The sequence below is a fragment of the Lycium barbarum genome, chromosome 4 (genome assembly GCF_019175385.1).
Source record: "Lycium barbarum isolate Lr01 chromosome 4, ASM1917538v2, whole genome shotgun sequence".
Lineage (NCBI taxonomy): Eukaryota > Viridiplantae > Streptophyta > Magnoliopsida > Solanales > Solanaceae > Lycium > Lycium barbarum.
This window is the reverse complement of record NC_083340.1, coordinates 120,841,144-120,913,232: the sequence shown is the minus strand read 5'-3', so window position 1 is coordinate 120,913,232 and position 72,089 is coordinate 120,841,144. Positions and strand designations below refer to the sequence as shown.

Here is a 72,089-nt window from a genome sequence, read left to right as displayed (position 1 = left end):
TTACATGTCTTTGTTTCATGCTCCAATTTCAATCACAAGGAAGTTGGAAAAGATTCAGAGAAACTTCTTTGGAACGCGGTGGATGGGGCAAAGAAGTTCCACTTGGTGAGTTGTGAGACTGTTACATCTCCTGAAAAGTGGGGTGGTCTTGGAATCAAAGATTTACAAGTTTTTAATAAGGCTTTGATGGGTAAATGGCTTCGGAGGTACGGGGTGGAGGTACGAGCTTTGTGGAGAGGGGCAATAGTCGACAAGTATGGGGTAATGGAAGGGAAATGGAGAACTAGAGATGTCACTTTGCTTTTTGGGTGTGGTCTGCGAAGGAATATCATGACGGGATGGGATTATTTTTGTGAAAATATCTCATTTAAGGTCGGATATGGGAAGATAGTGTAAGTTGGGGACATAGGCGGTGAGGGATTTTGTATTGAAAGATAAATCCATAGTTTGTACAGTATATCTTGCCAAAGAGACTTGACGATTCCGCAAATTAGGGGGACACAAGGTGGAGAGATATTTTGAGATTTAAGATTTGGAAGAGTTTTTCAAGATAGGGAAGTAACTGAGTTTCAAAGATTGGTTGCCCTTCTACACAGGCAAGCCACTTCGGTTGAAAACTCAGATGCTTGGTGTTGGGGTTTGGGAAATATTGGAGTGTTCTCACTTCTCTGTTAGGTTTTTTATGATAAACCTTTGATTAAGGAGTGTTTTTCAATATAGTGTTATATGGATCCCTAAGGCACCGAGGAAGGTGTGCTTTTCACTTGGTTTGCTGCTAGGGGGGGTGATTTTGACGGCGGGAAGTCTTAGAATGAGGAAGGTCGTCTGCGTCAGTTGGTGCTTCATGTGTAAGGAGGCGGTTGAGGACGTGGATCATCTTCTTCTACATTGTGGGCTAACTATGAGGCTATGGTGGCACATGTTTAGGTGGTTTGGCACTCCATGGGTAATGCCAAAAACAGTGAGATTTGATGTTTAGCTGGAAGAGCGGGAGGATGAGGAGAAGATGTAAAGCTTAGAATGTGGTTCCACTTGCTTTAATGTGGGCTGTTTGAAGAGAGAGAAATAGGAGAGCTTTTGAAGGAGTAGAGTCAAGCTTTTCTCAGTTGAGTAGTAGTCTCCGATCTCTTATTTTCTTTTGGTGCACCAATAGAGTTCCTAATTGTATAGATGATTGGGTGGAGTTTGTAGAGAATCATATCGTTTTGTAGATATTTTACCTTTTGGTATACCCCTTGTATAAGGCCAATTTTTGGCCATGTTTATGAACGAAAATATGTTTACCTGATTAAAAAAAAATCTTACTTTCTCTTGATATGCTAAAACCCACCCAGCAAACCTCCAGTCCAGCAGTCAACAGAGGCCCTTTTTGCAGTTCGCACCCTTGATGACTCAAACTACCAACCTCGTGGTTGAAAGTGGAGTGTTGCTGCCACTAGAGCAACCTCATTTATGAAGTGTAATTTATTTACAAAGTTGATTCCAGCATTCTAATGGTTTGCTATCGAATCACTCATAATCAACTTCGAAGATGATATTAATATCTAACCACCTAAGTTGCTCAGACTCTCCAAAATTGTTGCCGCACCCATGTCGGATCCTCCAAAAATGCACTACTTTTAGATGATCTGACACGCACCAGTCGACATTTTTGAAGAGTCCGAGCAACATAGCCAACCACCAATTAATGAAACAATGAGTAAAAAGTTAAATTTCTACTTGCTCCGTTAAGATTCAAACACACATTTCAACTCACTGTAAATGTCTCAAATCTAAGTTAAACCGAGAAGAAGAAGCAAATGTATGATGTACAAGCACTATTTAGTAATTACTCCACTGCTAGAAGGAGAAGTGCAAATGCAAAATGTTCAACATACTTGCATATGTAAAGAGGCTGTGATACATCAGTAGACCCTTTTGCTAGGCGAGCTCTCCTCTCACTTTCTTCAGTAAACTTTCGTGGAGGATGTACTTCACACGGACCTTGTATCAAGCCGGCCATTACTATGCTACTATAAGTAGATAAATAAACCTGTAAAGGCAAGCAGTGATACATAAGGTTCTACAGCATGGAATGTCTATTATCTCTTGCATGCTAAATTTATCACGGAGCAGGATATATAAAGATGCAGGATGGTTAGCTATATGTGATGCATTTTCTGCAAGATGTTGTAGCTTTAATGAATTAATTGTAGTCACATGTAACCCGCTTTTATAATTCAATACCTTGTTCAAGTAGTTTACCATAAAATATGTTGAATGGATTCTTGTAGGACAAAAATGTCTCAAAAGCATCATAAAGATGCACTCAAGAACAGACAACCAAAAAAAGGCGTGTTTTTTCCTTACAGATTAAAAAAGGGCCTGCTTGCAGTGAAAACAAGAATCTCTAAATATTTTTAGAATATTTGCCACACCTAGAAATTATGAGGATATTTTCCTTCCAATAGATGATGGAATTTACAAGCAGCAGCAAGAAAGAGTTAGCCCCTGAATAGTGTGACCTTCTAAATGCTTCCTAAGGGGCTAACAAAATCAAAAAATAAACAAAATTATTTACGGAAAAATCGTTACTTCGGCAACAAATGTTTGTGAGATATCTATATTTCAGAAGGTGGATAAGAGTTCCCTTCGAAACATCTGATAATTCCTTCTAAGCCAAAGGCACCAAAACATAGAGGCTGGAACGATCTGCCAGATTTTTCCAGTAGACTTGGTTGGTCAGTGTTTTGGTCAATCCATGCTTTATTTTATTGTCCTGAAACATGGACAGCAAAGTCTGCAAGTGTGGTTTACAAATAGTTGGAAGTCGTTCGGAAAAGTTTCTGAATAGCTTATCCTTCGAGCTGCATCCTACTTGGTTGCTAAGTAATTTCCCCTAGTAAGGCTTATGTTATTCCAACATTAGTTGGAAGAAGAATATTTCAGATATTCTTATGTGATCCTGTCTGCATCTCTCTGCTCCTCTCCCTCTTCTCAACCTTCTTAGTCCTAAAGCAACTCTTAATTTCTGCACTTTTTCCTAGTTCATCCAGTCTCAAAACATCACCATCTCCCTAATTCATCACTCCTCCCAAAGTTTCATCAGTTTAAGCCAAGATTAGAGAACCCTTTTCTCCCAGATGTCGAGGTTATGTAGGATATCATATCCTTTAATATTAAAGTGTATTTGAGAAATATGGATCGCATCGGAATTTTTACAGATTGAATTAAACAGATAAATTTTCATTCATGAAATGCCCCTTGGCAAATTTTACAAAATTTCGCCAGGTAAAATACACAACAAACTTTCAGAACACAAATTCAACAAGCCAAGATATATATTAAAAATAAAGGGTAATGTAGAGCCATAGGGGGAAAGGAATCAGAAGAAACATGGTTTGAGATGATTTTAAATGGAGTAACATGGACAGTGAGGATTCAGCTAGCAGACCTCAACATGTTCAGGACTAAGGCATAGTTATTAAATTTATTCACAGTGCATGATGATGACAAGAAAAGACCAAATAACCATGAATTTCTATCCCTAGTCATAGCAATTACACCAAAAGACAGAATGCAAAATTTAATTAGTTACTTACCTCATTATTGTTCTCCAAGCATGGGCGGCCTACAGACTGTGGTAATTCACGTGCAAAGTAACATTGATTGACAGTAACCCACTTTGTTCCCGCTTTTTTGTCCTCCCACATAGCCTGCAGGTAAAAAGTTGAGGCTTCTCCAGATGAATCACGTGGATACATATCAAGAGAGAGTAATATGTGGTATCAAGACTACCGAGTACATAATTATGCATAACCTGTCATATTTGCTATGCTCATAAAGAGTAAGAGAAAAATATTACAGAATAGTCTATTCAGAAATAGCATTAGAAGAAACACTGCAACTAGTCACACTTAAGGAAAGACAAGCACAAATTTGCACAAACCCAATGACAGACTAAAAGTTCATATCTTTATACTTCTTCCTTCCATTATATATGACAGTATTGACAGGACACAGCCTTTAAGATGTCATGAAACTTTGCCCTAGGGCTTTCGTCTAGCAGTAAGAGCAGAACTTGTAATGTGCCGGTTAGATGCACATCACGGGCTCGAGTCCTGCCTCATTATCCACCGAGTTTCGAAATCATGCACGACGGACTCCCAGGGATTTCTCGGTTATCCCAAATAAAAAGGATGTCCTGTGACTTATATGCAATATTAGTAATAGTATAAGAAAATATTATATAATGGTTAAAAAGTTAGGTTCATGGCAAATATCAGAACTATAAAACTTGAATAGTTAAATAACTTTGATTTCATACATGTTGTTAAAAAGTTATAAAATAATATAATTAGTGGAATGGTGTCAAAACATGTTGAAACGTCCCAAAATAGGAGTCACAATAACTGGAAAAGGAGGCAGTAAAAGATATCTTGAATCTGAACAAGCGTAATGCTAGGACTTGGAGGTGAAAACTTGTTAACTTGCACACAAATGCTAAACCTGCAAAAGTCAATGACATAGTTCCATGGGGAAATAATCTCAGTATTGAACCTAGTCCACATACAATTCAGAGTGATTATAACACCACCCCCCAAATAAATTCTAACGTTGGTACAACTAATGCTCAATATTTCATTAACAAACAATGTTATCGTTGTTCGTACACCCAAGACAGTGGCAATAAGCTCAGTAGCTTTTACTTGAATCAGCCAAAATATTGCAAACACTGCTAAAATATATATATATATATATATATATATATATATATATATATATATATATATATATATATATATATTAAAAAAAAAGGGTAACTCATAGTTTCTTCTTCTTTCTTTTTTTCTTTGGGGGTAATCTGACGAAGTGAAGTCTTACCAGAAGCTTTGAAGGAATCAATCTCTCATTCTCAAAACGGATAAGAGCATAGTCCTGAACACTATATATGAATCCATTAATGCGGCAAGATTGATAATAATACTTGTCATCTGCAACTTGAAGAACATTCCCGATCCAATCAACATTTTGAACATGATCCGATGATGAGCTACTACACTCAGCATCCACACTGGTGGCAGTTTCAGCCTGATTAATTTGTTTAACAGCTTGCTCTTCTTTTTTAGATTCATTACTTGAACTGCTACCTACATTTCCTCTAGCACTGGATCCCCTACCATCGCTCGCCAGGGGTTGGGTTTCATGAAACTGCTTTGATGGCATCTCAGCTGTGTTTACCACTGCTGCATGGTCATTTGTTTGCAGGTGATTAAGAGCTTGTGAGGGATCCGATGAACGGCAAACTGTTTCAAGTTTTACAGGAGCCTCAGGTTTCAACTCAACCACTTTCTCATCACAAGATCTATCAACTGATGAACCAGCAGACGCAGAAAGATGCTGACCACCAGAAGATCCTGTCTGATTATTTGAACAGGATATCATGAAATCTTTACTCGCCATATTTTCTTTACCCGACACGATAATATTTCCTCCCATTTCTTTGTCAATTTCCATCTTTGACTCAGATGGTAGATTCCTATCGTTATTTACCATAGTAACAGGAGGAGCGTTCTTCAAAGGAGCCTTTCCATTTGCTATTATCTTCTGTTGAATGACCTTCTCATCTAGACCAGAAGCTCTTTTATCAGGTGATGATTGAACAGCTGATGCAATTGTAGATATTTTAGAGGCATTGATATTCCTCATAACACGACCATATTTAGGAGGCAGGGGTTTTCCATTGGTCATCGACAAGCACCTTCCACAATGCCATTCCCCTCTAGGAACTCCTTTTTGATGTGTCTTCTGGAGACATTTTAAGTGGTACCCTTTCTCACAAGCATCACAAACCAGAACATTATCAACCTCATTTATCGTTGACGTGCACATTTCGCAACTCAAATACTTACTCATATAATCGCGAGATGGCGAAGTCCAGGCAAGCCGCTGAGAGAAGCGTGGTTGTACAAACTTCTGAACAATCTTGCCAATTTCAGCATGAGTATTGCTCAAAGGAGGAGACTGGACAAAGCTCCTCCCTTGTAAATGTGCGTGTGTAGTTGGTGGATTTCCAGCTGTGGTCTGAGTGATAAATGGCCTAGATGCTGTCATTTGTGGTGCCATACCTGATTTGACACTAGCTCCTCCCTCAACTTTAAGAGTAGTCTGCGCTGTCACCCTGTTATCTGGTCCACGTTTAGCTGCTGGAACTGACGCAGGATGCACCGACCAGGTTGGAGTTCTAACAGCTGAGTGATCTCCAGAAGTTGCTGCAAAAAAAAAAAAAAAAAAATAGGCTTGTGATGGTTCGGGCCAACATTAAGAATAAAAAGCTCAAAATCCAACAAATAACTTGATAGAAACACCAATTTCCTCATAGCGAGACCAGAATACTAAATTTCTTTATATGCATCTAACTACAAAGAAATGTGACAAGAATTAATAAATGAATTAAAGGTAGAATGAGATGGCCTCATGTGCTGATATAAATGGTGATATTTAACATTTTGAATCAATTTCTAGAATGAGAAAATAAGGATGCAGATCAGTATGCATGCTTATTTAGAAAATCACGTAGCATGCCCTTTTTTAACTTGTTTGATGCGTAGTCCAAGAATGAGACCAAGTAAAGCAACTGTAGTACCACCCCAAGCTACCTCCATATTTATATCCACGATTAATATGGATAAGAGTTCCCCCATATGGGAAGTCAAAAGACAAATCCAGGACAAATCCTAAGCACTTTCGGCAGTTAAGAGGAACGTATTTTTGTTACCTTGAACTTGCAACATATGGGAAGATCCATTTGGTCGTCCATCCATTCTGAGATTTGACCTTTCAACTCTGGGCAATGCAACGAGAGAAGAATCTCTAACTGGATTACCAGAGACCACTCCACTAGAACTTACTGGCCTGACCTCACTGGTAGGCAGCTGATAAGGTAATGGCGCAGAACTTGCCGGAGTTCCATGAACCAAAGGTACAGGTTGGAAGATTCCGGAGGGATTTATCACATGACTTGCTTTGTCAGGAGGAAACTTACGAACATGTGATGGACCACGGTTTTCAATTGGTGTAGCCATATTAGCTTGAGGCCGTTGAGATGCATACGCGGCAGCGGGTACAGAAAATTCCTCAGTTCTTTCCAACTAAAAGCACAAGGAGAAAGACAAAGTAGAGCTCGATAAGATGCATAGGCCACAATCCAATGAAATCGATATCACATTGGTTATATTGGAACTAGAATCCCTTAAATTGCCAGATTTTTCAATTGAAGAACAGTGAATATAATTTCCAATTTCAAACTCAAGTTGTACATGCACTTTATATATTCCCTATCACTCAAAATTTCAAATTTATAAGTCATCTCTGACGTCTTATTATGGTAGGAATATCTAAACCATAAGTGTAAAATTATTAAAAATGTTAATTAAATCCCTACAGTTGGAAAGAAGATCACAAGCTCCAACTCCATTACATTGCTATGCGAAACATTTGGGCAATCATTTTTTCCCCAAAAGGTTCATTATTAACAAATGAGAACACGAATACGAATCTACTACTAATTCAAAAGAACAGGCAAGCCTATGCACTCAAAGTACTTTCTGCACATAAATTCATTTTGATTCTATCAGAATTTACATTGCCCGTCGAAAAAGTAAACAAGACTCGAATACTTGAACTAAATAACCTTGTCTCCCCCCCCCCCCCCCCCAAAAAAAAAAAGGAAACAAGAAGTTGACCTACCTTTTCTTTGGCTATCAATAACTTCTCAGCAATGGACATTTTGGGAGGGCGAAACCCTAGCCTTTGTTCCTTCAACTTATTAAGACCAAGATCCTCAATGACAGCACCAAAAGCATCTCTCGGAAACACATCTTTGGGCGCAAAATTTTGGCATACCACAGCCAATTTTTCCCTTGCCTCTGCGATCATTTCCTTCTCGGCAGCAGTAGGAACCTTACCTCCTCTTATCTTCCCCATAGCAGCAAGTATAAGCACCGTTTCAGCAACCTGATACAAAAAATGAAGGAATCAAATCACAAAATCAACACAGAAGAAGCGAAGTTAGAAGAACAGGGAAATTGAGAGAGACTAGAAAGTTCTTTTTACAGTTATCGAAACTCGAGCTATCTGAATAATGGATTTAGGGGTGAAGATCCCTACTATAATTCTTACATGTATGATACTCAATATAGTTGGAATGATCACATTAATAGTTGCATTCATAATTATCTTCTTCAGTCTCAAATTTGTATAGATACTTCCATTATAAGTGGTGGTGAGAATTGTGGTGACGGTTACATTTACAGGAGAATTCAGAAAGGGGAAAATGAGAGAGTAGGAGCCTGTTTGGATGGGCTTATGCCTATAAGCTGCAAATAGCTTATAAGCTAAAAAAAATAAGTTGGGGTAGGCCAACTTATTTTTTTTGGCTTATAAGCTGTTTTCAGCTTATAAGCTGCTTTAGATAAGCTAAGTCAAATGGGCCCAATTATTTTTTTGAGCTTATTTTAAGCACAAAATGACTTTAAGTTGGCCAGCCAAACACTCAAAAAAGCTGAAAACAGCTTATAAGCAACTTATAATCCAATCCAAACGGGCTCTAGATTCAATTACTCCCTCTGTTTCAATTTGTTTGCCTTACTTTCCTTTTTAGTCAGTTTCAAAAAGAATGTCTCTTTCTTTCTCTTTTTTTTTACAACTCTTTAGTTCCAACTTTTCACATGGCATGTTTAAGACCACACAATTAAAGGATATTTTGGAACATTCTACGTATCTTTAATTTAAGATCACAAGATTCAAAAGTAAACTCCGTGTCAAGTCAAAACCAGATAACAAATTGAAACGGAGGGAGTATATCACATAAAGCATGCCTTCAATCCTTACATTGCTCCTACTTACTATCTATTTGGATAGTTGTTACATAATGTTCATAATGCATCATATTATATTGTATTGTATTGTCTTCTTTTGATGAAGACGCAATCACACCAAATCGGTAGTTACATAAAAATGGGACTTTTCGATGCAATACAATAAAATTAAAGTAACAACCAAAACATACATTGTATTTAAACTAACAAACACAATACAACATAAAAAGGTAACAACCATCCAAACAAGCTGTTAACGAAAATACAGTAAAATAGAAAATGAAATGCAGTAATTCAAATTGTATCACAAACCTTCTTTGTATTCCCAATCACATTACCCCTCGCCTTCTTCGAAACCGTTCCTTCCAATTCCACCTCATCAACCTTCCTCTTCTCTCCCACACCGTCAGATCTGATCTCCGGTTGAATCTCAACCGTAGAATCCATCATCAAACCCTAAGCAACGAAAACGACTCCGTTTGAAGAAATTCAATGTGAATTCTACTCCGACTGAATCAGTATAAATATCCTCGAGAGACCTGCGAAAACGAGAGAAAAATGAAGCCATAGAGGAAAGAGGAGAATTAGAAACCCTAGAGAGGAAAAAAGAAGAGAGATATGAAGAAAGGGAGTGAATGTGAGAAATAAGGGGGGGATTAAAACTTATATACCTTTTGGCGGGTTAATTGAAGGAGAAAGGAAGAGCCTCTCTTTGGGTGGTGTAATTTGTGAAGTGTGCAATGTAAGTGAGTATGTGTGTGTGTGAGAGAGAAAGGTTTACAACCTCGCAGCAGCAAAGTCTTTCGTTTTTTTGTTTCTAGAGAGAGAAACAGATAGCGGGTCTTTGAACCCGGGTTAGTGTCTTCTTTTTAAAACCTATTTTTTCTATTCACTCCTGTCACGTTTATAAGAGCCATATATTTACCTAAATTACATACAATTTCAATATTTAATTGGGTTGAACATTATTTACACTTCTAATTTTGCTTCAAAAATTAAATTTTATTGAATACATCTTCCTATTATACCTCAATTTATTTGTTTAAATATCTAATTTACCATCTATATTATCAACATTTGTCTATGTTTTTTTTTTGACTTTTTTAATATGATGTTTTTTTTTCAAATTTTATATTATGGACTTATCTATATAAATAGATCTTATTCTCAGTATTAAATAATCAAAAAATATTCATCAAGAGAATAAGTTAATGGCATTGAATAAGAAAAAAAATGAGCAGAATAAATAATTTACTCATATTTAGTAATTTTATTAAAGGCAATTGAAATTAGAAATCTATTTATAGCCTGTTTGGTCAAGCTTATTTTCCCCCCAAAAGTACTTATTTGAAAAAAAGTGAGGTGTTTGGCCAAGCTTTTGGGAGAAAATAAGTGCTTCTCGGGAGTAGCAGAAGCAGTTTTTCAGAAGCTAAAAAAATTGTTTTTGCCCAAAAGCACTATTTTTAAAATTACTTTTGAGAAAAATACAAATAGAAACACTTTTTAAAAGCTTGGCCAAACACTAATTGCTGTTCAAAAGTGCTTTTTTAAATAATTGGCCAAACACAAACTGTTTTTTGCCAAAAGTGCTTTTTTGAAAAGTACTTTTTAAAAAAAGAACTTTTAAAATAAGCTGATTTTAGAAGATTAGTCAAACAGGTTATTACATGATTGAGAATAATAGAGGTGAGATCTTTATAAACATACAGTCAAGGAAGGTAATATAAAAATAAATAATTAAAAATGGAGGCTATTTTATAACATCTTCCTAAAATATTATCTAATTATATTTTAAATTATAAATTAAAGAATATCTCATTAATGATAACTAATACTAAAAAGTGTGTGTGTGTAAACAGCACGTAGGCATAGAGCTAAAGGGAGGCAAGGGGTTCAATTTATTCCCCTCATGACTGGAAAACTGGACAAGGCATATATATAAATTGTTGTATTTTTTGATATAAGTGAAGATGCTAGTATAGTGATTTAGGGGTACAAGGTCACAAATTCAAATTCTAAGTATGATACAGGGGTTCAAAAGTTGTTGTCGAAACATCAGGATGGCAAGTATGAGCAATGACCACCACTAGTGACACCAAACAAGGTAAAGGCAATGGAATATAGCAATGAAGAGTTGAAAGAGAGAGATTGCACCTCAAGTTTCTACAAGGGCATTTTCGAAAGCGAACAGGATCAGTTGGTTAGTGTGTCGATGATTTTTGAAAAATCCATTAAACTGACTGAATCATATTGTACCGTACTGAACTGACTTTTAAGTTCTTTTTACTAAAATCAAATGTTTCAATATAAATTTATAACTGTATCTTATAATTAGGATTGGTTTTTTATTTTATGAAAAATACCAAACTGAATAAATATACATGTAGAAAATATATTTTATGTATCAAAAATTATAATAAATAGCAATAGATATTTTAACCTTAGACTTTGCCTTGGATGAATTTAAATGGAGAGAGCTATAATTAAAACTTAAACCTACTCTACCCTAATGAAATAAAATACATAAAGTCTCGAACACTACTACATGGCAATATCATCAACTACATGGCAATATTACAAATTCTTAAACTAAAATATTATTCTTCTTTCTTGCTGCACTAGACTTATATGAAAATTAATTTATGTAGTTATAGTTTTCAATAATTTTTTATAATAATAATATTCTTTAAACACCAATTATTATGTCTTGATACAATATGCGGCTTGCTGCCTTGCTAATATTTATTTTATAGTGTAGTGTGATCCTTATAAGTTATACGTATATGTCGTTGTATTTGTGAGGTTCATCAATAATATTAGTGTATTTCAGGTTATTTCTTCCATCACTTTTTAATACTTTACTTCTATTTTTTTATATTGTATTAGTTGATTTTAAAAAAAAAATGAAAATTAACCAAATCGTACCGATACCGAAAAAAAACCGATATGATTGACAATTTTAAAAAGTCTAATTTTAATTATATGTAGTAGAGTAATCAAAAAATTGGTATGGTATATAATTTTGCAAAAAACCAGCCAAACTAAACCATTGACGCCCCTATGAAGTTGGCTGTAATATGTGAATCAGCTAAGGTGGTAACGAGCATTATGAGGCTCATCAAAACAAAATCTACTACAACAATGACAGATATGCATGCAAACACATTCTAGTGATGAAAGGAAAAAACACAATCAGGAGAGTTGTTTCGATTAAACTTAAGGGTGTGTTGGTTGTAATATGTGAATCAGCTAAGGTGGTAACGAGCATTATGAGGCTCATCAAAACAAAATCTACTACAACAATGACAGATATGCATGCAAACACATTCTAGTGATGAAAGGAAAAAACACAATCAGGAGAGTTGTTTCGATTAAACTTAAGGGTGTGTTCGGTATGGAGGAAAACAATATTTTCCAATTTTCTCATATTCGTTTGGTCAAAAATTTTAAAAAATATTTTCTTTTGGAAAACATTTTCCTCAAAATTGGGGAAAATGACTTCCCTAATAAAAGTAGGAAAAACAAGTTCACAAGTTCATTCCACCAACCACCCTACCACCATCCAACCCAACCCCAACCACCAAACCACCAAACCCCCAACCACTCCCAACCCCCACCCACCACCCCATCCCTCCCCCTCCCTCCCCCGCCCAAAAATAATTTTTTTTTGGAAAACAAGTTGACATTATTTTTGATTTTTTGCACCCCGCACCCTACCACCCCCCCTGCCCACACAAAAAAATAATTTTTTTTGAAAAAAAGGTTTTGACTTTTTTTTTTGCACCCCCACCCCACCCAGCACCCTACCCCACCCCTGCACCCCTCGCCCACACAAAAAAATTATTTTCTTTGAAAAAAAGGTTTTGACCTTTTTTTTTTGCACCCCCACCCCCGCACTCCTCCCCCACAAAAAAATTATTTTTTTTGAAAAAAAGGTTTTGACTTTTTTTTTGCACCCCCACCCCACCCCGCAAAAAAAATATTTTTTTGGGAAAAAAAGTTTTTGACTTTTTTTGCACCCCCACCCCCAGCACCTTACCCCACCCCCGCACCTCTACCCCTACGAAGCCCCCCTCCCCCCCCCCCCTCGCAAAAAAAATTAATATTTTGGAGGGGGGGGGGGAGGGGGGGTCGTGAAAAGTTTTTTTTTTTTGGGTAGGGGGTGTCTGGGGGTGTAGAAACCCGCAAAAGATAATAAAAAACTTCAAAAAAAATTGTTGGGGTTGGGGGAGGGGGGTGTTGGTATGGTATGGGTTCCACGCAAGGGGGGAGGGGGTGATAGGGGATGTGGTCGTGTAGGCAAAAAAAATTAAAAACTTCAAAAAAAAATGTTTTGGGGGGAGTGTGGGTGGGGGGTAGGGTGCGGGGGAAGGGGTGGTGTATGGGTTACGGGAGTGGTTGGGGGTGGGGGTGCAAAAAATAAAAAATAGAGGGGGGTGGGGGCGTAGTGGAAGGGGAGGGGTGGGGGCGTAGTGGTTGGTGGGAGTGAGGTGGGGGTGGGGGTATGGGGTTGGGTTGGAGTTGGTGAGGATTGGGGGTGGGGGTGCAAAAAACAAAAACAACAAATCAAAAGAAATTTTTTTGGAGGGGGGTGGGGGCATAGGTAGGTGGGTGGGAGTGGGGGTGTGGGTGGCGTGGGGGTGGGGGTATGGGGTTGGGTTGGGTTGGTGAGACTTGGATGAGTATTTTCCGGAAAACGTTTTCTATCAACCAAACGAACATGAGAAAATAAGTAAGAAATTCACTTATTTTCCACTACTCCAACGAACATAAGAAAATAAGTGGAAATTCACTTATTTTCTAGGAAAACATTTTCCAGGAAAACATTTTCCTTGAAAAACATTTTCCTTGAAAAACATTTTACTCCATATCGAACACTCCTTAAGAAGAGAACAAATAGACTCCTGGTTTAGTAAGTTGTAATTTCAATCCATAATATCCTCTCATCACTGGTCCAGATTGCTCACGTTCAAACTAATGTTAAAAGTGTCACATAAGTTGTGAAAGTGGCTATCTAAATAATCGTTTATTTATAATTGATTTTCAGTAGTATTTATGTGTATTTAATATATATTAAAAATGATTTAAGTTTAATTAATAAAATTATTTAGTACGGACACGAGAGTCTCATTATGACATTAACATAGGAAGTAAGGCCCTAAGAGCAATATATCAGAAATTTTTAGCTTATTATGGATTTTTTTATTTTTTTTAAAAATACATTATATTGTGAAAGACATGTAGACAAATAATGCGACCTCGGGAAAATACTCAAAAATTTATACACATGTATATGACATGAAACTTATGCCTATACGAAGGTTGATAAGATGATTTAGTACATGTATATGGTTATTGTAAACAACGTGAATGCATTCAGTGATAGTGTACACAAATGATGTATGTATCACCTTAAAGAGAGAATTTGCTCAAATTTATTTTAGTTTAGATAATAGAACACAATGATAGATTGTAGTTATGAAAAATATGAATAAACTTTAATTAATATCGATGAGCAACCAATCAAGTAATGAACATTAGCAAGTGGCACAAAAAAATATGGCAGGCAATTATTGTAAAGTATAGGGAAAAGTATTCAAAACACACTCAAACTATACCCAAAATTGTCATAACACACCTCAACTTTGCGGGGGTCCTATGACCCCCCTGGACTTATTTTTTGTGTATTATTTACGCTTTCAACCGGACAAAGTCACTCAAACGACATCGAGTGTATGCATGCGCTCATAAAGTTAAAACCAGACGGGTAATTTTCATTATTTTGCTCTCCAAAATTTGAAATCCAGAATTCTCACTCACCTTCCACTCGATTTCTACCATTTTAATCACTCAAATACCATTTTATTCTGCAAATTAGTGTGAATCATAGTTAAACTAAGTTTAGGTGGTAACATCGCGGTGGATTTTGACCCGAAATCATCGATTTATCTTGAAGGTAGTGGCAAGCTTTTAGTGAACTGAAAAAATACCAGGTTAGTCGTGTTCTTTGTCAGTATTTTACGCGTAAATTTTATTTTTTTTCTATATTATATAGGATTTGTGACATTGTCGTATGAATTTCTAGGGTTTGTTAAAAAATTATGGGTTTTTCTTAGTTTAAATTGGGGTTAAGAGATTTGTAAGCTTATGTCGTGTAGTATTACTGTTGTAAGTGCGTCCAATTTATTTTCACCCCAAAATGTGATTTTGGGGTCTGTTTGGCCTTGTATTGTCAGAAGTCTGAATTTAATTGTTGCTATTTGTTGTGTGTGGGGTTGTGATTGTTGTTGACCATATATTGTTATTGTATATGTGCGGTACTGATTTTTTGTACTATTATTGAATTGTAATTTCAAGTATGTGTGGGTTTGTATTAGTAACATTGAGATGGTATCATGGTGGGATTTTGGATGTCGGTAGTGGGCAACCAAAGTATGAGGGTGGACAAATAACAAAATTTTTGGATATTGATGTGGATAGGATGTCCTTTTTTGAACTAAGGGATTATATTAAAGAACTAGGGTATACTACAAGTTGTTCATTTTGTGTTAGGAGACCTAATAGTGACAGTGTTATAGAAATCCAAACTGATAGGGACATTATGGAAATTTCACAAAGTTTTGAAAATGGGGATACTATTGAAATCTATGTCTGTCACATGGTTGATAATTTAGATAATGTAGATGGTCCCATTGCTTTGCTGGAATACAGTAGCCCCAATGAGGAATCTTTGGGTGCTTTTAATGAAGAAAGGGATGGGGGTATCCAAGAAGGGGATGGGTTTGCTTTTAATAAAGAACCAGCAGCTACTGAAACTGCAGCACCTGCTGAACCAGTAGCTGCTGAAACTGCTGCTTCTGAAAACCCATTAAGTAGTGAATTTCCTATTCTTGAATCTAACCAGTCCACTGTTGATAGTTCTAAGTCTGACCAAGCTGAACTATTTAATGAACATGATGCTGAACATGAAAGTGATGATGTTCATGAAGAGTGCATAAATTTGAGGGCTGAAAGGAGGTCATATCAGAGGAGGAAAAGAAGAGAAAGGATACCAAATGACCCTGGAGAAATTCCTGTTGGTAAAGTTGGTCCAGATCTGGGCTTTGATGAAACTGCTACTCCTGACACAAGCTTGAAAGGTAAGGTTGCTGGGGATGAGCTAGTGTATGTCAGTTCTGATGCATATAGTGTTGAATCAGATACAGATGATGAGTCAGGGTCTAGGAGGGCTAGGAGAAGGATAATTTTTGACAAAACTGTTGAAAAAGTGATGTGGGAGTTGGGGATGGTTTTTGAGGATGTAAATGAGTTTAGGGATGCTGTTACAAAATATGCACTTCAAAGGGGTGTGCAGTTAGAGAAATTTGTCAATGAGCCCAAAAAGGTTAGGGTGAGGTGTAGGGATGGCTGCCCATGGCTGCTATATGCAAGTCTTGACAAGAAGACTAATGATTTCATGATCAAAACCTACCATCCTAAACATAGGTGTGTCAAGACTACTAGAAATTACATGTGCAATGCTAGGTTCTTGTCTAAGCATTACAAGAATAGAATTACAGAACAACCAAACATTAGGATTTTCAAGTTTCAGCAGTTGATTAGGGAAGAACTTAACATACATGTTGGAAAAACCACTGCCAGGAGAGCTAGAGCTAAAGTACTCCAAGAAATCATGGGTGATCATGTGTTAGAGTTTGGAAGAATATTTGACTATAGGGATGAAATGTTGAGGACTAATCCTGGGAGTACTTGTGTTGTTAAGGTTGATGACTCTGGTGAAAGTGGTAGGTTGGTGTTTGAAAGTTTTTATATTTGCTTTGATGCTTTGAAAAAATGCTTTTTAGGTGGCTGTAGGAAATGTATTGGTTTGGATGGTTGTTTCTTAAAGGGAATAACCAAAGGACAGCTATTGGCTGCTGTTACTAAAGATGCTAATAATCAAATGTTGCCTATTGCTTGGGCTATAGTGGAATATGAGAATAAGAACACTTGGACATGGTTTTTGAAATTGTTGATAGCTGATTTGGGAATGGGAGATGGCAGCAACTACACAGTGATATCAGACATGCAAAAGGTATGACAATCACTTTTTGTTTTCTTCATTTAGTTTCTGTCCATTCATATATAACTGTTTCTCAAAATTGTAGGGGCTTCAATCAGCTATGCAAGAATTGTTACCACTGGTAGAGCACAGGATATGTGCAAGACACATCCTAGCCAACTGGGCAAAGGGATGGAGAGGTCTTCAAAGAAGGAACCAATTCTGGAAGTGTGCAAAAAGCACCTTTGAAGGAGAGATGAAGATAAATCTGGACAAAATGAAACAGCTTGGTACTGCCAAGGATGGTAAGGATATTGTTGCAGATTTACTGTACTACCCACCTGAAACTTGGTGTAAACTGTACTTTAGAACTGACATTAAGTGTGATAGTGTGGACAATAATATGTCTGAGAGCTTCAATGCCTGGATTTTAGGACTAAGGCATAAAACCATTATCACTATGCTTGAAGAGATTAGAGTGAAGGTAATTACTAGAATAGGTCAGTTGAGTCAATTTCCAAAAACATGGTTAACCAATATATCTCCAATGGCACTGAGGGTACTAGAAATCAACATAAATAAGTCAATGGAATGTAATATTGATTTCAATGGTGAGAGAGGGTTTGAAATTAGTGATGGGCCATATCAACGTACCGTTGATTTGAGAAATAGAACTTGCAGTTGTAGGGCCTGGATGCTCAAGGGAATACCATGTCAACATGCCCTTGCTGCCATATTATATAAGAAGTATGAACCCATTGAGTTTGTTGATAGCTGCTACAGTAAGGAGGCCTACTTGAGGACTTATTGTCATTTTCTTCAACCAGTCACCAATATGAAAATGTGGCCTGAGTCCAATAACCCCTATGTTGCTCCACCAGTTGTAAAGCCTATGCCAGGCAGACCAAAGAAGGTGAGGAGAAGAGAAGCAACTGAGTCAAAAAGATATGGTAAGTTGTCAAGAAAAGGAGTTGACATGGCTTGCAGCATTTGTCATGGTAAAAACCATAATAAAAGAGGCTGTCCTTTGAAGGTATGAGCTTTTAAAGTAACCTCTGTTTTTTATACTCTTTGTAGTAATGGTTTTTATTTGACACTACTGTTTTTGGTAGGATTCTGGTAGAACAATCTATGGTAATAGACCAGATATTACTGCAGATATTGCTGCAGCATCTCATGCAAGCTTTGTTGAATCAAGTGTTGCACCTGCAAGAGCTAGGGGAAGGCCAAGAAAGACTTCTCAAGCACCTGAAGCACCAGCAAAAGCTAGGGGAAGGCCAAGGAAAAATCCATTAACTTCTGATGCACCAGCAAGAGCAAGTGCAAGGCCAAGGAGTACTTCTGAAGCACCACCAACAACAAGTGCAAGGCCCAGAAGTACTTCTCAAGCACCAACAACAGCAAGTGCAGGGCCCAGAAGTACTTCTGAAGCACCAACAACAGCAAGTGCAAGGCCCAGAAGTACTTCTCAAGCACCAACAACAACAAGTGCAGGGCCCAGAAGTACTTCTGAAGCACCAACAACAGCAAGTGCAAGGCCTAGAAGTACTTCTCAAGCACCAACAAGAGGTATGGGAACAAGGAGGACAACCATTACTGCTAAATGGTTTGAAAATGCAACAAGTTATGCTGCACCTGTTGCAGCCAATGCACTTGTCCAACCTGTTGCTTCTCAGTCTAATGTGAGTAGGGGAAGACCAAGAAAAACCTCTCAAGCTTCTAGTGCTGCACCTGTTGTAGCTAATGCACCTGGTCAACCTGCTGCTTCTCAGTCTAATGTGAGGAGGGGAAGACCAAGAAAAACCTCTCAAACTACCCTTTACAAAAAGCCTAGGACTGTTGGAATGGGTGTATTTGTGGCAGAAAATGGATTTACAACATACAATGTAAGAGCTAAAATATTTGTTGGAATGGGTATATTTGTTGCAACTGAGTTTACTAACTATAAACAATTATTTTTCTTTGTCTACAGCATGGCTTGCCAAGTAGTAGGATAATTGATGCTGCTCCAACAAAGCATATAAAGTCAACTGATGTTACTGGGGACCTTGGTCACAAAGCAAGGAATGGAGTGAGGTGGAAGGGAAAAACATCAATGACATCGAGCCAGCTTGAATAGATGAGGGTAAAGAAAAAGAAAAAAGTGACAGCAATCCAGAACTCGCAGACAAAGGATCCATGGAAGTAGTGTTAATATGTTGGTAGTTGGCAGAACAAGTTAATGTAGTTGGAAGTTTTTGCAGTTCATAAACAAACTAAAGTAGCTGTGGTTTAGATGTTTGTTTTGTGACATTATGCTACTGCACTAATTTTGTACAAACTTATATTGGTGCAATTGTTTATATATATCAAGGTTTGTTTCTATTATTAAGTCCTGTCTCTTTTAGCAGTTGATTCAGCAGTTAATGTCCAGAATGTCTGTTTCTATTTGACATTGTTGGTGCACATTTTTATTTTCCAGAATGTGGAACCTATGTTCCAACAAATCTGGTCTTTTTGAAAGTGCAGTTTATGGACCAAGTGAAATCTGGTCATGCATTTGAACTACATTAATGTTGCTTACCAAATCTGGTCAAGCATTGTGAACGAAATTAATGTTGCTCACTAATTGTGGTCAAGCTTTTGACCGGATTTAAAGGTGGTCAACAACAGCTAAGGTGGTTGGGGGTTAAGTAGTGGGGAATTTATTGAAATACACATTATAAATATAGGCTTTCACTCACACTCTAATACCATGAAATAACATTCTACACAGCCTCTAACATGAGCCTTAATTCGAAAATGGTAGCTTATTTTGAGAAAAATTGACCAAATCATACGTCGACAAGGATGATTTCGTAAGTGTTCATCTAATTTATTTGTTATTTTCAATTGTTATTTTAGTTTTAGTAATCACATGTTTTTCCGCAGATCCTTCCAAGTAGCATTCTTGAATTTCTCTCAGACAATGACCGTGAAGCTGTTGTAATTTCTGAAAGAGGTGCATACTTAATGAAATACAAAGTTGGTGATCATACGCGGCTCTATCAAGGATGGAAAGAATTTATAGATGCTAACGGATTCAGGACAGGGGATGTATTGTGTTTCAAGGCCTGTGACGCTGCTAGGGACCGGATACACTTCCTTGTTGAAAAAAAAAGAAGATCATAGAAATAGATTAGACTGGTCTTCGTGTTTTCAATTTAAGCAAGGTTTATGTTGGAGCACATGTAACACCTTTGCTTTCTAAATTAAAGGGATTTCATTCATCAATTTCGAACTTACATTAAACACAAAACAAAAGAAAACTAGAAAGGATTTCCTAACATACATTAACCAGAAGACAAGAGAAAAGGGAAAAGTAGTTCCTAACTAACATTAACCACAACACAAAAGACATTTTCCCAAGCACTGCCTACCTAAAATCAAGCACAAAACTAAACCCAGAACTTCAAAAATACAAGAAACACTAAGGCAATTGGTCATGACAAGTTGAACTATTTCCTCGCATTAACCAACTGATTCAACTAGCAAAACAAAACAAGATACAAAATGTGAAAATCAAATTAGAGCTAAAGTTGTTGATCCCCTTCTTTTTCGATTTTATCTCTTTTGCATTTTCAATTTCGCCCAGATTAATCACACTTGATTGTTCTTCCATATCCTTCATTTTCATATGACTTGAGACATATTGTTCTTCCATTTCAATCTCTTTCAACATCTTGGCAATTTCGGAACTTCCACATCCTTCTTCCATCTCCTTAATTTTCTTCTCTTTTGAAGCTAATTCTCCATGCATCTCCTTCATTTTGTTCACCAACATTGGAATAATGTATTTTGATCTTTCATCAACTTTGGAAAGATCCCTCTATCGAAAAAATTTACACTTCTTCAAACCATAGTAGGGGCAAGACCAATATCTTGTTCCGGGATTGTTGTCGGACCAGGAAGTCTTCAATGGGAGCAACACACCATGACTGCATCGCACCTCCGTATTCAACATTGGATCTTCATTGTCCATACAAAGCTTATTCAAATCAATCTTGTTTCTTCCATAGCTAACCCAAATTTTTAATCAGAAATGAAAGAAATTGTAAGAATCCAATCTTGGGTAAGAATTGAAACATAAAGAGAAGAAATTTACCACAAAATTTGGGGAAGAAATCAATGTGGAAGAAGAGAAGATCTATCCGTTTGAGGGGTTTTGATATTGGATTTGGGGAATTAAAATCGTTATTTGGACGGCCATGTGGAAAATATACACTGGTCCATATCGTTTTTATCATCTCTTACGCGCTGAAGGAGAGTAGCTTCACTTGCTAGTCCAGGTCACCGGTTGAAAGCGTAAATAATACACAAAAAATAAGTCCAGGGGGGTCATAGGACCCCCGCAAAGTTGAGGTGTGTTATGGCAATTTTGGCCATAGTTTGAGTGTGTTTTGAATACTTTTCCCTAAAGTATATAAATAGTCAAATTCTAATAAAAGTTATATGGCTTGATATTGAGTATGACACATTTAGATCTACTTTCAAATTGTCATGCCCCAAATTCACATGACCGGCATCTAAAATTCTACCCGATCCGAACGAACCAACCCATATAATAATTCCTTCTTATGCACCTAAATCATGAATGCGGAAGCTTTCAACCCTTTAAGTATTAAAAACAATGCATGAATACAATCGTTAAATCAAGTACATCTTATTTTAAATGAAATGTTCATAAAATAATGGCCAAATCCATCGGGAGACACCTGTGGTTGACAACATCTTTCACTTAGACACTTCAACTAAGCCTTATTCCATTTAAGCACTCAGACTACTCAAAATTTGTATTATTATACACTTTTCGCCCAATTAGCTAAAATTTTAAAGTGTGTGTATACACTCGTGGCTGATGTGGCACAATGACTAATTAAAAGATGACATGTGTAATTTGTGTGCAAATAACAATTTAAAGATAAACTACAAGAAAAAACTAGTACTAGTATGTTTTTTACCCCCACTTAACCCACCATTCCTTCACCCTTTCTTCCTAAACACTCCTGCTGCCGCTACCCCCGGAAACCCCACTGTCTTTTTTTTTATTTTTTTTATTTCATTAGATTCATACATTTGATTAGGGCATTAAGAAAATCAAGTTTGCTAGCTCTTGAATCTAAAGAAAGAGAGAAGAAGTTTGGGTCGTTGGAGTGTGTGAGAAAGAAATTGGTAAACCGTAATCCACCATTTCCGACCACCTGTGAGCTCAAACACTACCAACTACATCTAAACAATCACTCCAATTCGGTTTTTTCCCATGTAGTCTAAGAAATGCGAAGAATAAATAATAATTGATTTCTTCAAAAACCCGACGATTTGATACTTTTGTGTTTTCTGTTCATTTATTGAACTTGAGAGGATGAGAAGTGACGTTTGTTTGGGGAATTCACTTGCGGAAGTTAGTTTGTTTTTTGAAATTGAGAGCATAATTTGAACAAAAGTGACGGTGGTTTCCATTTTTTCCGGCAAATAAAGTAACAAGTGACAATTATTGGATTTAAAGAAAAATGAGGAGGAGATGACGTAGCAGTGATTTCTAGATGTAAAAAAGATGATAAACATTAATTATTACAGTTGTACTAGCATCAACGATGATGGTGGCAGCGGTGGCGGGTTGGTGATGTATGGTGGATAAAATAATGGCAAAGAAGAATGAAGAAGAAGAGATTTTTTTTTTTTTGGGCTAAATTAAGAAGTTCACGCACTGATAGCGAGTGTATTGCACTCACTATGCCAAGTCAGCGAAAAGTGTCTAAATGACACAATCAGGCCCTGTCACAGGTGTCTAAATGAAACAAGGCTTAGTTGAGGTGTCTAAGTGAAAGATGTTGTCAACCACAAGTGTCTCTCGATGGGTTTGGCCTAAAATAATAAAGTCTTATGTATGTGTGCCATATTAATAATCATAATTAAAATTAGAAGGAACTGCTATCATTCATGGGACCTCTATGACAAGGATTAAGCAAGTCAACCGAGACAGATTCCACTGACTCAAAGAATATAATAATCTCAGCTCCACAAAAAGTAAGTGGAGCTACACCAAAAGTATCCGACTAGAGGAAGTAAGTTGTTCCAACTGCATGGCTCAAGGTCAACACATAATCCTAAAACAAAGAATTGAATGGAAAACACCTAAGCTTCACATGCCTAATCTATATATAATATAAAGCTAGACATAGACAAGGTGATGTGGCACCTCTCTATGGCCACCATTCTTATTTATCTTTTTTCTCCTTTTTTTGGCCTTTTCCTCACTTTTTTTTTTAAATTTTTAAATTTTAAAAATCATCTCCATACCTTAATCTTCATAACTTCTACTTATTAAGAATGTAATAATTAGTAGTATCCATAACTTCCAAGCCTTTCATGGTAATAACCCCCGAATGAATTAATGTGCAAATTTATGAGCACTTGATTTGTCATCTAACGTGGAAAACTTTGTTTCATATCTGCTAACCTTTCTTAGTTGATTAGAAAGTTCAGATTTTTTTTTTTTAAATTAAGAGATTCACATAAATCATAAAAAAAAATATTAAACACAAACTAACTGTTAAGCTCCTGTCCGTTTGCTTTCTTTAAGAAAACCAAAAATCACCGGCCCGTTTGATTTTTCATATCAGTTACAAAACTGCTTTTATGAATTGGTGTTATTTAGGGATTCACCACTATTTATGAACAAAATCTAAAATGGAGAGGTGTCTTTTTCTCTCTAAAAGCATGTCCATAAGTGATAAGCTTGAGCATCGATGCTATCAAAGGCAACCTGGAACTAGCTGCTTACAAAAAGCCAAAAGGGTATGAGAGGCTTATATCTGGTTTTAATTTTGTATTATGCTGTTATATCGTTTTCCTTGCACATTTGTTTTCTTAAGTTCATTTTTAAGCATTCCTTATTCAATTGTTGTTTAAGGTGATTTAAAAGGAAGTTGGCAAAGCAGGATCATGTTTTTGGGCGGCAGTACTAATAAATTTGAAGCTATATTGCAAGTCGCCAGATAAGAAATTGTATTTATATAACATTCTTATGCTGAATTATTTTTCTTCCCAATTAATAGAGAAGACTGCAATGTGTACAAAAAGATTACCGTTTCTTTCTATGCTAATTCTTTGTTTGGTCACGGATCATATGTGAATTAGTATGTTGAATTGGCTATATAAAGTTGTTTTTATCCCTCTTACATTCAAATGTTTAACTATTAACAAAAGTATTTGCTTCATCAAGGTAAACTCCAATTATGTCGTTTGAATAACATTTATAAATATACAATCAATTTTTTGTTGCTTATTTCAATATTAATTTTACTTATTATAGATACAAGGTACGCACTCTAATAAGAAAATTTCAGCTATTTTTAAATTTGTAATGGAAGGCCGACAAGAGGTAGTAGAAATCATATGATGTATAGATACAAGGTACGCACTCTAATAAGAAAATTTCAGCTATTTTTAAATTTGTAATGGAAGGCCGACAAGAGGTAGTAGAAATCATATGATGTTGTTGCTAATTACAAAATTTGTACTTCCTTTATAAAAAAAAACATCTTCTCAATGTACCACTAATAATAATTAACTATACATTTTATATGCAAGCCAAAGTGATACATTAACCCAACAATAATTTAGTTGTAAGCCTATTTGTTTTCATAGAACAGAAAACTGTGTCTAAATTCTTTATTCACGTGTTGGTCTTAGGAACGTGACGTGGCGACAAACATTTTGGTTCTTTAGCTTTTCTCCTCAAACATTTTGATCCTTTTCCCCTTCTCCTAAAATAAATGTTATTAATTTATATGAAAATTATTAATAAAAGAAAATACCTTCCCTCTTCCCCTCTTTTTCATTTTTGTATTTCTTTGTGCTTAGGGGGCTCTGAGTTATTGTGATCTAGATTTCCTTTTAATTTTGTTTCAAGCCCATGTTCTTAGAGTAGGGTTGACAGCTAACAAACTACTGATATGTTTTTCTTTTTTTTTGTTTTCTTTTTCAGGTTCGTGAGCTCTTGCAAATGTTCTATTCAATTCATTTGCTTATTTAAGTAGCATGATAATTTTTAATAAGTTTTAGTATGTTGTAAAATCAATTCTTTAGTTATTAGTGAGAGTAGGACTATTTTTTTTTAATGTTTCTTTATATTCTCTTTTTTGTTTATTTAATCGGGTATTTTCATAATTTTCTTAAATTTATGTACTTTGTGTTTTGGGGTTATGTAACTTTAATACCCTCAGTGAGAGGTTTAAGGCTAACAAGTATGTGTTACATTCTTATTTTTTTTTCCTTTTACTTTTCCTCCGTATTTCTTTTTTTTTTAGTAGATTTATAATTTTTATGCTTATTAGCATGATGGTGTTTTTTTTTTTTTTTTTTTGCATTTATATTGTAAATTTTTTTAATTATTTTTTTTTGGCAAAATAAATATTTTAAACTAAATGTGGGAATTAATATTTATACCTTTAATTTTACTTCCCATCAATATGTGTATTTTTTTGTTTTCCATTTAATCTATGATCTTTATGTTTGTAAGAGAATTTTTTATGACGGCGCGAAGCGCGGTCAAGTACACTAGTAAGTATAATACATGCAACAGTTTTCCCACGAAGTGAAATAAGATTTAAAGAAATTAAGTGATACAAGAAGGAAGCATTTATATCATTGTCAATACTCACTTGATTTCTCTATATCTTGTTTCGCTTTTTGAGGAAACAATTGCATTTATTATACATGTTGGGCATGTCGAGCACATGCCATTTGACCATTCAATTTTTAAATTCAGGATTATGTGTTGACCATCTTGAGCCATGCGGTTAGGACAGCTCCACCTCTTCTAGACAGATACTTTGATGAGATTCTACTTACTTTTCGTGGAGCTTAGATTGTTATATTCTTTTGAGTCATCCGACTTCGGTTGACTAGTTTAATTCTTGTCATAGAGGTTCCATAAATAATATTAGTTTTTTCAGGTGTAATTAGGGTTATCCAAATGACATGCATGCATAACTTTATATTTTATGAATATTACATTTAAATGTGGTTGATTTAATGGTTGTATTCATGAATGATTTTCAATATGTAAATGGTTGGGATTTTACAAAAGCTTCTGCATTCATGATTTAGCTAGGTGCATAGGTAAAGATTATTATATGGATCGGTTCGTTCAGGATGGTAGAGTTTTGGGTGTCGGCCACGTGGATTTGAAGCGTGACAAAACTGGTATCAGAGCACATAGGTTATAATACGAATCATAGTAGGTCTATGAGATCGTGTCTGGTAGAGTTCTATCTATCAGTTTGTTGTGTACCACATTTATATCAGGAAGGCTACATGGATTGTCTTATTCATTCTTATCACTCTAGATTGTGCATTCGATCTTGAAGTAAGAAGCAAAATGTCAATCCGTATCAACTCTCCGACGAGGACAAGAAAAAAGACAATGAGACTAAGGCTTGAGATTTAGGTGATAGACTTAGGGTAATCAAGAAGGCGTTGTTGGCTCTAATATGAATACACAAGCTAAGGACGAGAATGAAATAACATGAATATATCCGGAACAAGGAAAAATTGAGGTTGGAATAATTTGTGTGCAAGAAGATGAAATGAGAATATTGTTGACTGTTGTCATAGTGACATTAAGAATTGTGAAAGGTTCATACTACAGAAATGAATAAGGATATCTTGAAAAGGCGTGACCTTAAAAAAAAATGAAATTGCTTGAGGCAAACGATAAGCAAATATTATGATGACCAACTATGGAGAACAAGCATAGTATAAATAATGAAAGAGACAAAGTGAGAAGCAAATTTTAGAATCAAAAGAATCACGGTTGGCAGTAACGTCCAATAGTAGCACCAAACTTGACGTCAAAAGTTTGCAAGTTGGATAGCTCACACACGATAATGGTATGTCGCACCTATCCTAGCATTGCTCCAGCTGAAGCAACATTTTTAAAGCATTTTGGAAGAGAGAAAATTAATTATTCTGAACAAATTCTTTGGGATGAGAGAGAAGGGAGAGCTCCTACTCAATAAATGTTAGTTTGAGGTGAGTATTAAATTCATTTCACGGTAGATTTGGTTCATTAAGTGCATTTCCTAACTCTTCAATATCACGAAGAAAATCTATAGAACCCAAGTCTTGAAAATTCTTGGGTTTAACAAAGAGGTAATACTTTCACTCCAATCTTATATATTAAATTTCATAGACATCATAGACTATACTTTTGAAAACATATTTAGATTTAACATTGCTTCATGAAACCCTAAAAAGCTAAACTAAAATTAGAAAGCTTGTTGGTAAAGAAGATGAATGGTGTTGTGTTTGCTTGAACGATTGTTTTAAGTTTTCAATGGAGCGTTTAAATTTCATAACATCTGTAATGGACAAATTGAAGTTAAAACAGAAGGATTTGACTCTCAAATAGGGAAATAGGAGATTCATGCTAAACTTGTGAAGTTGAATTTAAGTGATAGACACTTAGTTGGTATTGTTGTGACATGTTATTGATTTATGTGAGGCCGTATATGTAGATTGTGGATCGTTGACATCATTGGACCTTTCGGGGTAAGATGAAATGACTAAAGGCATGTTGAAACTTACTAGCTCTCGAAGCTTTTCCCAAAATTCATCTTGTTGTATTGCTTTACGAAAAATGGTTTGATATGAATTGTGATTCGTGTAAATTAATATTTTTTTACTATTTGATTATCATCTTTCTGTTTCTTGCATTGTGTATTTTAATTAGCAACTTCGTCTTAAGATTTAACTTTAGTTTTGGCAGTTTTAGAAGTGGGTCGGAAAAGAGTTTTTAACTGGTCTTAAAATTATGGACTATTTTCATGCATAAGTCTAAACCGACAAGTACTTATTTTAAAAATTATATTTTAAAATAGAAATTTTATGGTGATGATACTTTGTCATCCTAACTATAATTTGCCTCTCTTTTTCTATATAGAAAGAAGATTGTTAGATTTGCAACTTCCACAATCAATGTTGATTTAGCAAAGAAAATAACATAATGGAATCAAATGACCTACATAAGTATACCCGCTAATTGGAATTAAAACTTTTTAGTTGTTGTGGTTACAATTACATTAGGTTGGAATTTACCAAGATTCTTTACTATCCTGCTAGAGATTTGATCTTCAGTTAGAGATAAGACTGAGATTTTGAAAAAAATCTAGTTTTAATGAATCGTTTATTTACATTAAGAATCAATTTATTAAGCAGTGGAACCAAATGAGCCCTAAATAAAATAAACAAATAAAAAGTATTCAATAGTCCATCTAACTAGTTTCAGATTAAGATATAGTTGATTGATTGATTGGCAGTTATTAAATGCCTTAAACAATTTCAATAGGAGATTTAAAAAAAAAAAAAAAAACTCTTTAACTTCTAATAAAAAACAAAAATAAAATTGTCATTCATAGTTTAATTAAAATCAAAACAAATGCAGAACATCAATAGCGATAACAAATCCCATTGCATGGATCCAGTCAAATATAAGTAAATCAAAAAGCAAAAACAAAAATTTTAAAGAAAGAACTGCTAACCCATGGCATGGATGCAATCAAATATAAATAATCGGACAAAAAAAAAAAGCTAAAGAAAGAACCTCTCATCTTGAAGAATGAGACTGATCAACTAGACCAGGCTCACTTCTTGACCGATCAACTAGACCAGGCTCACTTCTTTCTCACTTGCTCATGATCTTGCTTCAACACGCTAAAGAAAAATTAAAAATATTTGCAATTTAAAGACGTTTGGGGGTTGCAAAGAATGATACAAATTGAGGTGATAAATAAATTTACAAACCAGGATGAGGATTTAATTAAATACCTTCCATCAGAGGATAAAAAAGTGAAACATTTATATTACGCTTAGATTATCACAATCCAAGCCTTACCTTCAAATATAAAAAGTCCTACAATTACGAACATACAGTTGTGGGCAGTTTTGGAAGTGAGAAAAGAGTTTTAACTTGTCTTAAAATATTTCTTTCATGCATAAGTCTCAACCAACAAGAACCTTTTTAGTTTCAAAATGTATTTTAAAATTGAAATTTTTTGTGATGACATCCTAACAGTGTTTTGGCTCACTTTTTTAATAGAGAAAATTACACACTACAACTAAATAAGACCCTATATTATTAAACATTGGTGTACTTTTTCTTACTTACAAAACATAACAGATCTAAAAAAAAAATTAAAAACACTCAACCCTTCCCTTCCCCATTTTCCTCCACACCACAGATCCAACGAGTTCCCGAAGACTTTTCCTCAAAGCCGGCAACTACTATTATCATTCCCTAATTTTCTCTACCGTTTATTTCCCCTGTTTTGTTTATTTTGGATAGAACCAGAGTTTTGGGGGTTGTAAGGACTGATACTGATTGAGATGATAAATAAATTTACAAGCAAGTGTGGGGATTTAATTAAATACCTTCCAATAGAGGAGAAAAGAGCGAAACCTTTAGATTACACTTAGATTATTATAATCCAAGCTTTATTTTCAAATTTGAAAAGTCCTATAATTACATACATGTAGCTGTAGGCAGTTTCAAAAATGAGAAAAGCGTTTTAACTGGTCCTAAAATTTGGACTATTTTCATGCATTAGTCTCAACCAACAAGAACTTTTTTAGTTTAAAATGTATTTTAAAAATTGAAATTTTATGGTGATGACATCATAACATGTTTTGCCTCAAATTTTTAGTAGATAAAATTACCCACTACAACTAAATAAGACCCTATATTACTAAATATTGTACTTTTTCTTATTTACAAAACATTACATATCTGAAAAAATTTAAAAGCATGCAGCTCTTCCCTTCCCCATTCTCCTTCACGCCATAGATCCGGTGAGAGTAGATCCGACGAGTTCCTAACGTCTTTTTCTCAAAGGTGGAGGCTACTATTACCATCGTCTAACTTTCTCTACTGCTTATTCCTTCTTTTTTGTTTATTTTGGATCGAAGAAAATTTTGTGATTCTTCAATCGGACACTACTCTCTATTTGAATTGAATTAAAACATAGTCAAATATTGATGAATCTATTTTTCTGACTTTAACATTCCAATGACATAAAAAAAAAATCCAATGAAACAGATACAAAAATTTATAAAAACATAGAACAAGAGGTCATCGATGAAGTGAAACTCGTTGATTTTAATGGATGTGTTACTCCTTGGAAATTTCATATCGTCATGTAGGGAATGAACCAATGCGAGCTTAAGGGTAACAGGAAGTTCTTAAGACTATAAGATGTATATTTAGTGGTCTTAGAATGCGTACGTTAAGATCTTGAAGTTATAGGAATTGATGAAATAAGGATTGATAAGGACAAGTGGAGTATGAGTGGGGTTTAGGAAAGGTTTCGTAAATTAGTGCATTAAGGATTGTTTGGTAAGGCCTTGAGGACGAATTATAGGGATGCTTAGATCATTGATGAAGTACTAAACAAGTGTTAAGAAGGTTGTATAAGGATTGGAGACCAAACGAAACGACGAGGACAACTTCGGAAAAACTGTGAGTTACACAACCACATTATACGGACCGTGGAATTTTATACGAACCGTATAATGGTCCGTATAACCCAACAGCAACAATGTTTTCCATGGTGGTGAACCACGGACACTTATACGGACCGTATAATGTTATACGGACCGTATAAGTGGTCCGTATAAGTCCCGACGGGCTGAGTATTTCCAAGTATTTAAATGTTATCCCACCTCATTATATTCATTCTCCTCACTTCTTCACTTCTCTCCAAGCTTCTAGAATATTCCATACACTTCATTTTCAAGAATACAAGGGAAATCAAAGGCTCATACCATAAATTCAAGTGAATCAAGTGCAAGGAAGCTCCTTCGGGTTGCTAGAGTCAAGAAATCCCTCGGAAGTTGAAGCTAGGGTTTTCTTCAAGTGAAGTATTGCCAACCAAACCTCATTCCTACGCATTCAAAGGTGAGTTTTATGATTATTTCATGTTGTTTAAGGTATTGAAAAGTTGAAACACTTGGATTATGGAAGAAGATGGAAAATGGGTTACAAAATATGAGATTAGTGGCAATTGTGAATAGTAGATTAATATGAATCATGATTCTTGATACGTTGTGATTGTGATTACGTTATGAATGATGTTAGGAGCATGAGAGAAACATTAGATGAGAAAGAATGTAACGTTGTATTATGATTATGACTATGAATGACCTTAAGAGGAAATTGTGGGGATTGTATAATGATGAATTTGACTAAAGTCATTGATGATGATATTATGAATGTTATTATTGATGTTTGGGAGTTGATATATGATATGGAGAAAGTAGTAGAAACAAAGGAGATGCTGCTCAATTTTCTATAGCTTTAGTTCAAACACGTTTATGTTATCGATTATCTAATATGAGTATGAACTTTCTTGAAGGTAGAAACGCGGGCAACGAAGAAGAACTATCAAACGATAGAATAGCTAAATGAAAGAGGTATGTAAGGCTAATCCCTTCCTTCTAAGGCATGAATCTTCCTAATTTTCCATGATCTCCCTACCTAATGGAAATTATGAGTCCATGACTATAAGAAGCTACATACGCACATGATAAAGAAAGGAGATGTAATACGAGCATGTTAATGATGATGATGAGTTTAAGTATGAAGAATCCTACAGTAATATAAGATGTCCATGAAGCTAATGATCCTAAGTATTGTGTCATTGATGATTTTCTTTGTGTACACCCACCTTAAAATGCTAGTTCCTCCAAGGTGGGACATGACGATTAGGATCACTCCATAACGTAGTCGAGAGTTCACGACCTTATGTCACCTCGACATAGCCATGATTACCTCCAAGTTCTAATGTAGGATTAATGATGAATGTATGATGATGTTAAGTTATGATAAGATTATGCTATGCCTATGAGATGTGTAATAATGACGAGTTTATGATTGATTGTACGACGATACGAATCCACCGTGCCTAGTTGGCCGGACATGTCACCGCGAAGGCGGGCTGCATACGATTCCACCGTGCCTAAATGGCCGGGCATGGCACCGCTAAGGCGGGTTGCGATGATTACACCGAGCCTAGAGGGCGGGGCATGATCACCACTAGTGGGCGGTATATGATGGTTACCCGAACGCGGGTTAACGATGATGATTGATATGATGCGATGATGTATGCGTTATGATGATACATGTACCATGATTATATATATGATGTATGTATGAAATGTAACCACCCTTAAAAGTTAAACAGGTTGTATCTTCATCTTATGACTTATGATTTCTCTATCATGTTCATTTCATTCATGCCTTACATACTCAGTACAATGTTCGTACTGACGTCCGTTTTCTTTGGACGTTGTGTTCATGCTCACAGGTAGACAGGGAGGCGATCCAGACTCATAGAGTTATCAGTAGATTACAGGAGCACTCCATTTCTCCGGAGGTGCTATTTGGTTTATTCTTTTGTGTATATATGTATATATGTATTTTGGGCACGACGGGGTCTTTTCCCGTCCATATGATTAGTACTCTAGTAGAAGCTCGTAGATACGCATCAGTGTTACTATTGTACCTATATTATTATTTTGTTAGCCGAAGGGCTTATGTATATAAAAGCAATTATGTTTCCAAATGAAAAATAGTTTTCCTATGATTGAGTATAAATTAATGAATGTACGCTTAATGAGTATGATAAGTAATAGAATGAGTGGTGCTCGGTGGTTAGCCCCGGGTACCCGTCATGGCCCCTAGTCGGGTCGTGACAGGATGTTTGCCAGAAAACGGAGATCAGATCAGATCTGGTTTTTTGCCGGAAAGGATGAAGTCAACGATGGTCTTACTGCATTACTTTAATGACGAAAACATCGAAGCAACGTCAGAAAGGTGAGAACACGGTTAGATCTGGACTAAACAACATAGACAAGGGGACATGTCGGGTTGTCGTTGTCTGACGAAGTTACAACAGTGAGCAAGAGAAGGGAATGAAGAATGATCAGGGGCGTGGTGATAGTTCGCGGGCGGCTGGTTTCTTCGGCGTGGAGCTAACTGTAGAAGGAAAGAGCTTCACGGTGAAGCTTAGTCGAGAAGGAGCCCAAAAAAGGAGTGTGAGAGAGAAAATTTAGGTCTAAAGAAGATCTGAAAAAATTAAGTTGTATTAAACTTGTATGAAGTATGAAAGTATATACTATGTTGTTGTAGTTGTATTAGATTTTCAGAATCCTAACATTGACTTTATACAAAATTATATAGTCATATACATATTTCATACGTTTGTACATTATAAACAAAATTGTGAGCGAAATTCTAAGCCCTAAGTGAGACCCGAAGTGTGAATTCCGAAGCGAGATTCATAATTATTAAAGTTGTATGATAATTGTATGCTGAGTTTGTATGAAAATTCTTTTTGAAGTTTTATATGTTGTTGTAGTTATATTAATTTTGTATGGATATTGTATGACAACTGTATACAATGTTCTTGTAGTTGTATTAGATTTCCAAAAACCTAACATGAACTTTATACAGTTATATATATATTTCATACCAATTTTATGCATGAAATTGTAACCAAAATTCTAAGCCTTGAGCGAGACATACATATTTTATGCTAATTTTATACAGTTTTCATACAAAAAATGTGAGAGAAATCCTAAGCCTTGAGCGATTTGTACATATTTCATACCTATTTCATACAATTTTCATCCACGAAATTTTGAGCCAAATTTTTAGGCCTTGAATGAGATATACATATTTCATATCGATTTCATGTTGCTTTCATACATGAAATGTTAAACGAAATTTTAAGCATTAAGCGAAAAATTCGTATATGGCTTTTATAAAACTTCGGATATGTTTTGTAAACTGAAAACTCTTGTCACATTTTGTAAATAAGTTTCTTATTGTGCGTGTGTGTATGTGTATATATCATTCTCCCTTTTAATATATATATATATATATATATATATATATATATATATATATATATATATATATATATGGCCACCGCACCTGAGCTTGGGGAGGAAGTGCAGCAAGTGAGCCCTTTCCAGATTCCACTTTTTCCTTTTCTGGCGATTTGCACTTTTGACTGGTTCCAGCCATCCCCAACCAACATGAATGGACTATGAAGGGGTCAGTCAAGCGGTTCGGGTTTTCGGTCAGTTCCCGTTCGCCTTCCCCCCTTTTAATATATATATATATATATATATATATATATATATATATATATATATATATAATTGTTTCCTCCTCATACGTTTATTTGTGTAAGACTCTAAAATAAGGTTATAATTATTAGTATAAATTTAAATTCATTTAAAAAATTTACTGTATTATTTATGTGATCCTCAAAGATGAAAATATAATTCTTTACTAATATTCTTTAAAAATAAAAGTACATTATAAAAAACTTAAATAAATTCATGATAAGCATAAAGTGATAGAAGTAAATAATTTAATCAACAATGAGAGTAAAAATGTTAAAGGTGTAAAATGAAATTTTACTTTTATATATTGAAAATTTTCTTATTTGAATTTTCAGTTATTCTATGAGAATGTTACCTCCTGTTACTTACGTGTTTTTGAAGTATTTATCTCATCTACTACTAATTTCTAGATACATCCTACTTCATATTTTTCTTTCAATAAAAAATAATCAAAACCTAACATTTTATGTTTTTGATTAAAAAATATGTCATTGGTATAAAACACTTGAAATCACTTAAAGATCTTTTCCATGGATATATGTTCTTTTCAAAAACCCTTTATTCCAATTTTGGTTTGGTTTAAACTTTCTTCATTTGCATGATCAAGTCATTTGCATAACTTCTTTTATTTTTTTCCTAAACATTGTATTAAATCTTGCTTTTCCTATGAAATAGATTATTGCAATGGATTTTAGTAAGTTAACTCAGAGTATATTAAATGTCTTCCAAAATTAAATAAATTAGCATCTTTGGAGAGAGAAAAAGATGACAAAATCCTTGTAAAAGACAAATTTTCAATTAGTGTGGGCGATAAAAAGGTGGAAAGAAAAAGGATTTAAAATTTTCTGGTAACTCATTATTTCCATGTAATTAGTTCTTCTTCTCTTACTTCATCTTTCTAAACTGAATATCGCTTATTCGTCTAGAAATTCTTTATATATAATTTCTCTCATCACTTTTTAAATATCTACAATGCGTTATAAATACTAAAAATAAATTATTGATTGGTCACATAGCATTTGTAGGTAAATAATTGAACAGTATTGTTAACAACAATGAAAAATGGAGAGAAAAACTTATTGAATCACAACTGTGTCATGGCAAGCGACTACCTTGAAAGCTATTTCGGACCGACTTCGGTGCAAATTGTTTAATCCGGTCGCTCCTCAAGGTTCCACAACACTTCCAAACACTTGCACTAGTGGCTGGAAGTTTGGAGTTTGCACAAAGTATTTTGCCCAGGAAGAGAAAGATTGAAAGAACTTTGATGATGAAGACGATGATTTGTTTCAGTGTGTGTTGAAATAGATATCACTACCTCTATTTATATAGGTAAAAAGTAAGGCGGTGATAACGGCTAAATCTGAAACGTCTCATAACATTCAGGGAATTAATAATAAGATTTTGTACCGTCTCCAACATTTAAGAAAATAAAGATCGCTATTAATGCTGATGTAATGAGCCTTTAACTGTTAATTCCGGAGATATGAATTCGGCAACTAATTCCGGAGATACGAATTCAGGGATACAATTTTGGAGATACGAATTCGACAATTAATTCCGGAGATACGAATTAGGAAAGATGAATTCAGAGATATATCCGGTAAGCTTATATTCAGACAATTTCGGGTAGGCTTGTATTTGGACAATTCTGGGTAGGCTCAAAACTAACAAAAATAATAGTTAGCAAAATCGGAATGCAATTAGGCCTTACGTATACCTCGCGCGCAGGGTGGGTGAAAAATTCATCACTTTTGTCTATTGAGCCCAATTCTCATGTGCCCGAGGCCCATCTCTGTTCCTAGCCCATTTACAAACCCAACAACACACAATTCAATATAAGGAGGAAAGACTTTCCTCCACCTATGTGTGACATTTGCACTTTATAGAGGAGAAAAGATGAGTAAGGAGAAAAGATGAGTAAGGAAAAGAGGAAACATAAAGAAACTTTGGCTTTGCATTACCAACAAAGAATTGACTAGAATAGCAATACATAACTCTCATAATCCCCCACTAATGCAAAGATAAAGAATAGGAATAACTTTTGGGCAAAAGAAGGAACATGTACTTAAGTGTTAATATCTTTCGATTTGAATTAACATGTAGTGAAATGCGGCAACAACAAATCTCCAAGAAGTGAAGTACTCTTGAACTAAATACACATGAGTTGAGACCTTCACAACACATACTATATCCTTAGTTTTATGCAAACTCCGCGATACTCACAAAAGTGCTTTTATGGTCATGCACACACCTTGGGTCTAATGAGTGCTTTAGAAAGATGGCCTAAGTCTTTCATAAAAGGCGACCACACCTTTACACTCACGTAAATGATTCCATCAAGTCTATCTCATAGACCACCTTAAGGCTATGGAATCATTAAGAGCAAAAAGCTCAACCTTATAAACACTACTACGCGCCATAGGGATAGGAAATTTAGTGTTTATTGATGGCTTATATGGCTTCGTTTGACCACAAACGGGTATCCACCATATTACCTCAATCCATAGGCTTTAGCCCCATCCTCCTCGACGTTTCAAGGATCATTTTCCTTGCTAAACCCTTGGTTAAAGGATTCGCCAAATTTCTTTTGGACCTTACATATTCCAAGAAGATAACACCATGTTTCAACAACTATTTAACTGCACCATGTCTGATGCGAATATGTCTCCTTTTTCCATTGTATACACTGTTCTTAGCAATCCCAATTGCCCCCTTGTGAGTCACAATGTAAGGAGACTGGTGAAGCTTGTCTTCCCCACAATGGCACATCTGCCAAAAGGTTTCACAACCACTCGGCTTCTTGCCCTGCCAACTCAAGAGCAATAAACTCAGACTCCATAGTAAAACGTGCTATACAAGTCTGTTTGGGGACTTGCATGAAATAGCACCTGCACCCAAAGTAAACACATAGCCACTAGTGGAGCTAACTTCATCATTGTCAGTTACCCAGTTTGCATCACAAAAACCTTCTAAAACAGCAGGAAATTTATTAAAAGGCAAACACCAATCCATAGTACCTCTCAAATACCTTAACAAACATGAAAATCATTCCAGTGTTCACTACTGGGATTATGAGTATATCTACTCAATCTACTAACAGCATAAGCTATATCAGGCCGAGTATAGTTCATGAGAAACATTACACTCCTAATTATTTTAGCATATTCGGTTTGAGAAACACTAAATTCTTTATTGCTTTTCAAGTGTACGCTAGAATCATAAGGTGTTCTCACTGGAGTAACATCAAAGCAATCAAACTTTTTCAACATCTTCTCAATGTAATGAGACTGACACAAAGAAAAACCGTTAACAATTCTTTTGATTTTAACACCTAAAATCACATCTGCTTCTCCAAGGTCTTTCATATCAAACTTAGAAGACAAAAAATTCTTCGTCTCATTTACAATATTCACATTAGGACCAAATATTAACATGTCATCCACATATAAACATATAATCACACAATCTGATCCTATCATTTTAGAATAAACACAGGTATCAGAAGCATTAACAACAAAACCATCAGCCACTAATGTGCCATTGAACTTTTAATACCACTGCTTAGGTGCCTGCTTTAGGCCATACAAGGACTTTCTCAATTTGCATACTTTATCTTCCTGTCCTGGGACCACAAAACCTTCAGGTTGAGTCATATAGATCTCTTCCTCTAAATCACCATTTAGAAAAGCTGTTTTAACATCCATTTGGTGTACCTCTAAATTATGAATAGCGGTTAAGGCAATAAGAGTTCTAATGGTCGCTATTTTAGTCACAGGAGAATAAGTATCAAAGTAATCAATACCTTGCTTTTGGGTAAAGCCCCTAATTACAAGTCTAGCCTTATATTTATCAATTGTACCATCAGGTCTCAATTTCTTTTTAAATATCCACTTGCTACTTATGGGTCTAGAACCTTTAGGCATATCATGCAAGTCCCAAGTGTGATTAGAAACTATAGAGTCTAATTCACTTTTAATGGCCTCTTTCGAAAACATAGCGTCTATTGACCTCATTGCTTCATCTTAACTTTTAGGGTCTTCCTCCATTAAGTAAATAGACACTAATTCATCATTTAAAACATCAACATCACAATTCTCAGTCAAAAAAGCAGTAATAAAATTAGGACCAAAACTAGTCTCATTTCTACGTCTTTTACTTCTTCTAAGTTCAATTTCACGCTCATCATCAACAACATTAGAAGAAGACACAGAATGACAATTAACAGACATAGATGTAGAAGCATTATTTTGCACATCACTAGGCACATTATTTTTTAAAGGAAAAACATGATAAAAAAATTATGCATCTCTAAATTCACAAATAGAATAATCATTCAAAGACATAAATCTATAAGCAACACTATTTCGGGCATAACCAATAAAAATAGTGTCAAAAGTCTTAGATCCTACATTTACCCGTTTGAAATCAGGTAGACCAACCTTAGCCAAACACCCCTACACTTTCAGAAATTTCAAGTTGGGGGAAAACCCTTTCCACAACTCTGTGGAGTCTTGTCTAATTTCTTATGAGGACTCTATTAAGAATATAACATGCAGACAAAATAACTTCCCCCCACATGTTGTCAGACATACCCAAACTTAAAAGCATAGAGTTCATCATTTCTTTAAGGGTTCGATTTTTGCGTTCAGCTACACCATTTTGTTGGGGACTATAGGGAGCACTAACTTCATGTATAATACCATTTTTCTCGCAAAAAACCTCTAGAGTATTGGTACTATATTCACCGCCCCTATCAGATCTAAGTCACTTGATTCTTCTGTCTAATTGGTTTTCTACTTCTGCTTTGAATTTCAAAAACATGTTTTCTGCCTCATATTTTGACTTAAGAAGATATACCTTAGTGTATCTAGAAAATTCATCAACAAAAGTAATGTAATACTTCTTTCCACCTTTACTAATTGTGTTCTTGAAATCAGCTAAGTCTGAATATACTAGTTCAAGCAATTCTGTCTTTCTACTAGTAACAGATTTAAATGGTTTCTTAGCATGTTTTGCTTCTACACACACAGGACACTTAGAAAATTCATCAACTTTTACCGCAGGGATTAATTCCATTTTTCTAAGTCTTTTTATAGAAGTAATATTAACATGACCTAGTTTACCATGCCATAAATCAACAGACTCAGCAATATAAGCAGAACTGGAAACTTTTTCATTATTAATAATCTCTTGAACAATGTTCAGTACAAATAAACCCCCACTAAGATACCCCTTCCTAATAAAGTCTCCTCCACGAGAAATAATAATTTTATCAGCTTCAAAAACAAGTTTAAGGCCTACTTTGTTGAGAAGTGCTCCAGAAACTAAGTTTCTACGGAGGGAGGGTACATACAGCACATTGTTCATGGCTAAAGTTTTTCCAGAAGTTAACTTAAGAAGGATTTTTCCTTTACCCATAACTCCACCAGTAGTGGAGTTACCCATGTAGACACACTCGTCATCAGTAGACTCCTCAAAGTTATGAAGCAGGTCCTTATTAGCGCAAAGATGCTTGAAGCGCCCGTGTCCAGCACCCAATCAGTCTTGTTAGCAACCAGATTTGCCTCAACGACCACAACAGCAATAACTTCACTCCCCTCAGCAAGATTAGCTTGGGCAGCACCTTGTCTTCCCTGTTTCGAGCTTTGTCCTTGTCTTTGATTACACTGAGAAGCCCTGTGACCAAGTTTCCCACAGACGAAACAAGGTCTCTTGAACTTCTGGATTTGGCTCTCCGGCTTGTTGAAGTGATTCTTCTTCTTTCGATTTCCCTTTTTGGGGATTTTCTTCTGTTTGCCTTTGAACCTGTCTTTCACAACTGTACCAGAAGTTTCCACAAGGTTAGCTTTAGAAGAATTAAGGGAAAGAGCTTCCATCTTATCTTAGAGACGGTTTGCCACCTCAATCCTCATGTGACTGATCAGTTCCTGAAGAGTCAAGTCCTTTTTTTTATGCTTCAGTTGATTCCTGTAATCATTCCAAGAAGGTGGGAATTTCTCAAGCAAACATTGACCTAAAAAACCTCACACATCTTCATGCCCTCGGTCAGAACAACTGCAGTCAAGTTCTCATACTCATGAACCTGTTCCATAATTGGCTTATTGTCAACCATCTGGAACTTAATCCGTTGGCCAACAACATACTTTTTCTTCCCTGCATCATCAGCACCATATTTCTTTTCCAAACTGTCCCATATTTCCTTACAGACTTGTTAGTAACAAATAAATCAAACAGAGGGTTAGTCATATGGTTCAGTAGATGTCCTCTAACCTTTTTGTTATCTTTTTTAAATTTCTTCTTAGCAACATCATCATTAAAAATAGTAGCAGAAGAACCAATAGTGGTGTTACAAAGATCAGTAGGATTGTTAGGAGCATCATCATGTAGTTCATCTTACAGAACATAATCAACTTTCAATTGTTCAAAGAAAATCAAAAGTTTTTGAGACCAATGTTTAAAATTGTTTCCATCCAAAGGTTCAAGTTTTGACAAACCAGGAAGAGTTTTGTTCATGGAAATAACCATTTGATCAATATAGTAGAAACCGTTTTCAAATGGTAGGTAAATAATTGAACAATATTGATAACAACAATGAAAAATGGAGAACTTATTGAATCACAACTGTGTCGTGGCAAGCCACTGCCTTGAAAGCGATTTCGGGCCAACTTCGGTGCAAATCGTTTAATCCGGTCGCTCCCCAAGGTTTCACGACACTTTCAAACACTTGCACTAGTGGCTGGAAGTTTGGAGTTTGCACAAAGTATTTTGCCCGGGAAGAGAAAGATTGAAAGAACTTTGATGATGAAGAAGATGATTTGTTTTAGTGTGTGTTGAAATCGAGATCACTACCTCTATTTATATAGGTAAAAGGTAAAGGCGGTGATAACGACTAAATCTGAAACGTCTCATAACATTCAGGGAATTAATAATAAGATTTTGTAACGTCTCCAACGTTTCAGAAAATAAAGATCGCTATTAATGCTGAAGTAATGAGCCTTTAACTGTTAATTCCGGAGATATGAATTCGGCAACTAATTCTGGAGATACGAATTCGGAGAGCTTATATTCAGACTAGGCTCAAAACTAACAAAAATAATAGTTAGCAAAACCAGAATGAAATTAGGCCTTACGTATACCTCGCGCGCAGGTGGGGGTTGCAAATTCATCACTTTTGCCTACTGAGCCCAATTCTCATGTGCGCGAGGCCCACCTCTTTTTCTAGCCCATTCACCAACTCAACAATACACAATTCAATATAAGGGGGAAAGAAAGACTTTCCTCCACCTATGTGGGACATTTGCACTTTATAGAGGAGAAAAGATGAGTGAGGAAAAAGAGGAATCACAAAGAAACTTTAGCTTTGCATTACCAATAAAGAATTGACTAGAATAACAATACATAACCCTTACAACATTGAGAATAAAGTTAGTGATATAAATAAAAAATTAAGTTTATCTTTAAAATGTCTTAATTCGTTATTTGAGAATTAATCTTTTCAAGCATAAAGTATATATGATTAACTAAATTAATTCGTACAATTTATTTTATTGAATTTTCTTCTTCTTGAATTAAGACTAAAATTAAGTTTAGATCACCACATTTGACTAACATAAACCTCAGGCACATGAAATTATGCATGAATAATAATAATAATAATAATAATAATAATAATAATAATAATAATAATATAAAAAATCTATTTCTACATGTAATTATGCTCACAAATTCATAAAAATGTCAAAATGTTTTTAACCTTTATTTTTGCTGAGCTGTAACTATTTTACATGCTTAAAAAATCACGTCAGTTTATAAACTATTGAATCACCTGTATCCTTTTGGTATTTGCTAATTCAACACCATGCTTGCTTCCTCATAAAGAAAAGATTTTTGTTAAAGTTATCTAATTATATGCCTAAGACACTTTAATATTAATATTAATTATGCAGCACAAACATGAGATACAAATTGTACTTCTTTAAATGAAATTGCTACTTCTATATTAGGTGCGTATGAAAACAATTGCACTGATTGTCCAGTGAGTTGTTAATTTATAAATGAGCTAAAAATATGTGAATTTGGAAAACACGACAACATTCGCACATGAGCTAGTAATGACATGAGATTGAGTAGTCGAGTCGAATGATATCAGAAGTTTACCTTTTGAGTTTGAGTCGGGCTTGGCACCGACCTCCTGCAAGTCGTTATATGATAAGCAATAATATGCAAATCTTGAAAAGAAATTTATTTAGAACGTTTGAAACTTAATTTATGATCATATATCTTAAAATCTTAACTCAAACACGTAATTTTAAGTATTGTTAGTTGCTCTTTCTCTCTCTCTAAGAAGATAAGGCCTTCTTCCCATTCCCTACCTCCCCGCGCTCACTCCCACCCCCTCCCCCCCAACTCCGGCCAGCAACCTCCCGGAGGCCTCTCCAGGTAAGTTGTCTCTCTCCTAGGGTTTGTGTTATACCCCGTACATTTATATCGACTCAAGTTAAAGGCGGAATTATTTTCGGACATGAAATAAGAGTTTTTAATTTTCAACTTTGATTATCACAAAAATTGCTTATAAATTTTATTTAACATAAAAATATTAATATTGGAGATTAGGAATTAATTTAATTATCGAAAGTGGGCCCCACGACACGTGGCGGGATTTGGTTGGCCTTGAATAAAGATGGACACATGTCATGAAAATTGGCACATGTCCACTTTGTAAAGATTATATAAATGAGCATAAGTGGATGACTACACTATAATTAATCTTGCAAATTAGGTTTTAGAGAGAGGGGCTCTCAAGCCTAGAGAGAGAGAGGGGTTCGGGCACTGTTCACGGCGACTGTTCACAGCGGCGCTACTGTTCACGCCGCCACTGTTCACGGGCACTGTTCACGGCCAGCCCATTTTTGCCCCCTTCTACACAATTAATTGGAGAGATTTGAAGATCAAGAGGAGGAAAAAGATGGAGCTCATGGTAGCCATGGCAACTCACGGCCATGGCTTTCTTGAAGACATTTCATGGTGAAAAATTAGAGCTTGTCTCTAAGGTAAGATTTAATTCTTTTCTACATGTTTTGGAGGTAGTTTAGACTTGTATAGCTTGGTAGATGTGTGTTGAATACAAATGGGTTATGTATGTTGATGTTGAATTATAAATTGAGTCGTGTAAGGGGGGTGTTTTGAGTAAGAATGAGAAATTATGTGATTTTTATATAATTTTTATGCAATTATGAAAGTAAGATGCTAAATGTGAACTATGGTTGTTATTAATGAATTTGGAAGAAAACAATGCGATTTGGTAGTTTCGTTGCAATTGTAGAAGTTTCGAATGGAATATGGAAATGGGCGGAATGGTTCGAATCCTTGGATATTGTTTAAAATGTTATTGAAATATGTTTGGGTAATCTTGAGTTAGTTAATGAATATGGAAAAATGTTGATATTAGTTGGGTGGTGTGAATTTAGAATGGAAGAGTTACATTATGTGGAAAGGAAGGGAAAAATTTTGGATTGTTGGAAATGTTGTATGAATTGCTTAGAATGTCTTTAAGTATTGTTGGTATGGATTCGGGTTAGTATTTAAATATATAAGCATCGATGTTGGCTTGAAGGTAAGTCGTCGAGTTGAATTTATGAAAGTTGTTGAATGATGTAAAAGAGAGTTACTATTATTATTTTGCCTTTCGAATTGGTTATCAATGTTACTAGGTTGGTTATTGTGGTTGTTGTTGTTGATTTTGAGCGAGATAAATTCTCGGGATGGCCTATTTACAGGGGAAGTGCTGCCGAATTTTCTATAGAATTTAATGATTAGTTTGGAATGAATAGCTTAAGTGCCCTTAGCTAATGATTGGTATTCGTTGGCGTAATTGTAGACCTTGGGGAGCCCGAGGCGTAGATTTGGATTAGCTTTAGATTGGCTATCTTGGAAGTGCGTTCGAGGTATGTAAAGCTATCCCTTTTCTTCTTTTGGCATGTCCTAGGTGTACTAGGATCGGATTCGAGCCTCGGAAAATATTCTGCTCATCGGAATCCGCATTTGAAAATATCCCTCTTTCATTCAATAGAATTGAACCCTTTTTGTATGCTTTCTTGAAAATTATGCAAACCTTCCCCAAACTTTATGAAAAGTTATAAAATGTCCGTAGAACCTTCGTAGGTGACCCCATAAGCCTAAAATGCGTAATTTGAGCCCACCGCCTTGCTTGTCCCAAGGTGGGCCCACTAGTCCCGGTTTTACCCTTATTGTACTTAAGGCTCGTTTTCGAGCAGTTTTTGGAAAGAAATGTTCTGACTACTCTTTTAACTACTAAACAAAAAAAAATTGTTTTAAATAATTCATTAAGTCTTATAAATTGTTTTGGCACTCGGAACGACTTCAGAAAGGTTATGCTTCTGTAATTCATTATGACATCCGAAACTCACTTATTATGATCCCGTCTGACTTCATTGAATTGGTTTGTCATTGATATGCCTCATCGAGTCTCTGAAAATATTTATGATATTTTAACTGCATTTAGTTTCTCACTACTCTATTCGTGGATGCCCCAATGTTTCCCACACTGAGCCCGGGCCAGGATATGTTGTCAAGAGTAATCCTCTGCATTGTTCGCCGTGCCTCGATGTGAGGGGGAAGGTATACGTGTACATGGGTTTGTGGAGTATGTTGTGCCATGTACACATGTTCTGATATGATTTGCCATGGCCATCTGATATGATATACTATGTTACGGGGTTATGCCCCTATTCTGATTCTTCTGTGTTGTGGCACCAGCGTCGGGAGGGTGGCCACGTTCTGTCTGCCGAGTCCCTTGGCAGGGGCCGGATTTGATATGACATATGTTTCTGTACACACTCCGCATGTTTTGAAAATATGTATTTGATACTTTGGATTTTCTACTCACTTTTTCTGTACGTTCTGTACCAGTTATGATTTTGTTTCTGTAATTCAGGCTTTACATATTCAGTACATATTTCGTACTGACCCCCTTTCTTCGGGGGCTGCGTTTTCATGTCGCGCAGGTACCGACGACAGGTTTGCTGATCCGTCCGTCTAGGATTTTTTTCTGCCATTTGGAGCGCTCTTTTATTCAGAGCCCATCTTTTGGTACAGTCTGTCACTACTGTATTTATATATTCTCGTTCATGGGTACGGCGGGGCCCTGTCCCGTCATATGATTCTGTCGGTCTGTTTAGAGGTCTGTAGACATGTTTGTGGGTTGGGGTCTTTCTGTACGGATGCGTGTATATGTTGTGTTTGGGCGATCCCATTCGCCGCGGCGGCCGGTCCGCATATGTTTAAATGTTGCTTTGTTGGCCCTGGGTGGTCATTGTTGGTATTATCTGTGCGCAGGGTTAATTTGGATAGTCTGTAAAACAAAGGAAACTCTGCCGAAATTTTTCTGGAAATTATCTAAATTTGAAATATAGCCTTGACGGCTTCTGCTATATACTTGAATGCGTTTGATAAAAAATTGAGATAGCATTTGATAGATGTGTTTGGGTGCCCAGATCGGGCACTAGTCACGGCTTACGGGGTTGGGTCGTGACAGTTTGTGGCAGCCCTATACCCACCCACCCACCCCTCTTCTTCTCCTATCTTCTTTCTCTTCTCTCATTCCTTCTCTCTGGTGTTCCCCGCTCCATTTTTATGCCATTTAGGGCCCGCAAATCCAGGTCCGACAAATTCGAGTTTTCCGGCGTGAACAGTGAAGCCACGTGAGCAGGTTCTGTCTAATTGGAGTTGGTACCTCCAGCTGCCTTTTTTTTTTTAATTATCTTATTATTTATTTATTTTTTAATTCTCTGTCTTTTATCCTTGCAGCTAATTTACATTCTTGCATTACTTATATCGTTCTTGTCGTAGTCGTTACACTTTCATCTAGATTATTGCTAACTTGTGTTTTAGTATTGATTTCTACTTGTTTGAGTAGTTTATATTTGCTTTACTGGCTTTGGTAGATGATGGTAGACTAGGGTCACATTCTCGGACAGGGGTGAGGGTTGGATGGGGTAGGTGGGTTAAGAGAGTCTCTAGTCTGCGAGTAGGGTCTTAGAATATTGGGACTCGAACTAGTTAAGATTCTTAAGAAGATGAGGATTAATATAGCTTGTGTCCAGGAGACTAAATGGGTAGGATCCAGGGGTAAAGATGTGGAAGAGTATAAGTTATGGTTCTCATGTAGGTCGAGGGTTAGGAATGGGGTAGGCATTTAAGTAGATAATGACTTAAGAGACCAGGTGGTAGAGGTTAAGAGAGTCAGTGATAGGATGATGACGATTAAGTTGGTCGTAGGAGGGTTTATTTTGCACATTATTAGTGCTTACGCGCCACAAACGGGCTTGGGCGAGGAGGAGAAAAGACGTTTTTGGGAGGATTTGGACGAGATGATGGGAGGTATACCGCCCACTGAGAAGCTATTCATCGGAGGAGATTTCAATGGGCACATTGGGTCAATTTCGGAGGGATATGACGATGTGCATGGAGGTTGTGGTTTCGGGGACATGAACGGAGGAGGAGTTGCATTGTTGGATTTTGCAAAAGCCTTTGGGCTGGTGGTAGCCAATTTGAGTTTCCCGAAGAAGGAGGAGCACCTGGTAACCTTTCGTAGTTCGGTGGCTAAGACACAGATAGAATTTTTACTCCTCAGAAAGGACGATAAAGGTCTTTGTAAAGATTGCAAGGTGATTCCGAGTGAGAACCTAATGACCCAACATAAGCTCTGGGTGATGGATTTGGAAATCAAGATGAGGAAGAGAAAGAGGGTCGTGGATGACAGGCCTAGGATCAAATGGGGGAGTTTGACTATGACGGGTGCCTTGGAGATGGGGGAGAAGTTGAAGGCTATGAGAGTCTGGGAGAGTAGTGGGGAGGCGACCGACATGTGGGATAGGATGGCCAGTTGCATTAGAGAGGCAGCTGGAGAGGTGCTGGGGGTCTCGAAGGGTAGCCGTAGTCGGCACCGAGGGGACTGGTGGTGGAATGGAGAAGTTTAAGAGAATATGGAAGCAAAGAAGGTGGCGTATGCGAAGTTGGTAGATAGCAAGGATAATGAGGAGAAGCGGACGAATAGGGAATTGTATAAGACGGCGAGGAAGGAGGCAAAGTTAGCGGTTACGGCGGCAAAGACAACAACTTTTGAACGCCTGTATACAGAACTAGAGGACAAAGGCGGGGGATAAGAAGTTGTACCAACTAGCCAAGACGAGGGAGAGGAGGGCGCGTGACTTGGATCAGGTGAAGTGCATCAAGGACGAGGATGGCAGGGTATTGGTGGAGGACGCTCTCATTAGACGGAAATGGCAGTCATACTTCCACAAACTCTTGAACGACGAAGGGGACAAAAACATTGTGTTGGGAGATTTGGAGTACTCCGAGAGGTGTCATGATTTTAGATATTATAGGAGTATAAATGTTGAGGAAGTTAAGGGTGTTGTTCATAGGATGAGTAGGGGAAGAGCGACCGGGCCCGATGAGATTCCTGGAGAATTTTGGAAGACTGCAGGCAGGACAGGTTTTGGAGTGGTTGACTCGGTTATTTAATGTCATCTTTAAGACTGCTAAGATGCCCGAAGAATGGCAATGCAGTACAATGATTCTAGTGTACAAGAACAAGGGCGACATTCAAAGTTGCAACAACTACAGAGGGATGAAGCTGCTAAGCCACACTATGAAAGTGTGGGAAAGGGTGGTGGAGATGAGGGTGAGGAGAGGCCTGTCTATCTTAGAGAATCAGTTCGGATTCATGTCGGGGCGCTTAACTACAGAATCTATTCATCTTGTACGGAGACTGGTGGAGCATTATACAGAGAGGAAGAGGGACTTGCATATGGTATTCATCGACCTAGAAAAGGCATACGACAAAGTGTTGAGAGAGGTTCTATGGAGATGCTTGGAGGCTAGAAGTGTACCTATGGCGTACATTATGGCGATAAAGGACATGTATGATGGGGCCAAGACCAGGGTAAGAACTATGAGAGGAGACTCAGAGCACTTCCCAGTGGTGATGGGGTTGCACCAGGGGTCAGCTCTTAGCCCATTTTTATTTTCCTTGGTGATGGATGGATTGATGCGGAAAATTCAAGGTGAGGTGTCATGGTGTATTTTATTTGCGGATGACATAGTCCTGATTGACGAGCCTCGCAGTGGAGTTAACGCTAAACTGGAGGTTTGGAGACAAACTTTGGAGTCTAAAGGGTTCAAGTTGAGTAAGACCAAGACAGAGTACTTAGAGTGCAAGTTCAGCGATATAGTGCATGAGGCCGACGTGGAAGTGAAGCTTGGCACTCAGGTTATACAGAAGAAAGATAGTTTCAAGTATCTTGGGTCTATTATACAAGGAAATGGGGAGATTGATGATGACGTCACACACCGTATTGGTGCAGGGTGGATGAAATGGAAGCTTTCCTCCAGAGTGTTGTGCGACAAGAAGGTGCCACCAAAACTAAAAGATAAGTTCTACAAAGTGGTGGTCAGACCAACTATGTTGTATGGGGGCGGAGTGTTGGCCAGTCAAGAAATCTCATGTTCAGGAGATGAAAGTGGCGGAAATGAGAATGCTGTGATGGATGTGTGGGCACACTAGGAGCAATAGGATTAGGAATGAAGTCATCCGAGTCAAGGTTGGAGTAGCCTCGGTGGAAGACAAGATGCGGGAAGCGAGGCTGAGATAGTTTGGGCATGTGAGGTGGAGAGATGCAAATGCCCCAGTGCGGAGGTGCGAGAGGCGGGCTAGCGACAGTTTTAGAAGAGGTAGAGGTAGGCCAAAGAAGTATTGGGGAGAGGTGATTAGACAGGACATGACGCATTTCCTGCTTACCGAGGATATGACCTTAGATAGGAGGGTATAGAGGACTCATATTAGGGTAGAAGGCTAGTAGGTAGTCACGTTTATCCTTTCTTACGAGTAGTTGTATTGCTCTATAGTTTTTTGTCCCTTGATTTCTGCGAGTATCTGTTGGTTTATCATGGCTTATATACTTTCATTATTTTTATTTTCATAATTGCTTTGAATTGTTTGCCCGTATCTGACCTTTCCTATGCTTTTTCTTGAGCCGAGGGTATTCCGGAAACAGCCTCCCTACCTAAAGTAGGGGTAAGGTCTGCGTACACTCTACCCTCCCCAGACCCCACGTTGTGGGATTCACTGGGTATGTTGTTGTTGTTATGAAATAAATTCTTGTTCCATGTTGTATATCTATGAAGCCTCTATTTTTTTTAAAAAGAGAAGATGAAATACAAGAGAAAAATGAATCTTCAATTATTCCACAAAAGAAAAAATAAATAAACTATTGAAGGAAAATAAATGCGTCTCTACTGATGGGCAAATGTAGATTTAACTAAAATTAACAGAGTAAGGGAGATTCTACTCGTTGCATGACAATATGTGGTACATGTACCTACTATGACTTAGTTAAAGTGTCATCTATGCAACGGAGCATGAGAACGATTTTCCTTTTCACAATAATTATAACCAAACTTAAATAAAATAAGATATGAATGCGCAACGTATAGACTAAAACACGAAAAATGCTAAAAACATTATTCAAAAACATTTTAGTAGTGAAATAATTTTTGACAAATCTTAAACATAAGCTTAAAATTAAAAAAATTTGTTTGAAAATTACCATTATGTTATGACATTATTCTTAATAAAGTCACTATATGATTTATATGATGATTAATCTCTGTCTAATCAATTGGGTCATCTGCTTGTACTGTCGACGTTTCTTTGATAGCAGATATATTTTCTTACTAGGGTAATTTTTCATAGTGGACGAATTAATGATCTCACTAATCTCCTTTTATTCTGACACAAATAGTTTCTGAGTGAATGCAATTCGCTAACGGTCAGAAATACCCTTCTACAAGTTTAAGGTGACCTCAAAAATCATTCTTAAAACTTTGTGGTAATCACTCATGTCTGATTCTTTGATTAAAATTGAAAACTTACTTAAACATGTCATTTGTAGCATTGAAAATATAATATAAATGTTAACATAATATTTGGTTCATAGAAAGTATTTCCAACATCAAGAGAGTGTACACTGTGCAGTGATTAATATGCTCTAGTAAAACCTACAAGTGACGAGAAGCTAATTCGGAGACTGCCGCAGTGAGCTGCTTAATCTATTCACAACACATTTTTCCTTATCTTATTTTGTTCTTTATTCTAAATAGTAATGTTATATATACACAGTTATAGGATTAAATTCTAGGGTATTAATATGATATTTTGTTTATTTTTAAATTTATTCATATCCCTTTGATATCATATTGAATTATTAATGATCTCACTAATCTCCTATTATTCTGATACTAATAGTTTCTGAGTGAAAGTTATTCGGTAACGGTCAGAAATTCCTTTCTATGAGTTTAAGGTGACTTCAAAAATCATTCTTAAAACTTTGTGGTAATCACTCATGTCTGGTTCTTTGATTAAACTTGAAAACTTAATTAAACATGTCAGTTGTAGCATTGAAAACATAATATAAATGTTAACATACCATTTGGTTCATAGAAAGTCTTTCTAACATCATGAGAGTGTACTCTGTGCAGTGATTAATATGCTCCAGTAAAACCTACGCGTGACGAGAAGCTAATTTGGAGACTGCCGCGGTGAGCTGCTTGATCTTACCCACTGCCGCAGTGAGCTGCTTGATCTTATCCACCACACTTTTTCTTATTTTATATTGTTCTTTATTCTAAACAATAATGTTATGTATAGACAGTTATAATATGAAATTCTAAGGTATTAATATGATATTTTGTTGTTTTTAAATTTATTCATATTCCTTCGATATCATATTGAATTATTAATGTTTTCAAGTTCGCCTACTAAATTGAGATTAAATATTTGTACAGCTTAGACAAATTAAATCGTGACACTAATAAAATTGTGATCAAAACTCTAAAAGGGGGTCGTTTGGTAGGAGTGATGGAATGGGATGAGATTATTAGTCTCATAGGATTGAAATTATCCCGTGCTTGATTAGTAGGATAACTGCTTTAGTATCCCACCCAATCCAAGGTGGGATAAGTTATACCATATAGAGGGTGGGATAAGTTATCCCATCCTATCTCTTATCCCACCCCTATCCCACCTAATCCAATCCATATGCAATAACTTATCCCTCCTACCAAACGACCCCTAACTATGGCCTATCTCCTGTAAACCAAAGAGGTCTCCACCACTAAAAGATGTAGTACATAGGATGAAACTGCTCCTCCCTTAATTAAAGATCTCAAGTTCGAGATCTGAGTATGAAAAACTTATTGGTAGGAACCTTCCCGAATGAGCCCTATGAGAAACATATTGAATTTAATTGGACTCCAATGCGGATATCGCATACCGGTGATAATAAAAAAAAAAAAAAAAAACCAAAGGTCTTAAACACGACGAAAACGTGCATATTCCGCTAGAAACCAATCCTTTCACAAAAAGGAAAAATAAAATAGAATAAAGAGAAATACAAAAAGGAAAAAGAAAATTGAAAACAAAGTCAAAATAGTTGTAAAGTTATCATTGTTTGGACAACATTGCCGGAAATTGGTTTCACTTGTCATTGATTAATTTCAATTCAACTAAGAAAAGGTAATAAATTTTCATCCCTTTCACATATTAAATACGTATTTAAATTGAGGCTCTTGAATTGCCCTTTTTTTTGAACTGTTTGTAATTGTGCTTTTGATTGCTATAGTTAATTAACTCTAATGGACATTCAATCACCCGTAATTCAGCTGCCTTTATGGTGTTTAGCTAGCGTTTGGCCATAGATTTTGTGAAACTTGAAAAAAAAAAGGAAGAGTTTTTGGATGGAAAAAATTTGAAGTTTTGTGAGTGGAAGAAAAATTTCACCCAAACCAGTTTTTGGAACTTGAAAAAGCTGATCAAATTCCATGGACAAACAATATTTTCAATTTATTTTATTTTATTTTTTTATGAAAAAAGCTTTCAAAATCTATGGCCAAAAGGGAGTACTTAAACTTAAGTATTTAGCATTGTACTCTTCTTTCTCACTTTCCTGTTGTAGTTAAAGAATTGAAGTTCTTAATTCCGTGGTTATCTTATATATGATGTTGTGGACTTGGAATTAAAAGTGGTTTCATATAGTTGTTGCTGCTTTGACTTCCATTTAGCTACTATCTTTTTTTTAGCCGAATTTTAGTGGGGGTTTGTACATTAAAAATTTGAACAAAAAGTAGTATTTTGAAAAAAATTGAAAAATGATATTTGGACATTGGAGTTGTGTTTGGATATGAATATGGCTTGGAAAAATGTTGAATTTTCGCGAGTGAATTGGAGTGAAAAATGTGAAAACAGGTATTTGGAGTTTTTCGAATTCCAGAAAATTGTAATAGGTGCAAACATGATTAGGGAATACAATTCTGGAAAAAGTGAAAATTATCCATGGACAAACGGGCCCTTATTCTTCTGGAAGCTAAATTTTTGCAATTAAATTATCTGGAAGCGAGCTGTACATTATCTTCATTACAGTAGTTGATTGACATACAAAAATTCCATTCCTATCAGTTAATTTCAGCTATGTTTAGGATGGCTAAAGTAAGTAGTGAGGCTATTCTTCTTTATGTGTCTTTTAAGGTGTAATTGAAATTTAGTACTATTCTAATAGAGGGGTGGTTGCCTTAGGATCATTAAGAAGCAAGTACAGATGCATCCGTTCTTCAAGATCAATTAAGTGCTAGAATGTTTCTGGGCCAATGGTTGTATAGGAAATTTGAGCTTCTTGTTTCTAATTTCTTTTTTCTTCTCTGATAAAGAAATGGACCTCGAGCCTAACTCAGCCCCAAAAGCTAGCTCATGAGGGGAGGATTGCCCAAGACCATATAAGGAGATCAAGTAACCCATACCTATCTGATGTGGGACTACAACACCCCCGCACACCTAGGACTGGACATCTGGAGCATAGACAATATAAGACAGGGGGCCTAGTATCAGAAACAATGAATTGGAATGGGCCTGACTTTGATACCATGATAAAGAAATGGACCTTGGCCTAACTCAACCCCAAAAGCTAGCTCATGAGGGGACGATTTCCCAAGACCATATAAGGAGATCAAGTAACCTATACCCATCTGATGTGGGACTACACCATTCTTCTTAATCTTCTGTCTGGTTCTAGTCGATTGTTTCTTCATATGAATTAAGTGCTCTAGAGTCTTTCTGGGTCAAAGGTTACATAGGCAATTTGGTCTTGTCATTCTATCTTTTCTTTCTCTAGTCTTCTTTCTGGTGCTCTGTTAATTGTTTCGTCGGGGAGAGTTGGTGGAGGATTTATGGTTGAGAACCACAGATAACATGTTTAGTGAATAAATGTCAAGTTGCAGTCTTGAATGTTCTTCTAGTCTCTTTACAGATTCTTAACTAAAGGTGAATGATGGTGGTGGTGCACATGGTTTGGAAAAGTATAAGGCAAATTCAGGCTTCTGGATTCCGTGAACGTGGTTCCCCTGCCCTTAGTGTTGCCATACCTTTTCATTCCACTTCTTGTCGTGGCAAAGCACATTGAATGATGCAAAAGAAGTTCCGTGTCATATGATGGAGTCTTCTTGTAGTTCTGTTGTAGTGTCTTTTGACTGGTCAAATTATTGTCAATGGGCAGAGGAGGCTGGCCCAACTTATATGAGATAGATAGCTGCGTTATGATCTAACATTCTTGCCAATACATTATCTTCATTTTGCGAGGGGGCAGAAAAATGTGTTTTTTTTCTTCTTATTTTTGGTTTGGGGGGTTGTTAACATGGATGTTCCCTTATTCATCATTTGTTTATCTTTATGATGTTTCAGGGAATGGCTTCTGCTGGGGACTCGTGGATCCGGGAATACAATGAAGCAGGAAAACTCGCGGATGACATCAATAACATGATATCTGAAAGAAGTTCATTGCCCGCAACAGGCCCAGAAGCACAGCGTCATTCATCTTCAATAAGGAGGAAGATCACAATACTAGGAACTAGACTTGATAGCTTACAATCTATTGACTCTAAGCTTCCTGGAAAGCAATATTTGTGAGTTTTCTTAATCCGAGTCTTCTATTGCTTAATGTTGTTTAAAATTTAAATGTATTAAATTGCTTGTACTTTGGCAACCTGTTCATATGACTCTCTTCTCGTGCTGTTAGCAAACTTTACATCTGTTCCTAAATAGGCAGTGGATAGTTGTATTTGACCTGCACTGAGTATATTCTTATTTCATTATGGTGAATATTTATATTAGTTGAAATGTGTTTCTGTTCATGATTTCTATATTTTGGCTTCATGTCCAGGGTGATCCATACCTAATCCACTTTAATATTGGCCAATCAAATTATCCTTCACAAAAAATATTATGGGGCAATGAAGTATTTCCTTGCTTCCTTGCTTACACTTCTAAATTAAGCAAGTAAAACATGATCTGATACAGAAAATTAACCTCACTTATCATTAACTGTGCATACTCAATCTGAAACTACTGAATTATGCAAAATCAAGTATTTTGTTCTTTTCCCTTGAAAATGTAAAGCTCCATAAGACATGCAATTTGAAATGGAGGGTGTAATAGGGAAATGGATAGCAAATACAAGTCATCCTTGTTTTTCCATAGTTGTTAGTGAATTGTCCATATGGAGGATTATAGAAGAGGAAGTATTTAAAATAATCGAGGCTCTCTTCTGTAGTCACTGTTAATAATGTCCAGAGTCTCAGTTGTGTTAGTTTGAAGTAACTTCCAATTTTATACATTGGGAATTGTACCCTTTTTCTTATGAATATCTTGAGGGTGGGGGAGGGGCAAGTGTAACAAGAATTTGTAGCAGTTGTCTGTCCGCATATCTCTTTGAACAAATTGGCCTAATAGCATTACTAGTTATATCTTGCTTCTGTATAGATTTGTCAAGCCTGCTTCCTCTTGTATGCAGGACAGAGAAAGAGATGAATCGTCGCAAGGATATGCTTGCAAATTTAAAATCAAAAGCAACCCAAATGTCCTCCACATTGAATACGTCGAACTTTGCCAATAGGGACAGCTTGCTTGGACCAGAAACAAAGGCAGTGGATGCTATGAACAGAACTACAGGCCTTGACAATTATGGTGTTGTTGGTCTTCAAAGGCAAATTATGAAAGGCAAATTGTTATATACTTTGAAAACTTCTCCTGCTATTAGCTTTTCTGTTTCTTTTGTATGTTATTTGTTGGCTTTACTATTAATGCAGAACAAGACGAGGGGCTTGAGTATTTAGAGGAGACTGTGATGAGCACCAAACATATAGCATTGACAGTTAATGAGGAGCTCGACTTGCAAACAAGACTCATTGTATGAGTTATATTTTTGCTGGTTCCTATTGAACTACCTCTACAGCCTATTTTCCATGTGAAATACTGCCTTACTACTATTGAAGTAGGATATTGACTTCATCGTGCTTTCATTGTCTGACTCAATGCAGGATACCCTGGATGAACATGTTGATGTTACTAGCTCAAGACTTCAGGTGACAATTTTGTTGCTTTTGGAACAACTCATGCAAACCTGATTTTGTTGGTTGTTAATGTTGGTATTAATTTTTTCTGGGATTTTGCACTTCATAACTACTAAGGGTGTGTTCGGTATGAAGGAAAATGTTTTTTAGGAAAATAAGTGGATTCTTACTTATTTTCTTGTGTTCAGTACTTGTATATAATCTAGACAAATACTATGGGAGGTGGTGGTGGGCAGTGGCGGAGCCAGGATTTGCGATAAGGGGGTTCAAAATATGAAGTAAACACATGAAGAAGCCCAAGGGGGTTCAACATCTACTATCTATGCATAAAAAATAATTTATACAAATTTTCCGCCAAGGGGGGTTCGGATGAACCCCCTTAGCCGTATGTGGCTCCGCCCCTGGTGGTTGGAGTGGGTGGTAGGGGTGGGAATGGGGCTATGGGTTTGGACCGTTGGGGGGTGAAAATGAGTTGTGTTGGAGGGCATGGGCAGGACACAATCAATGTGGAATGCCACTTGTGGAACTTGTTGTCCCTACTTTCACTAGGGAAGTCATTTTTCTCATTTTTAAGGAACTTGTTTTCTTTTAGAAAATGTTTTCCAAAAATTTTGACCAATCGAACATGGTAAAACTAGAAAACATTTTTTGGAAAATTTTTTCCTCCATACCGGACACACCCGAAGACTCTACCAACATCTTTCAGCTTCCATGAAAATATTCTAAGGAAGTCTATCATTTGGGAGAAGTAATCCCGTCACGTTTAGTTGTAGAGGAAAAAAAAAAAAAGAAGCTACACCATATTGAGTTTGTATATGATACATGTGGAATAATAGTAAATTAAGTTATTATACCCCACAGTTTTCTTTTCTTCTTCGCTTTTGGTCAGTCGTTGAAGTTGAAGATCCTGAGATGCAAATCAGTGGCACATCTAAAGTGGGATATGCGGGTTCAAGGGAACTTAGTAGTTTTTGCTAAACCCTGTTTATGTATTAAAATATCCACTTAATATCTATAAATATTTGATTGTGAACCCAATTATTATATAGTTATTATTGTATAATAACTTGAGGTTATTGTAGGAACCCATAAACTTTAAATTTTGGATCCGCCTCCGGTGGAAATGAGTCTTAGTGTAGAAGTCAGTACCATTTGGGTCCTTGCAGCTATATGAATCCCCAATCTTCATTCCTCATAATTTAACTATTTTTGCTCTAGTCGTCAATCTACTGCTACCTGTCTCATTTATATAGGAAAGGCTATGTTTTGCACATAGGCGGAGTTAATGGGTCCTTTTTGATGACATTGATAATTGTTAATTATGTGGTAGCTTATGACCCTAGATTTTTTTTTTTTTTTTTTTTTTTTTGGGGAGTGGGATAGTCGCTGATGCTCTAAGCAGATTGATCCTTTTTATTGATATGATTTTAAAAGTATGTTCAACGAGTGGAGAATCCTACAGTAGAAACGTGATTCTTTACGAACATGTGATCCAGAAATGAACCAAAAAAAATAATAGGATTATTGCCCTTCCAGTCCTGCTTTGATTACACTTCTTTCGAGCCAAGGGTCTACCGGAAACAACCGCTCTACCCCACAAGATAGGGGTAAGGTTTGCGTACATCCTACCCTCCCCAGACCCACTTAGGGGATTACACTGGGTATGTTGTTGTTGTTGTTGTTGTGACACTACTGGACAAGGGTGCTTTTAACTGTTTCAAGCTCTTTTCTATTTCTTTCTTTTCATAAATGCAATGGGTGCAAAAGGAGCACACTTCACACTGTCTACTCCTCTGCTTCAACCTTTGAACTTCAACCATAACCATTCTTGACACCACCCGTTCATTTCCAAACATGTTCCTGGCTATGCACCGTATGTATGGAATCAGGTGGTGAGACTAAGAAGGTTGATTATGTTTTAGGGTTGAATCTTCATCTATTGACCTTAATGCTTTATATTCAGCAAAGAAAAATGGGAAACGAGGGGCATGTGACTATTTTGGGGAGTACACACATGGATGAGGAAGGACAAACTAACTATTTTTACTAAACATAGTATTCTGCACCATGGATTCTCATAAACAAAGTTTGTTGAATTTTGGAGCTTATATCTGTCCACTGTGAAATAAACTACTTCTACGCATGATTTTGTTTCTTTTATAATGTGCATATAGCTATATATTCTCAAGAAAGATGTGCAGGATTGATAAAGAAAGGGGGAGTGCCATCATCTTTGGAAATTAGGAAAGTTTGCAAATTGCAGAGTTACTCGAATCCACAATCTTATTAAAAGGCTTTAGATCCGCCCCCATTTGATATTAAACATTGTTCTCCAGGAGCTTTAGGCGGAAAAGAAAAGATAAGAAAAGAGAATACAAGAAAAGAATATCCTATTGTTTTGATACTTATGAACTTGCAATCACAGGGACAATTTTTTTTTATGATACTCGTAGTCAAAGAACTTCCATTGATTGACCTGGAAAACTAGTTAGGAGAATAAAGAGTTTGACCTGGAAAATTTTTGGTGTCCTGCTGCTGCTCTTACCTCGCGGACTTGCTCTAAAAGTTTTTCATTGTATTTCTTTCAAGTTTGCTTGGCATTCTATACTCCATTGATTGCTTGAGTACATATTTGTTCGATGGGAGAATGTAAGAGATCTCAATGCGTGTTAACGGAGTAGTTATATGAATCTTGTTGATATGGCTGAGATCAGTTTTCAGCTTTTATGCATCCTTGTGCAAAGTTGCAGGATATTGATAGAGCAATGCATTTCTTTCCTTCATCTTTTTCTTCTACAGTACTGTCGTGGTGATAATTCTCTGCTCACAATTAACTTAGTGTCTCCTCTTGGTTTTCCTGATAATTGAACAGCGGGTTGGGAGGAAGCTTGGAATTTTGAACAAACGCACAAAGGGTGGTTGCTCTTGCATGTGCATGCTTTTAGCGGTGGTTGGGATTGTACTACTTGTTGCAGTTATATATATGTTGATCAAGTATCTATAAATGGGCGTGAAAAAAGGAGAACTGTAAATGCAAAAGAACTAGTATATTGTGTGTGTTGTCGGGAGAATTTGAAGCTGAATCTTCCCTCTGCTTCTCTTTTCATGCATTGCTTGGTGTGATTTGATATGTTCCATGTTCTTGATCGACTGCGTGTACTTTGAAGACAAATTTTAAGCTCATGTTCTACTTGTTAAGTCTTAAAACGGCTGAAGGGGAGTGGAATATGAGTTGTTGAATTGGAATAACTGAAATTGAATATAATTTACAAGAGGGAACAAAGAAATAAGAATGTGTTGTAAGTAAAAGTTATTGATTAGTGTGGGAAGAAAAAGAAAAATATTAGTTGTAACTTGAAGTTGCTGAGTCCAATTTATCCGGAAACAAATACTAGCTGAGTTGGAAAATCGAAAACAGTTTCTCCTTGACGCGTTGATATGCTGAAATTATTCCTTTTTTTTTTTGCGCGTGTATGATGTTATACAAATAAAAGAAATAAAAAATTTAAGGTGGCATTTTGATTTTGGTTACAATAAATCTGGAAGTGTGTTCAGGAAGTAGTTTTGGGAAAGAAGTGTGGTGTGGGTTGCCTTTTGATTTGTTTTCTTGCATAAATCAAAATATTTTTGAGAAAGGATCTTGTGTTGCTACGGTATCACATATTTTTCCTGTTAATACAGTAATATATTTGCTTTTGTTTTTGTAATCATTTTCAATTATTATTTGATTAGCCAACTTATATTTCAGATACACTTGAACAGTAAAACTTCCGTTTTCTATATTTACATGTTTATTTATCATTTGAGGGAAAAAAGTAAAATTTCAATTTTTATTAAATAATAGTTAATGTCTCTTATAATGTATGAAAAATGAATTGAGACATTTAAAAGGAAATAAATGGAGATCTCGCTCTAAAAAGAAATAAATGAGGATAGCTCAAAATCAAAGTCAAAAACCTTAATGTAAAAAGTTTGAGGACGTTCTTTCCACATATCCCTCGAAACTCAATCTTGAATCTTTAATACGCAACACTTTCTTTTCCTCTTTGTGAAGGAACAAATATTAATATTTCAATCACATAACTCGATAGTCAAATTCGAGGGAAATTGTTTTTTATTTACTGTCTCCCACTAACTTTTACAAATTTGTCCATTAAGTGGAAGCATCGATTTGATTTCTGATTTTAATGGAGATCGCGTGAGAAAATTACCAAAATCATTTCTTAACTTCCATGTTGATGAGAAATATGACACTAATCACAAAATGTCCTTCAAATTTGAACTTCATAGCTTTTTTCATTTCAAGTGTTTAGTAATGATAAAAGTCATTTTTCTAAAAAAAATATTTTTAGTAATTAGTAGGTGAGTGAAAAAATATTTTTTGTAATATAATATATATCAAAAATTAATATTGATATAAGCAAATAAAAAAATTTCATGAAACTTTGGAGTATTAAATAATAACGATGATATAATTGGTTGAAATAAGCGATATGAAATTAAAATTTAAGATCAATATAATGATAACTTCTCCTTTTCAATGAAAAAATGTGTTTCTTGGAAAACATTTTATGATAACCAAACACCAGAATTATGACTTTCTAATAGAAATGGATAACATATTTCTAGAAGATGACTTTCTCTACACCAAATACATAATATATGGATTTAAAACATACAATCTGCCAAATGGTTGTGAATTCTAGGGACTTTATGTTCCTATAGGAACAGTATCTCCAGCCTAAATATGGTAAAACCTTGAAGGTAATCGGCGACAGAATGGTTAAACCTTAAATACTAATATTTAGGTTGTTCAGGTGAGAATTACAAAAGCAACCACCTTCTCCAATCGAGTTTATAATATAATGAATCCTAGACTTGCTAGAAAGGAAATAATCAACTGCTACAAAATGTTACAGGCAGTAAACCTGCTGTACAAGCATGCTATAAGAGAAAAGCACACCAGATTATGGTATGTATCTCATAAAACTATGATTACAGCCACATGCAAACACAACTCCGACCCCTTGCAGAACAAATAAGTAAAGTGCAAGGAATCCCAAAAAATATGTAACTAATAGTAAAAGAGAATGTAGAGATGACAAACTAAAAAGGAGCTAAAAGAACAGCTTCCTAATATCTGGTCGAGGTTTCGTGGTAGGAGAGTTTGATGACTTCAGTTTATCAGGTGATACCATGCTTTCTGTGGTTCCTTTGTCCTTATCAGCTAGCTTTGCTCCTCGAGGGGTGGTTAGAAGAGGATTCTGAAAGGACTCAGTGAAACCAGTTGCAATTATAGTCACTTGGATCTCTCCATTATAGCGCTCATCCACGACAGCACCAAATATGATGTTAGCGGATGGATCAGCCAAACTTGTGACAACCTGTGAGGAAATATTGCCGAGCAATCACTACTAAAAGAACAGAATTAGCAGACAAATTCTGTAGCTAAATAGCAAAATTCGTCGCTATTCCTATTTAGCTATGGATTAGCAGCAGATTATCAGAAGCAATTTAGCGACGGATTAGCGATCTTTGTCGCTAATTCTATTTTTCTTTTGGGATAATTACAGCCCAATATCTTTGGTTGATCTAGTTTACAAAATAGCCAGCAAATGTATAGGCGTATATTTATACTTAAATATACAAATACTATAAATATAATATACATATACAATAAATATAATATACATATCAATGTATAGGTTTTGTATATTTGAGCTACTGCCGATAATTAAGTTTGGCCGAAGGGATATAAACGAAAGAATCCCTGTTTATTCTGTAGTGAATCCTATCATAGCTACCAATTTGTACATGAAGGCTGACGGTTCTTTCGATTACTTCTTGGGATAGAGTGGAACTATGTGTACACTTGAAGGTTTGGAAAAAACAAAATAAAAAAAGAAAGTTCAGCGCACCTGGGACACCCTATTGACCTCCTGCAAAGTTATATCTTTCCCTCCAGTAATGTTATATATAATCCCAGTTGCAGATTGAATTGAAGATCCAATTAGAGGGGCCAAAGTTGCTTGTTCAGCTGCTTCTTCAGCACGGTTCCTACTGGAAGAAACCCCAACTCCAAGCATCGCCGTTCCAGAATCTTTCATGATTGCCTTTACATCAGCAAAATCCACATTTACCAGCCCGGGTATCTACAAAATAAATAGAATGGATTGATGATAAACTTTATATAGATCTGTAAATAAATATCTTATAATATAAGGTTCAAAACATGTTATCTACCAAATATCTTGATTTTCACTACCCTATTTTAATTTGTTAAGCCCTTCAAGATATTAGACAAACATTTCTGGAGATATAAATTTTATTCAGTAAACATATCAAATATTGCCCACAAAATGAAAAAGCCTATTTCTGCTTCTATACCCTGCTTCTGCTTCGAAATTTCTCTTTTGAGCCAAGGCTCTACCAGAAACAGCCTCCCTATCCCGCAAAGGTAGGGGTAAGGTCTGTGTACCTCCTACCCTCCCCAGACCCCAATGGTGGGACTACACTGGGCAGGTTGTTGTTGTATTTCTCCTTCTACGTGTGTTCACAAGTGTGTTTTGGATCAGGGAGATCAAGAAGGGATTATGTATGTATAGGAAAATAGATAAACTCAGTACAAAAGCTTATATATATATCAACTACCTTGATCCCAAATTAGTTGAGTTTGGCTATATGAATCATCTGTTTCCGACCTCCTCTACTCAGAATATACATTTTATATTAAAGAAAACTACACCATGAACTTCAATGAGAACTTATGTGGAATAGATACTGAAAGAAGGAACTCACAGTGATTATATCAGATATTCCTTGGACGCCTTGACAAAGTACATCGTCAGCAAGAAGAAAAGCATTTTGAAGTGGCGTATGCTCATCAGCAATATCCAAAAGGCGATCATTAGGAATTACTATAAGAGTATCAACATTTTTCTGAAGTTTTTCAATTGCTTCCAAAGCCTGCAGGTCACAAGCTCAAATCACAATCATGAAAGAATTTAGATGACAGGGAACACAGGATTATGACATGGAAAATAAAATTAACCAGTGAGTAAAACTCTGAGAATCTTGTTGAGGTTTAGACTACGACATAATGTTGCCTTAGAGTGCATGCAAAACTAACTGAATCCACTCAAGCACTACTATGCTACCTTACAATTTTCTTTCCAACCTGTTGTCACACTCTGCATCATTCTCCTATTTAAACTAACTAAACTTCACACTAAACATGCTCTCAGATTTCAAAGATATTAAAATGCATCTAACTGTAAATATTACTAGTTCTTATGGGAGGAAGAGAAACCCCTTTTTGGACCTAAAGCAACTAGTTGATCTACGACCAAACTAGATCGTTTTTAATTGCTTGTTCCTTATTTTCTTGCATTTCTTCGATCCCCTTAGACCTACCTTTTACTCTTGGATGTCCCTTAAATGGCATAAAACATAAATTTTCCAAAAGCTCAGCAGATAGCAACAACAACACCAATATACCCAGTGTGGTTCCACAAGTGGGATCTGGGGAAGGTGGGGTGTAAGCAGACCTTACCCCTACCTTTGTGGGGGTAGAGAGGTTGTTTCCGAAAGACCCTCGGCTCAAGAAAATCATTTTTCAAAACAGGTTAGGGAAAAATGCAAGAGTAAATAAGCATGAAAATATTGAAGAAAGAAAAGTACCGACAACACAAAAACAGTAAAGATAACCAAAGTAAACGTAACAATAGTAGTAATAAAACTGAAGAATAACATCATGCAAGCACAATAACAATAATACTGATGAGGGAGCAGATAAGTTCAGCAGATAGCAACAATCATAATTAGCTTCTTCAAACTTCAAAGAAGATGAAAATGGCACTTGCCTGCAAAGATCTTTTGCGTCCTTCAAAGCTGAATGGATACGTGACTACACCAACAGTCAAATAACCTGCTTCTTTTGCTATTTGAGCAACAACAGGAGCAGCACCAGATCCTGTACCTCCGCCCATGCCCGCTGTTATAAACACCATATCTGAACCTTTAAGAGCATTTGCAATGCCTTCCTTCGACTCCTCTGCTGCCTGTTCCCCCAATAGTGGATTGCCACCAGTACCTGCATCTCTAGACGTGAGCAATCCTTTTCTAGAATAAAGGGATTACATTTTTTGAATCGCTCAAAAGAATAATAGTCAACAAATCTATAGGTTTTCTATATTAAGTATAAATATACCTATAATATACTTATATTATACATATAATATACATAATTAGTGTATACATTTTGTATATTTTGGCTAGCGCCCGTAATTAATTTCGGCTGATGGACCAAAATTGAAAAAAACCCTAGAATAAATAAAGATTTAAAAGCATAAAGATGTTGAACAAGCTAACAAAGAATACTAGGCTCAAAATGTAATAGCACACAATATTCATCTAGCTAGCTACAAAAACGTATTAATTCAAGTTATCATATAGATATAAGCAATACGCTATCATTTTTTGAGTGACTCTAGCTTTATGAATAGAAAAATCTATAGATATCTCTGTAGTTGGGTTGGGTTATCATACTGTAATTGTCTTGCTAAAGTTTTCTCAACAAGATTTATGATATAAAAAAAAAGAACCAAAAGATAAGTATATGTTTAGCTTTACAAAAAAAAATTGCTTTTAAAGAGAGCTTCTGAAGAATAAATTTCTCTTAGATAGACAAGAAGGTGCGAACCAAGTCCACGAGTTAGAAGCTCTCCAATTTGTATTGAGTTGTCAGTTGTAGACTGCAATAATGCTTGAGCATCCGTGTTTATACCATAGAAGTCAACACCCTATTATTGGACATGAAACATTGAGATTTATCATGTGAAATGAAGATGTAAACAACTGAATGTAAGGCATTTTATGTTCCAGGATTGGGGTACATTTGTGTTTGGTTGAGTTTGTTATGGTGGGCGGATGAACTAATTGGAAGAGAAGCAAGAAATGAGCGATAAATTAGAAAGCGCATATCAAACAACCAATAAAAGTGATTTCTAGCTTGTTTTCCTAGCCCACAAGTTTGCATAACTCACACAACAAGAATGAAACATGCACTGCAAAAAAATGGAATTAGCGATGGACAAATTCTGTAGCTAAACAGTAAAATCTGTCGCTAATCCTATTTAGCGACAGGTTATCAAAAAATTCTATTAAATATGAGCAATTTAACAATGGGTTAGTGACGAAGTTCATAACTAATTTCCCTTTTTTTTTTTTTGTTGCGATGACAGTATAAAATGCAAAGTACACAACCATGTGATTTATTGCATATTCAAGACCTTTTCTCTGGAAGAGGCATTATGTAGCCATCATAATTCAAACCAGCACTAAAGCATCTTTCACTAGGCAGGTAATTCAAATCTGGTTACCATTTTCTTTAAGTTAAAAAGAAAATCTCAAGGTAATTGAAGGATGTAATTGTTTTGGTTGAGCTAAAAACAAGTTAAAAGGATAAATTTTGATTACCACTGAGAAAAATGGTCAGAAAACCAATTATGTATCTGGACAATCCATTAGTATTTCAGAACAAGTAAGCAATTATATTCTGAAGGCTAATTTCTAATTTCATATGCTAAATACAACGAAAACCAACCAATTTAAGATTTTAGAATAAATAAAACATTTTCACATGTCACTATGGTTGAAAAGAAAAAAAAAGTACTCCGTCCGTTCCACAATACTTGTCAAGTTTCACTTTTCGAGAGTGAAACAACATGAACTTTGATTGACTGAAAGGAGAGGGATGAGCCCTCCCCTTATTCCTCGGAATCAAGCGGGCAGCAAGAATTAGAATCAACCTATATAACATCTCTTCCCATGTAGTCGGCATTCTAGAAGCAAAGCTTATATTTTTTCACCATATGGTAATTTTATAGAACTTTTTACATAGTTTTTGAGAATCTACATTGTACTTTTATAATATTGAATTAATCTAATGTAATTTAGCTCCGAAAATTAGTCAAATTGAATCCCGTGAACCGAAACATGACAACTAATATGTTATGAGGGAGTATTGAGGAAGAAATAGTCTCAACAGTTTTTACTATCGAATCTGTGCTACAATGACAAGCAATTTCATGAAAGATAACTCAAATGATTATTGTAGCTCTTTCTTTCCCCGAGAAAAATCATGGGAATTCAATGCCTAACGAATTAGAAAGAGTGACTGATCATAGGAAAATCTACACAGATGAATAAGTTAATAAATTAAGTTACACGTAATAAAATAAACACTCAAAAATCCTCCCTCTGTCCAATAACACCTGTCATGTTTCACTTTTCAAATTCAAACTAAATTAACTTTGATTAGCATTTTAAGATATATTTTTTCACTTAATTGATATGAGAATAATTGTAATTTACAGATATGAGAATGATTGCAATTTACAGTACTTCTCATATAGTTTTTTATATCTAAATTATAATTTTAAAATATTGAATTAATCTAATTCAATTTAGCTTCAAAAGATTTTGGCAGCTGTTCCGACCGCTGCTGGATGTGATTCCAAGAGCCGAACGAGAATGAATACACACACAGAAGAGTCAAGATTAGGCTACCTAATGGAATGTTTAACCGAACCATTGAATTGGTACGGAAGTTGTAGCATGAGAATACCACGGAAGTAGGATTTATACTTTTTAGAAAGCAATAAGCACTTAAATAATACTCCCTCCGTTTCATGATAAGTGGTTCTTTTAGCTCATGCACGCCCCTTAAGAAATTGCTCAGAACATTAGGAGTGTTATATTCTTGAAAAAGAAAAGTTAGTTAATGAATCTTGATTATTTAAATAAGGCCAATTTTGAAAGAATCTATCCAAAGTATTCTTAAAATCATAAAGCACCACCCATTTTGAAAAAAATTGAAAAACCTAAAAAATCACTTATTATGAAACGGAGGAGTACAATTCAATCTTTCTTTCTCATTTCAAGGAAAAGGTGAAGAAGAAAAATGATAATTAATCAAATTACTCTTGAGAAACAAAATATAACAACTAATACGAGACTGGGGGAGTAATTTTTGTTTGTGGGTTGCAAAAAGAAACGCATGAAAGCAACCAGATTTAGGAAACGCAAAAAGTGGCCAAAAAGTGAAAACGGAAAGTAAAAAAGGGGGACCCACCTGTAACCCGCTACCAATCATACGGTTAACAGCATTGTTTCCTCCACCACCAACACCGACAACCTTAATCTTTGCAGAGTTCGTTGATGACGTGGAATTGCAAATGATGAAACGTTGTCGTTTGCATTGTATAGGTACCAAAGAAGGGCAAAATGCTAAGGAATTGGAAGAAGATGTCAATATATCTCCTAGGTTTGAGAGTCCTAAATTAGCCATTAATGGAAACAAGATAACAGGTATCCAAAAGTTGTTTTTAGAGCCTGTTTGGATGGTATGCCTATAAGCTGCAAATAGTTTATAAGCTAAAAAAAAATAAGTTGGTAGTCTAATTTATTTTTTTTGGCTTAAGCTTATAAATAAGTTAAGTCAAATGGGTCCAATTATTTTTTTGAGCTTAATTTAAGCACAAAATGACTTTAAGCTGGCCAGTCAAACACTCAAAAAAGCTGAAAACAGCTTATAAGCAACTTATAAACAACTTATAAGCCAATCCAAACGGGCTCTTATTTTACTTTTTGCTTAGTTTAGGGGAAGAAAGGGATGTTAGTTAGGACTTAGGAGTGTTGACGGTTTGATTTGTTTTGATTTTTATCTCTAACAAACAAAACGGTTTATTACAAATCAACTGAACCAAATAAGAGTACAATACTTTGTCTTATTTTTAAGGGGTTAGCTTTACTGAGCATCTCCGTACTATGACTTAGTTTTGGATAGATTTCCTGTATTTTAAATTTAAATATTTATATTTTTGTATTATGAAAATTCTATACTTACAACTCCGGATGTATATTTGTAACTAAATATATTAACATATACTTCATCTATCTAAATGTATATGATATACTCTTTTTTTAGTATGTCTCAAAAAAATAATACGTTTATATATTTAAAAATAATTTAACTGAACACTTTCTTTTACTCTTAATGAAATATTTTACAGCTACACAAATATATATGACTTGTTTGGACTATAAATTTTAAAAATGTTCCTTTCTTTCTTAAATTCCGTGCCTAGTTAAATTATATCACATAAATTGGGATGGAAGGAATACTTAGTTAGAAGAAGTTTCATTTGTGTAGGATTTCCATTATATAAAAGGTTTAAATTCTTTTAGACAAGGGATAACATCATAGGTGGTGTTAAATGCAGAATTTTAATAATATAAGGGTATAAATATTTGATTTTAAAATACTAGGGGTTTATCCATAACTGAGTCATAATATGGGGGTTGTTTTTAGTATATAAGGAGCTGAAAATGCAGAGATTTTTCCAGCGAATCCTCTGAGAGAAACATTATATAGGGACCAAAGAAGAACAAAATGCTAAGGAATTGGAAGAAGATAACAATACATTTCCAATGTTTGAGAGTCCTAAAATGGCCATTAGTGGCAACAAGGGATGTATAGTTAGGAGTTTGATGGTTTGATTTGTTTGGGTTTTTACCTCAAACAAACAAAACGGGTTATATCAACCCAATCAAATAGAGTATGTCAGCGTGTCACGCCCTAAAACCCACCCTAGACGTAACCGGCATCCGACGTCATGAACAACATCGGAAGAACCTAAACAATACAATAATAATACTTGAACCCGCTAGGTTCAACATTTGCCCCCAACAGTTTATAAATTAAATGTAACAAATCATGAATACATGAATTAAATCAGCGGAAGTCTTTAATACATAAAAGTTAATCAAAACGTGACATACGCCCAAGAGTTAACAAAACTCAACAACTACCCACAAGAATGTATATTATGGAGCTTCTAGGATAAAGAGGTAATAGTTTGACTCATCGGGACGCAGCCCAAGAACTAATAATAAATGAACAAAATAATAGGGTGTCCCACGAATGAACGTGTGGGCTCACAAAATCAGCAGCAACAGCAAGTCATTCCTAAGCGCCTGAAGTATCAAGAACCTGCTCTCCTCCGTTACCTAACATACCATAAAAAACAAAAATGGTATGCCTGAGTACTTCGTACTCAGTGAGTGCCTCGGGGACAATAAGTAATATAAAAATAAAATATAATAATACATAAAGAAATCAGTTCTGAAAAGATAGTATAAAAACTGTCATTCCACTTTATGATTCTTAATATCATTTGTTAAATAGTTTATAAAGCCATTTCAAAATCCCAGTTTCAATTATGCTTTAAATCGATCAGGCATAAATACCAGTTCCGTAATAAAGATGGATATCACAATCGCCCATATAGGCCCAACTCAATATCAACAACACTGCGTAATACACCGGAATATGGATTCACGGTGGCTACTCTTCCTCCCGAATAGCAAGGCACACTGCGCAATACACCGGAATATGGATTCACGGTGGCTACTCTTCCTCCCGAATAGCAAGACAATTAATACACCCCAGGTAGCGAACCGGGAAGTGGCCACTCTTCCCCCCGAATGGCAAGACAATTAATACACTAGGATCCATAGTAGCTACTCTTCCTCCCAAATAGCAAGGCAAACACAACAACAAAGTCCATGGCATAGAAGCCGATTCACAATTCATCTCAAAGTAGTCACACCATCAATAACATTAAAGTTCATTATGCCATATCGAAAGAATAAGTCATTCCAATCAAAGTTTTGAAAACGTATAACTTCTTTACAAAAGATTTCCATGTCCCAATTCATCAATGAGAATGTCATCACCAACTCTTAACCAACATTATTAAGCATCTCTCATAGAGGAAAACATTCATAATATCTTATACATATATAGGGTTTGTTACAATCTAGGTTTAATGTGGGTTTGTCCCCTCACACACATTAACTACCATTTAGACATGAATTAGAGTTCAAGAAACATAAAAAGATTGTTTTTCCTTTCATTCATTAAAGAATCTTGAATAAAATTTATACTTCCAACAATAGTTTCAAAAATTGATTTTCATTCAAAATAAGTTTTTAAAAGAGAGACATACCTTAATTTGTTAAACAAGGTTTACCAAATCACTTTTCTAATGAAGAACACCCAAACCCTAGCTTGAATCACTTTGGGAAGAATTATGTTGCAAACCCTAGGTTTTGGTCACAAAAATCATGTTAAGAATCATGGGTTTGATGTTAGAATGAATTAGTAATGTTAAGGATGCCCTTACCTTTGATTTGAAGACTTGGGGGAATGATTTTCGTCCTTAGGGTTGTTTAGGAAGTGGAGGAATAAACAAAACAAGTGTCCTATTTATATTTTTCTGGTGAAAACGGGCCAAAGGGCGCCTCTGAAGGACGGATCGTCCTTCGTGTTACAGACCGTTCTTTGGATCGTCCCTTAGTGGAAATTTCCAGAGAGTTTCTGGAAATTTTTGAGACGTTACGGTTCATGTTACGGCCCGTAACACGTGTTACGGTCCGTAACGTCTCACCGTAACACAGGCCAAATTTCCAGCGAAGATAAGCTTCAGTAAAACGGGCATAACTGTTTGTACGTAACTTTTCTTGGACTGGGCGACCTACCGTTGGAAAGCTATTTCAAAGAGCTACAACTTTCATGAAGGAAGTTTTTCCAAATTCGCAACATATTTTCATGAAAATCGCCCAAAAGACAGACCTACCAAAACTTAGGTGAATTTAAGAGGCTTTAAGAACTTCACTAGTTGGTTTGACTTCAAAACGGTCATCTTCCACCTGAATTCATCAAGAATGGATTCATATAGACATAATATCATCTTAATACTAGATTTTTACACATTCACACCTAGTTCAAGTTTACGAGGTGTTACATAACGTTTGCCCATAGATTTTGTGAAATTTGAAAAAAAGATTTTTAAAATTATGTTAAAAAATAATTTTTGAAATTTGACGTTGTATTTAGACATACATTTTTTTTGAAAAAAATTTGAAGTTTTGTGAGCAGAGGAAAATTTTCACCAACCAGCTTTTGGAACATGGAAATTTTTCTCCATTTTGTTTTTCAAACCGATCAAATTCCATAGACAAACAACATTTTCATTTTTTATTTTTTTTTGAAAAAAACTTCCAAAATCTATTATCTTATTTTAAAAGAGTTTTCTCACGGAAATCACACATTTATTTTATTCAAATTACTAGATCTAAAAATCAAAATTTTAATATGTCAAACATATTTATTTAGCGAAAAATGAACAAGTGAATGAACCAACAATAAATTTCCTAAAAGGTCACCTATATTTTGAGAATTGCCTATTAATATCACTTTTTTTTTTACTAGAATATTACTTAACTATTATTATTTTTCTCAAAATATACTAAACACACAAAATCGTCCTTATCTCCTAGTTGGCATATCATGTCACATTAAAATTTTATTCCCTTCGGTTCAAAAAGAGTGTCTACTTTAGTCTGTATTTTTTGGTTTAAAAAGAGTGTCCACTTACCAAATCAAGAAAGAATTAACCTTATTTTTCAAGACATGCCCTTATTAAGTGTTAAGTGACTAAATCCCAATACCTATTTAATTAGGGGTAATTTAGTCAAATTAAATATTTTGACATAAGAGTTAGTAACTACTTAAAGGGTGTGTAAATGGCTAAGTGGACACTCTTTTTGAACCGGAAGGAGTATTAAAAAATATTCTATCCGTGCCAATTTAAGTGTCTTAGTTTGATTGGGCATAAAGTCTAAGGAATAAAAAGAGATTTTTGAATCATGAGGTCCTAAACCTAAACTAAAGATGTGTAATGTACTAAAATGTCATTTGAATCTTGTAGTTATAAAACATGCCATGTCGGATGCTTGAATTGTCAAACTTACTAAATATAGAAAAAAACACTCTTTTTGGGACAAATTAAAACGAAAAGTATGACATTTAATTTGGGACGAAGCGAGTAATAAATTTATTTAACCCATCAAACCATATTAATCAACCAACCCATGTCTTATGCCCATTTAACTCCATTAAAAAACATCAAAAAATATATTAAGTATAATATCGTGTATTTATTAATTAGATCGTTACAAAAGATCAATTGCGTATAAATTCTACCTTCTTAACATATTCTACAAAACAAAACAAATTATAGTGAATGGTAGTCTTGGAACAAGCATCAGAGATGAGTAGTAAAATAGTAACTAGTCCCAAGTCCCAACTAACCATAACAAATCTATGTGGAGCCGTGATATATAGAGTATATAGACAACTTAAGTGAGGCCGCGTAATTAAACAACTGCTTCCCATTACTTACAAACTTTCATTTAGGGCCTGTTTGGAAAGCCACCCAGGTAAATTGAAATTGGGTGTAATTACACAGTTTGACCTGTTTGTTTGACCAAGTAATTACACAGTTAGGTGGGAATTGGGTGTAATTGACAGGGTGTAATTACACTCTCCAATTCTCAAGAGGGGGGGGGGGGGGGTGAGAATTGGGTGTAAT

The 72,089-nt window shown here is 35.7% G+C and overlaps 3 protein-coding genes and 1 long non-coding RNA gene across 6 annotated transcripts in view; 2 read left to right on the top strand and 2 right to left on the bottom strand.

The window, feature by feature from the left end:
• LOC132636315 (uncharacterized) overlaps window positions 1-9,720 on the bottom strand; it is a 12,512-nt gene extending 2,792 nt beyond the window's left edge. The window contains exons 1-7 of one of the 2 annotated variants that reach the window (XM_060353129.1): window positions 9,530-9,720; window positions 9,171-9,397; window positions 7,729-7,995; window positions 6,758-7,130; window positions 4,864-6,251; window positions 3,582-3,695; window positions 1,878-2,032 (exon numbers count right to left, since the gene is read on the bottom strand). In XM_060353129.1, the coding sequence (XP_060209112.1) occupies window positions 1,878-2,032; window positions 3,582-3,695; window positions 4,864-6,251; window positions 6,758-7,130; window positions 7,729-7,995; window positions 9,171-9,308 (2,435 nt within the window). In that variant the 5' untranslated portion in view covers window positions 9,309-9,397; window positions 9,530-9,720. Of the gene's footprint in view, window positions 1-1,877; window positions 2,033-3,581; window positions 3,696-4,863; window positions 6,252-6,757; window positions 7,131-7,728; window positions 7,996-9,170; window positions 9,503-9,529 lie in introns of those variants that run through there. The other variant, XM_060353130.1, reaches the window with a different exon arrangement.
• Window positions 9,721-42,980: 33,260 nt separating this feature from the next.
• LOC132638543 (uncharacterized) lies at window positions 42,981-45,531 on the top strand. Its single transcript, XR_009581789.1, has 3 exons — window positions 42,981-43,163; window positions 43,991-44,057; window positions 45,138-45,531. It is a non-coding gene; the product is annotated as an uncharacterized LOC132638543 (long non-coding RNA).
• Window positions 45,532-51,550: 6,019 nt separating this feature from the next.
• Window positions 51,551-58,782, top strand: LOC132636314 (syntaxin-52-like). 2 transcript variants are annotated; one of them, XM_060353128.1, is made up of 6 exons: window positions 51,551-51,709; window positions 53,924-54,144; window positions 55,032-55,237; window positions 55,327-55,427; window positions 55,558-55,602; window positions 58,463-58,782. In XM_060353128.1, exons 2-6 carry the CDS (start codon window positions 53,927-53,929, stop codon window positions 58,592-58,594), a joined length of 702 nt encoding a protein of 233 aa, XP_060209111.1. In that variant the 5' UTR covers window positions 51,551-51,709; window positions 53,924-53,926; the 3' UTR covers window positions 58,595-58,782. The 2 variants fall into 2 exon arrangements, with proteins under 2 accessions (XP_060209111.1, XP_060209110.1); XM_060353127.1 differs by lacking the exon at window positions 51,551-51,709 and having other exon boundaries at window positions 53,897-54,144.
• A 1,591-nt stretch (window positions 58,783-60,373) lies between these two features.
• Window positions 60,374-66,996, bottom strand: LOC132636313 (cell division protein FtsZ homolog 1, chloroplastic-like). The gene is made up of 6 exons (XM_060353126.1): window positions 66,725-66,996; window positions 64,292-64,391; window positions 63,453-63,682; window positions 62,389-62,556; window positions 61,509-61,742; window positions 60,374-60,974 (listed from the first exon to the last, which is right to left on the bottom strand). The coding sequence occupies exons 1-6, from the start codon at window positions 66,938-66,940 to the stop codon at window positions 60,708-60,710; spliced, it is 1,215 nt and encodes a 404-aa protein (XP_060209109.1). The 5' UTR covers window positions 66,941-66,996; the 3' UTR covers window positions 60,374-60,707.
• Window positions 66,997-72,089: the final 5,093 nt, after the last annotated feature.

Bases quoted from the DNA above. Each gene is read 5' to 3' on its own strand.
- LOC132636313 (XM_060353126.1), bottom strand. From the start codon at position 66,940: ATGGCTAATTTAGGACTCTCAAACCTAGGAGATATATTGACATCTTCT. The intron at 61,743-62,388 runs GTGAGTTCCTTC...TTTATTTTGTAG, and splicing joins GAATATCTGATATAATCACT to ATACCCGGGCTGGTAAATGT. The intron at 60,975-61,508 runs GTGCGCTGAACT...ATTTCCTCACAG, and splicing joins AGGTCAATAGGGTGTCCCAG to GTTGTCACAAGTTTGGCTGA.
- LOC132636314 (XM_060353127.1), top strand. From the start codon at position 53,912: ATGATGTTTCAGGGAATGGCTTCTGCTGGGGACTCGTGGATCCGGGAA. The intron at 55,238-55,326 runs GCAAATTGTTAT...CTATTAATGCAG, and splicing joins TCAAAGGCAAATTATGAAAG to AACAAGACGAGGGGCTTGAG. The intron at 55,428-55,557 runs GTATGAGTTATA...GACTCAATGCAG, and splicing joins ACTTGCAAACAAGACTCATT to GATACCCTGGATGAACATGT.